Raw genomic sequence first — 71,526 nt, 5'->3', positions numbered from 1 at the left:
GCTGGAGTGGTTCAGTGAAAGCCACCGCAGGGCTGCACGACCCACCGGGGGCCCAGTGCCTGGCAATGTTCTAGAGTCCGAGTCCGACTGTGACTTAGACTTTAGCTACGACCTCAGCTTTGGCTCTGCTCCTTTTGGGAAAGTGTACCCAAGTCAGCTTCACATGCATGAGCAGCAACACAATAATTTGTCGAGCTTCTAAGCATTTCATTATTGGAAATGTCTGGAAAATTATGGAAAACAATTGAATAGAATGGAGTGAAGCTAAGCCAAAGAAGAGGAGCTGCAGCCCCAGCCAAGCGTGTTGTAAGCCAAGGGTTATACTCCAGCTGGGACTGCCTCTTCAAGGTGCAGCTCCAAGTGGGTTTTGCTTAGTGACATTGACAATGACAGTTACATATGTGCATTCCAATGGGAGTGCGGGACGAGCCAAGATTCTTTGCGGTTTCGGATTACGAGTGCATGCCACACAGACATTATTTATCATTCTGCGGCAAAGCTGAAGAGATGAATCCATCGGATCACGGACATTACGTAAACATCGAAATTGTGGAGAACTGTTGCCTTTCCCACCCCCACTTGCCGCTGACAATTTTCCTTGCTTTGAAACTCAATGTGATCTTCCATTAATGTCAATGGAGCACTCTTGGGTACTATCTGGTCACAAAGCATGAAGATTCGGAGATAGGGTAAGAGTTGGAGCTCTAACTCTCCACATGGTGCTGGAGACATGCATTCAATTATACTTCTCCCTCAAGTGTTTATTAACTGTTAGAGTTAACTAACTAAGTCGGAGCAATAACACTTGAAGATGACAATGATGTAAATGGCTATGGGTATATTAGTAGAGAATATACCCCAAGTTCTCCCAGCTCCATCTCGATCTTCATTATAAGCTGAACTTCAATTAATTTGCCGAGTCAACGAAGGTTGACAGCCATCTATGGGTGCTCTAAATCTAGTTCTGTTTCTATTTCTAATTTTATTTTAGTTCTCTGTCGGTGAGTCATCAATCATGTCATAATGTTTATATTAGGCTCTCCATCCCGGTCCAAAAACAGCTCAGCTTATTGAAATTTTTCCATATTTTCTGCACCTAAAGGCGTTGACAGTCCGAACAGTTCCCAGACTCTTCCACTCCCATTCCCATTTCCTCTCCAGTACACAATCCCATCTAATACTCATCCCATTCCTATTCCGATTCTCGTTGCACGGCTGGTAACTAAATATGGCACAAACACCAATTGGTGTCGTCAGCTTTGCCATTCTTCCCCTTTTGTATCGGCTGGCATTGACACCGTGTTGGGAGATAGAAGGTGCAGGAAGGTCTATTGAAGGTGTATTTTTCATTGTGAGTGCATATTCTCCTACTGACACAGATGTACAGAATAGATGGGGTCGGACCTTGAAGAAGAATGAAAGGAAAGGAAACGAGGGGGAACGTTGTGAGTTGCTGCGGACACCGCAACTCTACATTTATACCCGATACTAAGTCAGTATGGCTCTCCTCCGGCAGACGCCGCTAATATTAAACGACACGACAAAGAGTGCGTGCGAGAGAGACAGAAAATCAGTCTGAGCGTGACGTCGGGCGCTGCGTAGCCACTGAAAATTGATTTCTTGCTTTTGGCTACAAAAATGATCCGATCTGATCCAGATTCAGCAATCTGATAGATATGGTCGTTATTTATGATTCTGCGTTTTTAGTTTTCTCGAATGTGCAATATTGTGGATGCAACAGATTTTCGTCTTTTGTGGGGGCGGAAGGGGGTGGGGCGAAATTCTGAGATATACGTTTTATAGTGAGATCTAACAGAAGTGCGGATACCAAATTTGGTTACTCTAGCCTTAATAGTCTCTGAGATTTGTGGATGCCCCAGATTTTCGTCCTTTTCGGGGGCGGAAAGGGGTGTGGCGAAATTTGGACACGAAACGGTCAAGGTCCGATATTACAGGAGTGTGGATACCAAATTTGGTTGCTCTGGCTCTTATAGGTTCTGAGATCCTTGAACTCATATTTTGCAATTGGCAAAACCGACCATGAAACCTGTGTGTTAGAGAGAGACAGAGCGAGAAAGAATGAAATTGTTTTCTTGATTCTGGCTATAATAATTATACGATCTGGTTGAGATCTTACATTCTAAAACATATAGTCATCTTCTACGATTCTGCGTTTTTGGTTTTATCGTATCTTTAAAAATGTGGATGCCACAGATTTTCGTCCTTTGTGGGGGCGGAAGTGGGCGGGGCGAAGTTTTGAAATATTTTTGTAGCAGTGACATATCACAGAAGTCTGGATACAAAACATCGTTGCTCTAGCTCTTATAGTCTTTGAGCACTAGGCGCTGAAGGGGACGGACAGACGGACAGACGGACAGACGGACAGACAGACAGGGCTCAATCGACTCGGCTATTGATGCTGATCAAGAATATATATACTTTATGGGGTCGGAAACGATTCCTTCTGGACGTTACACACATCCACATTCACCACAAATCATAATATACCCCTATACTCATTTTGAGAATCGGGTATAAAAACCTAATTTTATCCGATAGATGAACAACTTTTGCATAAGATTGACTGGCCGTGTAAAAGTCACTATACATATAAACATACATGGAAAATCTCTCCTCGGAGCTGCCTGTAATAGCCGCCGATGATTGGGCAACAACAAGTGGGCTGATTTGGGTGGCATGTTTCAACTAGGTGCATGTGGCAGTTGCTAATGCACTCCACTTTGACTGCCATTCGGCTAACTGTTGCAGGCGAAATAGCTTCAGAACTGGGTCATCATCGTCAGCGTCATCATTGTTAGTGTGGGGACTGAAGTGCGGATGGATGGGGAGGGGTAACCCATCTCATGGCATTGCCCTCCTCCCGTTGGGATGTCACATTTTCATTGCCTCGCTGGCGGAATTGGAGCAAATATGCGCATCAGGGCCCGAACGCCAGCGTTTGCCATTTTTCAGAATGGCCCCCAAGCACCTCTATACATCCCTCTCTCTATTGTCTATAGTTAAAGCGAAGCCATCTCTCGATCTTATTATGCGCGCTCGCATTATAACGGTCCGCAATTACCATTCACCGCTAGCAACGCGAGCAGCTAAAGCAGTGCCCGCCGCTAATGTGGTTCGTTCGTGGCTCCCTAGATCTACAGATCTGGTGCTCGCACCCCACTCCCGATCTAGCTGCTGCCAGCACGTAATTAGTCATTTTCCTGTAGCGCCTCCCGCACCATTGTTGTCAGCCTCAGACTCCGGCTGCGGATTGGCTTAGTGTCGTTGTTCTCGTTTTAATATTATGTGTAATATTATTATCTCGTTGCTTAGCTTTTTTTTGATACCCTTGCAGAAGTTACAATTGTTTTGATCAGAAGTTTGTAGCCCACATAGAAGACCGCTTTGAAAATGTATCGAATAAATTGGGCATTTAGCATTATTTCCTATGTGTTATCGAGGTACGGCTACCAATCGAGCTATTAATACCAATACCAAGACAATTTTCATTACAAATTTATTACATATTATAATGGTCATTAGCATACATATAATATACAAATATTATTGATGTAGCCTTAAAGTAGCATCATTCCTATTAAAGTATAAATATTGTAACATACGAGTATTCGCAAAGGAAATGAAACCATCTATCTTACACTGATATTGAATGAGAAAAACTTCTTTGTTTAAAAAGTAAACGTAGCGAAACTTGGCACTCAAGAACATTATACGATTTTCTAGAATTCTACAAAGCTCAAACCAAATTAATACATGCACCGATGAGTGAACCCGCAAGTTTCAGCGTGAGAATTGTTTTTTAAGGGTATAGATGCTTCGGATTCTCGGAGTTGTCATTTATGCTTTTTGTTACCACTTCACTTCTCGCCTATCTCGCCAGCTGCTATTTATGCTTCCACCCTCTACACCATCTTCCTCTGGCAGGGAAGCAGCATCTTATTCTTCGGAAACCGCAACTAAAACAGTTGTTGTTCTTCCCTGGTCTACGCTCTTCTCTATGCTCCTCCTGTCACACGAATCGGCTCAATTGCTGTCTTCGAGCGTGACAGAAATGGAGCAAAACTACACGGGAAAAAATGGGACCTTGGTGAAAAGGGGGCTGGAGTTGGATTCGGGCTTAAAGTTGTCAGTTTATCTGCAGCTGGAAGTGGAAATGGAAATGCCTCCATCCAGGCGTGCCGAGATGATGCAAGGCTGTCCGTTTCTGATTCTAGCTCTGAAATTTTCCTTTGAAATTATTTAAGTTATTTAGCCTTATAAAACACTACGCAACCAAACTCAACTTTTTTTCCGCAGTGAACCAAACCGACTTTTTTTTGTTAGATTTGGGGCTTTGAAAATGTTTAATGATTTTACTTTTTGTCAAGGTTTGGTTTTTTTCTAAAAAACTTTTCAAATCTGTAATTTTTTTCATGTTTTTTGAGTTGTTGTGCTTCTTTTTTTCACATAAGTTAAGCATCTTACACCGTGTAAGTTTAAGTTTTTCTAATTTTTGTATATAATTTGTATACGTACATGAATTGGGTGTCATTTAAGGTATCGTTTGTTAAAATCTAAGAAATTTTAAAGCCCTAAATCTATGTGGTGTTGAACAGTGTAATCAGGCCGTAAATGGTGACGAAGATGCCTATGTGGTACAACCCATCTCTATGTTAACAATTCGAACTGAGACAGTGAATCAATACACATAAGATTGGAAATTAATGAATGAAAATAATTAAATAATAATAATAATTTAATAATTTAATCATAAATAATATTAATAATATTGATTGTCAAATCAGACCTATCGTTATCAGATTAAGATTAGCTGGAAATACAAGGAGTTCATATTAAAATTGAAGATATCAAATTTGATTATTCATCGAGGGAGAACGTTGTGAGTTCCTGTGGAGACCGCAACTCTACATTTATACCATTTATACTTAGTCAGTTTGGCTCTCCGCCGGCAAACGCCGCCAATATTAAACGACACGACAAAGAGTGCGTGCGAGAGAGACAGAAAATCAGTCTGAACGTGTCGTCGGGCGCTGCGTAGCCACTGCAAATTGATTTGTTCCTTTTGGCTTATAAAAATGATTCGATCTGATGCAGATTCAGCAATCTGATAGATGTAGTCATTCTCTATGATTGCGCGTTTTGAGTTTTCTCGAATCTTCAATATTGTGGATGCCACAGATTTTCGTTCTTTGTAGGGGAGGAAGGGGGTGTGGCGAAATTTTGACAAAAAAACGGTCAAGGTCCGATATTACAGGAGTGTGGATACCAAATTTGGTTGCTCTAGCTCTTATAGTCTCTGAGATTCTTGAACTCACATTTTGCAATAGGCAAAACCGACCATGAAACCTGTGTGTTAGAGAGAGACAGAGCGAGAAAGAATGAAATTGTTTTCTTGATTCTGGCTATAATAATTATACGATCTGGTTCAGATTCTACACTCTAGAAGATATAGTTATCCCCTACGATTCTGCGTTTTCTGTGCGGGCGGAAGTGGGCGGGGCGCGGTTTTGATAAATTCTTGTAACAGTGACATATCACAGAAGTCCGGATATAAAATGTTGTTGCTCTCGCTCTTATAGTCTTTGAGCACTAGGCGCTGATAGGGACGGACAGACGGACAGACAGACAGGGCTTAATCGACTCGGCTATTGATGCTGATCAAGAATATATATACTTTATGGGGTCGGAAACGCTTCCTTCTTGACGTTACACACATCCACTTTTACCACAAATCTAATATACCCCTATACTCATTTTGAGTATCGGGTAGAGAGTATCTCTCTATTATATTATAACGTTGCCTTCATCGTTCGGGAAGGAAGCTTGTATGTATGTAAAAACCATACATATAAATGTAACATATACATATGTATTTATATGCTACATAGCAAAAAAATCTTATACGCCTCTTATATCAAACTTAACCAAGTTTATTTTCCACGCCCCATACAGTCCTCACAAAGAGCGTGACATCCAAAATGTCTCAGATATGAGAAAGCCAAAAGCGCAGAATGATAGAGAATGCATGTATTTATTAGATATTTGTATTAGATCGGATCATTATTATAGCCAAAGTAAAGCAAGCAGTTTCACGTGCACATTCTCTCCTGCTGCACTAATCGGCATCCCTACCAGCTCCGGCGTTTACGTATAATTGTCTTAAATATAGTGTATAAGTTACATAGATCATTAAATTGCATATGAATGTACATATGCATATACATCATACATATGTTCTTGTATGTATGGATATACTGAGCACCCTGCGGCCTATTGGTGGCAAAAAATTCCGTTCTTTTTGAACGGAGGTGCGTGTTGCCGACCAGCTGATATATAAATAAAATTTTGTCGGGTAATAATATGGATGAGATTAGGGGTAAAAATATACACTATGGGCAATATTGTGCCAAAAAAATGCGTCAAACCGGTCAAGCCGGTTACATTAGCCAACATATTTTTGAATAGACTAAAAAACGATAATATCTGCAGCTGCGCTGACATCTGATCTTTCGCGCTTACTGCAAGCTTTTCTCGTAAGGCTATCACTGTCTTTCAGAAAAGACAGTTGATCTATCCGTCTTGCTCCAAAATTGCGCTACGATCAGCTTGAAAATTCGATCACCCAGCTATTTCCCATTTTTGAGTTAATTATTGGAAACAGAAAGATCATTAATCGAGTAACATTCGCACATTGTAACCAAAGCAAAATAAATTTACGATAATAAAATTATGGTAAATTGAGTCGATAAATTAAAGAATGACTAGTTTTCTTTGGAGCAGCCATAGCCACGGACTGATTGTCTCACCTTCGTATAACAATTTGAGACATCATCCTCAAAGTCGCCTCGGACCGATAACGAAACCGGAACCGGAGTTGAAGTCGTGCTAAGACCAGAGGAAGAAATAGTAAAATTTAGCACAGAAGTTGGCTGTGGTTCCCCTTCTCGATCAAGCCAAAGGTTTAATGAACTCTTCGATAACTTACATTGGCACCGGACTCTGCAATGAAATAAATTTAAATTCCAGCGTCGAAGCTGCGGCTGTAGCCAGTGAGTCAGTCAGGAATATCTTTTTGCACACTCGAGTGCGACCGTGAATTGGAGTTGTCGATTGCGGTTCCATCTGCAATAGATCGGAGCGGTTCCTGGAGGGGGGCTGGATGGCAGTTCTCATCTAACTAAATTCAGATTCTGATTTAGATTCCGATTCCGATTACTCGTGTCTGCTCATTTGTCGCTTGGCTGATTATCCCCAACTGCGTTCCACAGAGGCTTCGCTTCGCAATCTGGGCTTAGCCTGGATCTGGGTATCAATCAGTTCAGCGCAGCTCTGCTGAGGTCTTTTAGTACTTAATGTCTGCATTTTGTATGCAGTCATCGGCGGGAACGAGCGGGGGCGGGGCCGAGTCTTGTCCTAAGGCCCACTCTTTGCACTCAAATGGGCTGCCTTTTACCCGATGCGGGTGCGGGCCGACTCCAGCTGGCTCAACCTGTATGTCTACCCCTGCTCAATACCAAAACTCTAGAAAGCTCTTTTGTTGGCGACGGTCTTCTGCGGGCTGGGAAATCTTTAAAACAGAATCTCATCATTCTGATACCCATTCGGGCAGGCCCGTCGGGCGTATCTTCTGTGCCACCACCACGGAACGTGGAGCTTTCTTTTCTTTTGGGTATCTGCCAGTCCATCCATCCCAGAGCTCATCGCACATCTGCCTCTCCTGCTGGCTACGATGCTGCCCGACAGATTTCCATCAGCAAGTTCATCAATTTCTAAAATTGAAAAGCCCCAAGGAGGTTAGAGATGGAGAAGGTTGATGAAGATAGCCAGAAATGGCGAGAGAATTTCCAAACTAGGGAGATCCGGCCAAGAGTAATGATTTCTAACTTAATGAAGCATAAAATGGCTGCCAGAGAAGCAGTCACAGCCAGAGTCAGAGTCAGCGTCTAGGCAAATTCTTTTGATTGAGAAAGTCGGAAAACCGCAGAGACCCGGAGATGGGCCAGGCCCTTGCCCAAGTCGGACATTCACAGTCTCTGAGTTAAATGTATTCTTATGATTTAAACCAATTAGTGTTATATGGAGCATAGACCCGACTTAGCCATGATATATTCCTGGTCCCTTCTGACCAGCCGTGAACTCCAGCTCCACCAGTCTCCCATATGACAGTTTTGTGGAGCAAAAAATATCAAGAAGTGCTCACATTATATGTCTGTCGACATTTAATTTGATTGATTCGGATTTTGTTTGCGCCACAAAGAGCCATAACTACAGACTTAGACGCAGACCCAGAATCAGAACAAGTCCGGCCAGTTTTCACATTTTCATTAGGAATGGATCTGGTTAGCAGACAGGCAGAAAACTTTGCCACCATTAAAGCAAATCAATTTCAACCACAGGCCGTCCATCAAAATTTGCAACAAGCCCCGCGGGGCGTTTGCTCAACCCTAGATGAAGATGCAAGAATAAGACCAGACAGGGATCAGGCTGGAATCAAGGTGTTTGTGTCGGTGCTGCTACAAACTGTTGTACAAACAACGCTGAGGTGGAGAGCAATGTTCTGGCTGTGATCTCCATTTGACATGGCCTTATGCTCAAAATTATTAACATGTTGCACTCCTGGTAGCCGCTCAACGGAGAACAAACATTCAGGAACGCTCTATTCGATATTCCGACTGTGGGGTACCCGGTACGAAAATTCGATCATAACTTTAGATATTTTTATCATGTAAAAAATAGCGCACCAATAGTATATAAAGCTGGAAAACGTTTATTAAACATATCACAAACATATGTATTTATATGAATATTTTGATGATTCCTGGTAAATATCTAGAAAACAGCTTTAGTTATGAATCGAAGTATATATACATGTAGACATAAAAGAGCCTTGCCTGAATTCACAGTAATCGTTAAATCATAGCTATACTCATGCCTCTTTAATGCTTTTGAATCTTTCACGAATCTTTACTTTATTCTTTAGGCTGACTGAAGTAGCTCCGAATCACTAAAAACCGAGTGTAGCCCTGCGATCGCAATCAATAAAATGACTTACAACATATTACGGAGTTCGTGTGTCTTCGACTTTTTTTCACAGAAAACAATTGGTAACGTATATTACTCGCTTTTTTGGCGAAAAACATTATCCTGCACACAAATACATATTTTCTGGCAGAGGGCAAAACAAAAACAAGAGAGTTAGTGTATTGCTTGCTCAGTCTCTCTACCAAAAAATCAAATAGAGAGTGAGCGATACCAGGAGTTCGTAGGTTTTCTTTATAGTTTATAGAAAAAGTGGTAGTTTCACAAATGTGTTTGCTATATGTTACATTGATCGGCAAAAATACAACATACCCCCGGACTCCAAGAGTAGCAGGTATTAAGGGGGAGACCAGAGAATGCTTGTATTGGTGGTTGGTTTTCCGCTGGATTGTGGGATCTGAATGTTGGAAGCTGTTGGCTGGCTACTTGCCGTGACGAAAGCAGTCAATCAAAAAAGGACCAAGTTAGGTGCAGGCCTAACTATTCTCCCTGAATAAGTTTTGATTGGCAAGTTTGTTCACATTCACGTTTAATGGTTACATAGCCGTTGAGTCAGGTGAATCAGGCTATACAGGATACGTAGGGAGCGATATAGATGCGCTTCTTTTCAGAGAAGCATATTTGATGATAAAACCACATTGGATTGGAGTGCATTTTTCCTTGTTACCTAGAAAGAAAATAAGGGGATACTTTAGTCAAAGTATCAAAATTCATAGCCATAGAGTCGGAATTATTCCCTTAACTACGACTTAAGTTTCCGCACTCCTGCACAGCGTCGTTTGTGTTCGGGGCCAGTCCGATGGATTTGTCACACTTCATTTATTTAATGGGCCCCGCTCTGATGATTTTGGCTGAAATTAAGCTGCAGCGGATACTCCAAAAGCGGACAGATGTGTCATCAGTGATGAATCCCCAGGCTCATTATGGCTGCGCTCCGGAGGATACTGTCGATAGAGCCGGGGAACTTTTTCATGGGCTGGGGTCTCAATTTTTAAATATCACGAATATTCAATTAAGGCAAAGTTTAGAGCAGAAAATTATTCGGCCTCCAACTGCAATTTGCACACCCATCGACTACGGTGTTGTCTTTGGGCCTGAGGTTGGTCTGGAGATCGCAAACTAGAGGTTTAGTTGTCCCAAGGTAGAAATTAGCATGACCCCTGGCTGATGAGCCTGATGGTGTGATGGGTCAGATGGAGCTGATGGCTAATGGAGATGCCCAATACCGCTTTCCATCGACTTCGTCACATTCTTCCAGCTCTGAACTCCTCCCCAAAAACTCTACGTAAAAGGAAAAGCCAGCTATGTTCAATCCAAGTCCAATTAGTAGGCAACGGCATGGCCCTAACAAGATCTTCAGGGCAGATCGGGCGAAGGGATGGATAGAATCCTAAACAATGACAAGAACAAAAACAGTGGAAGAGAATGAGATTATTATTAGGTGCTCTACGTTCTACGTTCCGCGTTGAGTTTTTCCAGCTCACAAATGAAAGCTGCCCTGACGAATGACCCATTTAGCCACGATACCAAAAAACACTCACAGGCACACTGTGGACGTGTAAACGCTAAGAACCCACGAATGAAAAAGGTCAAAGATAAATACAGAGGCACGGGTACAAAGACCCAAACAATGTATGTATAGTGCCCAGAGCATTGAGGCTGTCGTTTTATTTCAAATTAAATTATATTTCTCCTCTCTTGTTTGTTCAATTCCCCTCTCTGCATTCTGGCGCCAATTATATCTTTAGGGCCATAGCTAGAGCCAAAAACCAAACCGAACCGATCTTAAAGCCTAGCTAAACCAGACCGAATTGAACCCAGAGCTTTAGGGCTTGGGTCCCGTATAATTGCATCTAGGCAGTGATTGGGCTATCGAACAATCGGGTAATCAGAGATTGGTTTTGGCCCATGGTCGCAGTCGGTCCGTCGGTGGCTTTAAATTTTCTTTTCACATCAAAGACTGATTCGAGTTTTTGCACATATGCATATGTAATTATATAAATTCAAGGGCATTTAGAAAATTAAGCAGTTCTAATGACCTACAAATTGTAAATGCCGAAGCTCTCCGGCAGACAAGGCACCGCAAAGGTGAGTGCGGAATGCGCCCCGAGTTCCATTTATGGCAATTGGTTCGAAATGATGGCAAATCGGCAATACAGCAATCACTTCAAATTACTAGCTTCTGTTGAAAATGAAAACTCAGAGAAATCGATTCCGAATGCGAATCAGTTTAGTGGTAATTTCTATGGGGGAACATGTGGGAGGAGAAAGTCAGCTGCATTTTTTTCTGTTGAACTAGAATTTTAAAAGCCTAAGCGAGTATTTCCTGACAATATTTTGCATGGCTGTATAGTGATCATGTTTACCGTGGTACTGGTAAATAAGGCCAAGTGGTTTACATGTTTCGTAATGGTAGTCAGTGATTACACTATGCAACACCATATTTACGCTTCGAACTAAACCGACTTTTTCTAATAGATTTTGTAGGCTTCATAATTTTTAATGAATTATGGTTGTTTTTTTATGGTGTGTTTTCTTTTTAATTTTAATATATTTAATATTTTAATATCTTGCATCTGGTTTGTAGCTTCAGCTTGACGTCTGGGAAAAATGTAGCTTTCAAAGGCAAAATTGATCATTTTTCGCGGTATTTTTTTTTTAAATTTTGATTTTAAAAACTCAGGAAAAGCCGAAAAAAGGTTTTTCTTGTGCTCTCTTTTTTTCTTGCATTTTAGGTGCATTTATTAGACGTCGGTTAAGGTATATTTTGTAATCTATGGATAAATGGCTAAGCTGGCAGACGTTTGATCACACCTCCTAAAACCGAATTTTACCGTTTTGTACCGGTCGGTACTCTGAAAAAATGTAATTTTACCGTTACATTTAAAAATTCAAAATTCTTGTATTTTTTGTAGAAAAAAATCGAGGGGGAACGTTGTGAGTTGCTGCGGAGACCGCAACTCTGCATTTATACATACTTAGTCAGTATGGCTCTCCTCTGGCAGACGCCGCTATTATTAAACGACACGACAAAGAGAGCGTGCGAGAGATACAGAAAATCAGTCTGAGCGTGTCGTCGGGCGCTGCGTAGCCACTGCAAATTGATTTGTTCCTTTTGGCTATACGAATTATCCGATCTGATCCAGATTCCGCAACCGGATAGGTATGGTCATTCTCTATGATTGTGCGTTTTTAGTTTTCTCGAATCTGCAATATTGTGGATGCAGCAGATTTTCATCCTTTGTTGGGGCGGAAGGGGGTGGGGCGAAATTCTGAGATATACGTTTTATAGTGAGATCTAACAGAAGTGCGGATACCAAATTTGGTTACTCTAGCCTTAATAGTCTCTGAGATTTGTGGATGCCCCAGATTTTCGTCCTTTGCGGGGGCGGAAGGGGGTGGGGCGAAATTTGGACACGAAACGGTCAAGATCCGATATCACAGGAGTGTGGATACCAAATTTGGTTGCTCTAGCTTTTATGGGTTCTGAGATCCTTGAACTCATATTTTGCAATTGGCAAAACCGACCATGAAACCTGTGTGTTAGAGAGAGACAGAGCGAGAAAGAATGAAATTGTTTTCTTGATTATGGCTATAATAATTTTACGATCTGGTTCAGATTTGGCACTCTAGAGCATATAGTCATCTTCTACGATTCTGCGTTTTTAGTTTTCTCGTATCGTCGAAATTGTGGATGCCACAGATTTTCGCTCTTTGTGGGGGCGGAAGTGGGCGGGGCAAAGTTTTGAAATATTCTTGTAGCAGTGACATATCACAGAAGTCTGGATCCAAAACATCGTTGCTCTAGCTCTTATAGTCTTTGAGCACTAGGCGCTGAAGGGGACGGACAGACGGACAGACGGACGGACGGACAGACGGAGAGACAGACAGGGCTCAATCGACTCGGCTATTGATGCTGATCAAGAATATATCTACTTTATGGGATCGGAAACGATTCCTTCTGGACGTTACACACATCCACTTTTACCACAAATCTAATATACCCCAATACTCATTTTGAGTATCGGGTATAAAAACCGAATATTAAACTAACGCAAGTATTGGTGACTTTTTTGTTTAATTATATTTTCTCTATTAATTTAAAACATAATCATTAAAATACAATATACCACTCCGAAAAGGTAATACTGCAAGCTTTATTCTACCATTTAAATTATGTTATTTTTTTAGGTTTATGAATTTCATTCGTTTTCTTCATTTTTTGAAGTTGAGAAAAAAAATACCCGAATATTAAAGTTACCAAATATATGTACATAATTATAATGTCCCACTAATGTCAGTAGTAATGTCAGATGTCAGTTCGAAAGTCGTCCATGAAATGCATTGCGAGTACATTTTTAATAATGTAGGTGCACTTTGCAAGCTGAAAACTGCTCCACACTCAACATTGAGAAATGATCACTTTTCGCAGTCGCCGTGTGTGTTCGGCAATGTGTAGGCATAGAGCTGCTTCCTGTTCCTCCGTTTTGGTCGAATTTCGAACGAAAGGCAACTTATGTGTTTTTTGCGGCACCGTGGTGGGGGATGTCAAAAAGCTTTCCGCCTATTGACGATTTTCAATACGCACATAAGCCCGCGTTAGATCAGTGCAATCCTTGCGAATCCATTGCTTAAACACCACCAACATTAAAAGAGTTGTCAAATACTATCAAGCTCTTCATATAATCAAACCACTGAGTTAAATACAAGTTCCGATATCTTTGTTATCCACTATTAATCGGAATCTGTGCAGTTGATGACAAAAAGGTATACAAAATGCCAAAACCCTGAAGAAAAATATAAAAATTGCCAGTTTTATAATAAAGTTGCTAAAATTGCTAAATAAAAATTTAAAATTGCTAGATTTGTGGCTAGCACTTAAAAAAAAAAAGGTGCAAATATTCGGTAGAAACCCACCTCAATACTCTTTTAAAATAAATTAAGGGTTTTAGAATATTCTGTTCCGTTCCGCAGATTTTTCCATTTTACTGCATATGTTTATGGCTATTATTATGAAAAGTAAAAATTTTATGATCCCCATATTTTGTACTAAACATAGAACTAACAAATATCAAATCTTCTAAAAACAGCTGGGGAAAATGTTGTTTTCTATCTTTTTTGTTCGTCCAAAGCGTACGAACGTGCTGTGAAGGTACTAAAATTTCAATGGTTCCTTCTGGCTACAAAAATGATCTGAATCAAATTCGTCAATCTGGTAGATACGGTGATTTTCTATAATAGTGTGTGTGTAATAGTGAGTGTGTCTGTTTTCTCGTATTTTCAAAATTGTGGATGCCACAGAGGCGGAAAGGAGCATGGCAAAATTTTGAAGTACACTTGTAGCAGTGTGGTATAATAGAAGTCTGTATACAAAATTTTGTTGCTCTAGCTTTTAAAGTCTCTGAGAACTAGGCGTCAATCAAGACGGACAGACGGAAAGACAGACGAGCTATCGAGTCTGCTATCGATACTGATCAAGAATATATATACTTTATGTGGCCAGTAAGGCTTTCGTCATCCACTTCCACCAAATTCGAATATACCCCTAAACTCTGCGAGTACCGAGTAATGATCATCCCACAGCTGGACATAGCTAAATCCTCTAATGTACCACGAACCATGTGTTTATGGAGAGTGGAACCGGGCTCTTTGCGGAACCGTTAACTTGACCATACTTGGACTGACGAATTGAGCTAAAAATCAAGCGGAACAGAGAAGCCAAAGTACTTGTTGACTAACTGGATTCTGGGACTCTATGATCATGGGACTGTCTGGGGCCATGGACCTTGGACTATGGGAAAATGCAAATGTCCACCAATTGTTGGCAAAGTCTCAAGGCACATTAGAATACAACACGATCATCAGCACAGCTCTAGTCCAAGTCCGAATACATTCCTCATGTTCCGATCAACGTCCGCACATGTTAATGATGTGCCCGGGCCCAATTCCAATTTAACATTCATATCAAAGTACAGGTCCATACTTAACCCTCGCGTACAAGAAAATCGAAAGGAAAATCCTTGGGCAGTCAACTTTTTACTAGATCATGGATCATATTCCGATAGATTCATTGACCTGGTAACCTCTTCCAAATGGTGCTCAGCTATTGTCTTAATTCCCCGCTTCTGAGTCATCAACTGAGCAACGTCTGATGATGTTAAATTCTTGTACTTCAACATACTTAATGAACTATCAAAATATTTTTTATTTTGCTCGGGAGAATACCAGTTCTTTTGCCGGGGTCCGCACTTAAATAGATGAGCAAAGCTTCATTTGGCCTGATGATGATTACGCTCCACTCCACTCGGTTCTGATTTGCTTTCATCTGCTCCTCGTTGGTACTGCTAATGGGCTCTGGTGTACCGTTAGCCGAAGAGCGCTAAAATCGTAATAAGCTTGCGAATTTGCCAGGCAGTTTGTCTCCATACCCGTTGAACCGTTGAATTTATCAAAATTCTCTCCTCAGTTCAAAAACGAGTAGTGATACCAAAGGCGGATCTGAATAAAATATCAATCAAATAAACCGGCATTATCGTGACAATAAGTGTGAAAAGTATGATTTAAAACTAAGTTTCTGCAATAGCTACTATGGGAAAAATTGGTTGGATGCAACGAAAGAAAAAACCTACTTGTAACTTCGTTTTGCATTCTCTTATATTTTCATAAATTTGTATCTAAACTTAAAGTAAAAGCGAGTGGGAACGTTGTGAATTGCTGCTACGGCCGCAACTCTACATTTATACCCGATACATAGTCAGTATGGCTTTCCTCCGGCAGAATGACTAGACTAACTAACATTGAACGACAGAGAGTCAGAGAGAGAGCCACTGCAAATTGATTTGTTCCTTTTGGTTATAATCCGATCTGATCCAGATTCTGCCATCTAGAATATATAGTCATTCTCTACGATTCTGCGTATTTGGTTTTCTCGTACATTTAAAATTGTGGATACCACACATTTTCGTCCTTTGTGGGGCGGAAGGGGGTTTTAACACAGTGTTCACAATGCTCAGAGTGTGCACAGTGTTCATAGTGTTCTCAGTTTTCACAGTGCACAGTTCAACAATATCGACTGTTGCTTGTGTAATGACAGTAGCAGCGTAGCCTTTCTTATTTTGCTGTGATGTGTATCTAAATCATTTGCTGGGAATCGCACTCACACTTGTTTTTTTGACAGTTCAACTGAATCATGACTCTAGCTCATACATGAGAATGTTGTCAATGTGTTTTTGTAGACAGTGTGAAATATTGATAGTGTTCGAGTAGCACACGATTCAGTTAAGCAAGATGTGATAATTTTTGGAATTCTGTGCACTCATGTAGGGCTCTAAAGGTGGGTGATTTGAATCATGTGTGTGTATTTTTGCTTTGAAGTTCGGATTCCTTTCCCGGGGGGTGTCGGTGTGTGGTGGCAAAAACGTGTCTCCAGTCGGTACTCCGCTGGATTCCTTAGTGCCGGTGCTCCGCTGGCAGTTCTCGCACCAGGTTTTCCGGCCTGGCCAGTACCGGTCTGCTGCTGCCCATGTCCGCCGCTCCTGCTGCAGTTGATGCCTCCTGTCACAGATGCCGTGGAGGGATTCTCGACTCCACGATCGCCAAATTTTTATACCCGATACTCAAAATGAGTATTGGGGTATATTAGATTTGTGGTGAAAATGGATGTGTGTAACGTCCAGAAGGAATCGTTTCCGACCCCAAAAGGTATATATATTCTTGATCAGCATCAATAGCCGAGTCGATTGAGCCCTGTCTGTCTGTCCGTCCGTCCGTCTGTCCGTCTGTCCGTCCCCTTCAGCGCCTAGTGCTAAAAGACTATAAGAGCTAGAGCAAGGATGTTTTGGATCCAGACTTCTGTGATATGTCACTGCTACAAGAATATTTCAGAACTTTGCCCCGCCCACTTCCGCCCCCACAAAAGGCGAAAATCTGTGGCATCCACAATTTCGACGATACGAGAAAACTAAAAACGCAGAATCGTAGAAGATGACTATATCTTCTAGAGTGCAAAATCTGAACCAGATCGTATAATTATTATAGCCAGCTTAATCTGAATTTCTGTGTCAAAAATCAATGGTTAAATAGTTAAAAGAATATTTTAGAAATAAGTCTAATAGATATACATACATATGTATATGTAATGACTTTTTTTCTTGGTTTTTACATATTTATGTCAAGAATATCTAACATTTGTAACATTTTGTTACAAACATCTTTCCAATTTTATAATATCTCCAAGGGCTTTATGCTTTTTGAAACGTAAATATTTAAGTGTGCTCAAAATGGTACGTAATATTACTTTCATGCTCCTGATAATTTGAGAATATGTTGCTTGTCAATCGGTTCTAAAATCGTATCTTATCTTTCTTAAATCTTGTTCAAATTTTGTTTTAAAGTGGTTTTTCTCAGACTGACATATTTTTGACGGATACCTATTCTTAGACTCTGTAAAACTGCAAAATATGTTCAGCTTTAAAACATCGAGGTATTGGTGCCTGTATGACAAACGCTACAATAATTTTAAAGTATCATTTTTCCCAAGGGTATTTAATGTTGCTTATTCCATCATGTTGCTGAAGCATGCTGCATTCAAATGTTGCTTAAAATTGTTCAATGTAGCGAAGCAGCGCCACTGTGCCATTGCTACACATTTAGCTACATGATGGCTAACTACATACATACGTCTGAAAAAACCATACGATTCAAGTGGAAAAATTATAAAACTTGTTATGGGCAGCTTGGGGGAGACGATAGATGGAGGAGAAAAAAAGACAGCGACATCTGTTGTGGATCCTGGTAGGCGGTGGCAGAGCTGTGTGAGAGAAGGAAACGGGACGAGGAAGAAAAGAAGATGAGTTTCCAGTACAAAATAGAGGAGGCCGCACGTGCCCTGAAAAAAACGAGGGGGAACGTTGTGAGTTATTTACATTTATACCCGATACTTAGTCAGTATGGCTCTCCTCCGGCAGACGCCGCTAATATTGAACGACACGACAAAGAGTGCGTGCGAGAGAGACAGAAAATCAGTCTGAGCGTGACGTCGGGCGCTGCGTAGCCACTGCAAATTTATTTGTTCCTTTTGGCTATACGAATTATCCGATCTGATCCAGATTCCGCAACCGGATAGGTATGGTCATTCTCTATGATTGTGCGTTTTTAGTTTTCTCGAATCTGCAATATTGTGGATGCAACAGATTTTCGTCCTTTGTGGGTGCGGAAGGGGGTGGGGCGAAATTTTGAGATATACGTGCGGATACCAAATTTGGTTACTCTAGCCTTAATAGTCTCTGAGATTTGTGGATGCCCCAGATTTTCGTCCTTTGCGGGGGCGGAAGGGGGTCTGGCGAAATTTTGACACAAAACGGTCAAGGTCAGATATCACAGAAGTGTGGATACCAAATTTGGTTGCTCTAGCTTTTATGGGTTCTGAGATCCTTGAACTCATATTTTGCAATTGGCAAAACCGACCATGGTTTCATGGTGTGTTAGAGAGAGACAGAGCGAGAAAGAATGAAATTGTTTTCTTGATTCTGGCTATAATAATTATACGATCTGGTTCAGATTTGCACTCTAGAAGATATAGTTATCTTCTACGATTCTGCGTTTTTAGTTTTTTCGTATCTTCGAAATTGTGGATGCCACAGATTTTCGCCCTTTGTGGGGGCGGAAGTGGGCGGGGCAAAGTTTTGAAGTGTTCTTGTAGCAGTGACATATCACAGAAGTCTGGATCCAAAACATCGTTGCTCTAGCTCTTATAGTCTTTGAGCACTAGGCGCTGAAGGGGACAGACAGACGGACAGACGGACGGACGGACAGACGGAGAGACAGACAGGGCTCAATCGACTCGGCTATTGATGCTGATCAAGAATATATCTACTTTATGGGATCGGAAACGATTCCTTCTGGACGTTACACAAATCCACTTTTACCACAAATCTAATATACCCCAATACTCATTTTGAGTATCGGGTATAAAAACCGAATATTAAACTAACGCAAGTATTGGTGACTTTTTTGTTTAATTATATTTTCTCTATTAATTTAAAACATAATCATTAAAATACAATATACCACTCCGAAAAGGTAATACTGCAAGCTTTATTCTACCATTTAAATTATGTTATTTTTTTAGGTTTATGAATTTCATTCGTTTTCTTCATTTTTTGAAGTTGAGAAAAAAAATACCCGAATATTAAAGTTACCAAATATATGTACATAATTATAATGTCCCACTAATGTCAGTAGTAATGTCAGATGTCAGTTCGAAAGTCGTCCATGAAATGCATTGCGAGTACATTTTTAATAATGTAGGTGCACTTTGCAAGCTGAAAACTGCTCCACACTCAACATTGAGAAATGATCACTTTTCGCAGTCGCCGTGTGTGTTCGGCAATGTGTAGGCATAGAGCTGCTTCCTGTTCCTCCGTTTTGGTCGAATTTCGAACGAAAGGCAACTTATGTGTTTTTTGCGGCACCGTGGTGGGGGATGTCAAAAAGCTTTCCGCCTATTGACGATTTTCAATACGCACATAAGCCCGCGTTAGATCAGTGCAATCCTTGCGAATCCATTGCTTAAACACCACCAACATTAAAAGAGTTGTCAAATACTATCAAGCTCTTCATATAATCAAACCACTGAGTTAAATACAAGTTCCGATATCTTTGTTATCCACTATTAATCGGAATCTGTGCAGTTGATGACAAAAAGGTATACAAAATGCCAAAACCCTGAAGAAAAATATAAAAATTGCCAGTTTTATAATAAAGTTGCTAAAATTGCTAAATAAAAATTTAAAATTGCTAGATTTGTGGCTAGCACTTAAAAAAAAAAGGTGCAAATATTCGGTAGAAACCCACCTCAATACTCTTTTAAAATAAATTAAGGGTTTTAGAATATTCTGTTCCGTTCCGCAGATTTTTCCATTTTACTGCATATGTTTATGGCTATTATTATGAAAAGTAAAAATTTTATGATCCCCATATTTTGTACTAAACATAGAACTAACAAATATCAAATCTTCTAAAAACAGCTGGGGAAAATGTTGTTTTCTATCTTTTTTGTTCGTCCAAAGCGTACGAACGTGCTGTGAAGGTACTAAAATTTCAATGGTTCCTTCTGGCTACAAAAATGATCTGAATCAAATTCGTCAATCTGGTAGATACGGTGATTTTCTATAATAGTGTGTGTGTAATAGTGAGTGTGTCTGTTTTCTCGTATTTTCAAAATTGTGGATGCCACAGAGGCGGAAAGGAGCATGGCAAAATTTTGAAGTACACTTGTAGCAGTGTGGTATAATAGAAGTCTGTATACAAAATTTTGTTGCTCTAGCTTTTAAAGTCTCTGAGAACTAGGCGTCAATCAAGACGGACAGACGGAAAGACAGACGAGCTATCGAGTCTGCTATCGATGCTGATCAAGAATATATATACTTTATGTGGCCAGTAAGGCTTTCGTCATCCACTTCCACCAAATTCGAATATACTCCTAAACTCTGCGAGTACCGAGTAATGATCATCCCACAGCTGGACATAGCTAAATCCTCTAATGTACCACGAACCATGTGTTTATGGAGAGTGGAACCGGGCTCTTTGCGGAACCGTTAACTTGACCATACTTGGACTGACGAATTGAGCTAAAAATCAAGCGGAACAGAGAAGCCAAAGTACTTGTTGACTAACTGGATTCTGGGACTCTATGATCATGGGACTGTCTGGGGCCATGGACCTTGGACTATGGGAAAATGCAAATGTCCACCAATTGTTGGCAAAGTCTCAAGGCACATTAGAATACAACACGATCATCAGCACAGCTCTAGTCCAAGTCCGAATACATTCCTCATGTTCCGATCAACGTCCGCACATGTTAATGATGTGCCCGGGCCCAATTCCAATTTAACATTCATATCAAAGTACAGGTCCATACTTAACCCTCGCGTACAAGAAAATCGAAAGGAAAATCCTTGGGCAGTCAACTTTTTACTAGATCATGGATCATATTCCGATAGATTCATTCACCTGGTAACCTCTTCCAAATGGTGCTCAGCTATTGTCTTAATTCCCCGCTTCTGAGTCATCAACTGAGCAACGTCTGATGATGTTAAATTCTTGTACTTCAACATACTTAATGAACTATCAAAATATTTTTATTTTGCTCGGGAGAATACCAGTTCTTTTGCCGGGGTCCGCACTCAAATAGATGAGCAAAGCTTCATTTGGCCTGATGATGATTACGCTCCACTCCACTCGGTTCTGATTTGCTTTCATCTGCTCCTCGTTGGTACTGCTAATGGGCTCTGGTGTACCGTCAGCCGAAGAGCGCTAAAATCGTAATAAGCTTGCGAATTTGCCAGGCAGTTTGTCTCCATACCCGTTGAACCGTTGAATTTATCATAATTCTCTCCTCAGTTCAAAAACGAGTAGTGATACCAAAGGCGGATCTGAATAAAATATCAATCAAATAAACCGGCATTATCGTGACAATAAGTGTGAAAAGTATGATTTAAAACTAAGTTTCTGCAATAGCTACTATGGGAAAAATTGGTTGGATGCAACGAAAGAAAAAACCTACTTGTAACTTCGTTTTGCATTCTCTTATATTTTCATAAATTTGTATCTAAACTTAAAGTAAAAGCGAGTGGGAACGTTGTGAATTGCTGCTACGGCCGCAACTCTACATTTATACCCGATACATAGTCAGTATGGCTTTCCTCCGGCAGAATGACTAGACTAACTAACATTGAACGACAGAGAGTCAGAGAGAGAGCCACTGCAAATTGATTTGTTCCTTTTGGTTATAATCCGATCTGATCCAGATTCTGCCATCTAGAATATATAGTCATTCTCTACGATTCTGCGTATTTGGTTTTCTCGTACATTTAAAATTGTGGATACCACACATTTTCGTCCTTTGTGGGGCGGAAGGGGGTTTTAACACAGTGTTCACAATGCTCAGAGTGTGCACAGTGTTCATAGTGTTCTCAGTTTTCACAGTGCACAGTTCAACAATATCGACTGTTGCTTGTGTAATGACAGTAGCAGCGTAGCCTTTCTTATTTTGCTGTGATGTGTATCTAAATCATTTGCTGGGAATCGCACTCACACTTGCTTTTTTTGACAGTTCAACTGAATCATGACTCTAGCTCATACATGAGAATGTTGTCAATGTGTTTTTGTAGACAGTGTGAAATATTGATAGTGTTCGAGTAGCACACGATTCAGTTAAGCAAGATGTGATAATTTTTGGAATTCTGTGCACTCATGTAGGGCTCTAAAGGTGGGTGATTTGAATCATGTGTGTGTATTTTTGCTTTGAAGTTCGGATTCCTTTCCCGGGGGGTGTCGGTGTGTGGTGGCAAAAACGTGTCTCCAGTCGGTACTCCGCTGGATTCCTTAGTGCCGGTGCTCCGCTGGCAGTTCTCGCACCAGGTTTTCCGGCCTGGCCAGTACCGGTCTGCTGCTGCCCATGTCCGCCGCTCCTGCTGCAGTTGATGCCTCCTGTCACAGATGCCGTGGAGGGATTCTCGACTCCACGATCGCCAAATTTTTATACCCGATACTCAAAATGAGTATTGGGGTATATTAGATTTGTGGTGAAAATGGATGTGTGTAACGTCCAGAAGGAATCGTTTCCGACCCCAAAAGGTATATATATTCTTGATCAGCATCAATAGCCGAGTCGATTGAGCCCTGTCTGTCTGTCCGTCCGTCCGTCTGTCCGTCTGTCCGTCTGTCCGTCCCCTTCAGCGCCTAGTGCTAAAAGACTATAAGAGCTAGAGCAAGGATGTTTTGGATCCAGACTTCTGTGATATGTCACTGCTACAAGAATATTTCAGAACTTTGCCCCGCCCACTTCCGCCCCCACAAAAGGCGAAAATCTGTGGCATCCACAATTTCGACGATACGAGAAAACTAAAAACGCAGAATCGTAGAAGATGACTATATCTTCTAGAGTGCAAAATCTGAACCAGATCGTATAATTATTATAGCCAGAATCAAGACATCAATTTCATTCTTTCTCGCTCTGTCTCTTTCTAACACACAGGTTTCATGGTCGGTTTTGCCAATTGCAAAATATGAGTTCAAGGATCTCAGAACCTATAAGAGCCAAAGCAATCAAATTTGGTATCCACACTTCTGTGATATCGGACCTTGACCGTTTTGTGTCAAAATTTCGCCAGACCCCCTTCCGCCCCCGCAAAGGACGAAAATCTGGGGCATCCACAAATCTCAGAGACTATTAAGGCTAGAGTAACCAAATTTGGTATCCGCACGTATATCTCAAAATTTCGCCCCACCCCCTTCCGCACCCACAAAGGACGAAAATCTGTTGCATCCACAATATTGCAGATTCGAGAAAACTAAAAACGCACAATCATAGAGAATGACCATACCTATCCGGTTGCGGAATCTGGATCAGATCGGATAATTCGTATAGCCAAAAGGAACAAATAAATTTGCAGTGGCTACGCAGCGCCCAACGTCACGCTCAGACTGATTTTCTGTCTCTCTCGCACGCACTCTTTGTCGTGTCGTTCAATATTAGCGGCGTCTGCCGGAGGAGAGCCATACTGACTAAGTATCGGGTATAAATGTAGAGTTGCGGTATCCGCAGCAACTCACAACGTTCCCCCTCGTTTTTTTCAGGGCACGTGCGGCCTCCTCTATTTTGTACTGGAAACTCATCTTCTTTTCTTCCTCGTCCCGTTTCCTTCTCTCACACAGCTCTGCCACCGCCTACCAGGATCCACAACAGATGTCGCTGTCTTTTTTTCTCCTCCAGCCCTGACATCTATCGTCTCCCCCAAGCTGCCCATAACAAGTTTTATAATTTTTCCACTTGAATCGTATGGTTTTTTCAGACGTATGTATGTAGTTAGCCATCATGTAGCTAAATGTGTAGCAATGGCACAGTGGCGCTGCTTCGCTACATTGAACAATTTTAAGCAACATTTGAATGCAGCATGCTTCAGCAACATGATGGAATAAGCAACATTAAATACCCTTGGGAAAAATGATACTTTAAAATTATTGTAGCGTTTGTCATACAGGCACCAATACCTCGATGTTTTAAAGCTGAACATATTTTGCAGTTTTACGGAGTCTAAGAATAGGTATCCGTCAAAAATATGTCAGTCTGAGAAAAACCACTTTAAAACAAAATTTGAACAAGATTTAAGAAAGATAAGATACGATTTTGAAACCGATTGACAAGCAACATATTCTCAAATTATCAGGAACATGAAAGTAATATTACGTACCATTTTGAGCACACTTAAATATTTACGTTTCAAAAAGCATAAAGCCCTTGGAGATATTATAAAATTGGAAAGATTTTTGTAACAAAATGTTACAAATGTTAGATATTCTTGACATAAATATGTAAAAACCAAGAAAAAAAGTCATTACATATACATATGTATGTATATCTATTAGACTTATTTCTAAAATATTCTTTTAACTATTTAACCATTGATTTTTGACACAGAAATTCAGATTAAGCTGAGTGTTTCAGCTTTTGAGACTTTCAAATTTAAATTGTCACAAACTAAAATCTTTAGTATTTTTTAGATGAATTTTGAATCTGGCTGCTATATGAACCATCATTTAATATATTTTAGTTGCAATTATAACAAAAATCCCTCCTTGAAGCGGCATTGTTGTATTGGCTTTGTTCGAGGGTATTTAACGCTTCGATTTGTTTTAGCCGCTTTTCTTTATGTTTCTCTATTTTTGTAGCTTTTCTTTAGTTTGTGTGTTTATTGTTTCACCGCCTGACAAGCGTAACATAGAGTTGCTAGCAAATTGCATCACAAGCGCGGCTCCAGTCTTTACCAATCCCCACTCACATTCCCATTCGCACTGTCGCTGACACTCTCACTTAATGACGACGACTATCATCCAGGCTTTTCGGACTCCGACTTTGTTTTCGAATATGACTTCGACTAAGTCTCCGACTTGGCGTGCCCAGTCACTGGAACGTTGCTGGTGACTCGTGCTGGTCCAGAGGATCGACTGCAACTTGTCGGTATATCTCCAAAACAAAACATTCCTCTCTTGCAAATCCGCCCATGGATGTGGCAAGACTGAGGTCATCGTTCATCTATTGGCATTGCAACACGCTGATTACCGACTACTGACTGCAGCACTCTTACGATTCTTCATCTCCTAATGAATCGCTTACTTGCGTCTGTCTGCTGGCTGGACCAAAAAGTGTTTCCATTTCCAGTTGATGGGACCTGCGACTCGATCAAGTATTTCATGTTCAAGTCACGTCTCAAATTTCGAGTACAGTTACGCACTGCATTCAGACGCAAAATAAACTATGGAAAATCAAATAGTTTATCAACCTCTCGTCTCTGTATACTCCTAATCTGTACATCGAAAGATCCGGAGCGAGCACCCTCTCACATTGCGCTGTGATGATTTCTTTTATTTTTTTATTTGATTGGAATTTCCGTTATCTTTCGTCAGGATCACACCACCCAATACTCCTATATCAACTAACTATCAGCCTTATAATTAATCTTCGGTCATAATAAACTGTTGTTCGTGCTTTATTCTTGTGAAGGCTCGAATTGATCTTCGATCATACCCGTAGGTATCATTGAACGAACCCACAACATAATAATAACTTTATATATTCCCAGGTTAAAGGTTTTTCCATTGATTCTAAGGGTTTTTCAAACCTAGTATGGATGGATTTATGGACCATATCGCAGTTGACAGATTTTTTCGTGCCAGGGTATTGGGATAGAAGGTGACCGGGATACAAGACTTTCCACTAGACAAAACGAATATTATGTGCGAATGTTTGACGGATTGCGACATTTTTTGTGCCAGGTGCTGTTGCAGTTGCCTATGCTTTTGGTGGAGCTTTTATTGTGGTTATTGTTTGGGCCATGCATTGAAGCAAGTTCTGCTAGTTGGCATACGTTGGACTGGTCAGCTAACTGATCAGGTCACTCCACTCGGCTTCAACTCAGCGTCACTACACGCCTCGGCGCTCGCATTGCCTTGGCTTTAGCGAAAATTGATCATAAAAAGCATTCGTTTGGTTTCATTTAGGCAACGAAGCTGGTCTCCGCCCCTTCCCCTGCCCCTGCCCCTGCTTCTGATGCAGTTGCATTTTCAGTTTGCAACTGTTGTATTTGCCGTTGTCGGGTTTTTGTGAGTGCATATTATGCCTTCTGCTTGTTTGCTTTATTGCGCTTTTCCACACACACTCACACACCGTACATCCAAAAAAGAAAAACCATGCATATGTACCTCTACCTTCGGCTGTGCAATTCCGAGAGACTGCAACTCCATCTCCAGCTATAGCTGCAAGTCCAACCACAAATACGTTGCCGAGCTCGCGTTTGAGTCGCCAGCTTGTCCATTGGCTTCCAGGCACACATCTCCCAACGTTGGCGGCGCTTGATCAGTTGCGGTTTTTACTTTCATCGCTTCAGTCGTCGGAGTCTCGTTGCCTTCATCAGCGGTACGGGTCCAGTCTTGGACTTGTCCAAAATTCGTAAAAAAAAAAAAACCCAAGCAGAAACGTGCCCAGTGAATTCAGAAAACAATTTGGTTGGTTTTTCTTTTCATTACACTGGATTGGTTTGGCATGGGCTCTTGCTTGTTCATTCATTTTCCCTCCCATTAGCATGTGTCTTGGTGTGTGTGAATGGATTTCGTATTGAATTTCCTTATTAGTACCCAGTACTCATGTACAATGGATCTATCCTGATCCGATCCTCAATATCTCAGTGACGATGGAAACTAGAGAAATAAAAGGCTCTTCGTCATTGTGGTTGTAGTCACATTTCTGTGATAGTCATGTTTACCATGTATAATAAACAATGACTACGCCCCTTTCGAGAATTGCAAATTAATCAAATGTGAATCGCCCTATTATTTTTTAGTAACAAATGGGAAACTATTATCTATCAATCTGACAGAAATTATATATCAAATTAAAGCATCAAACTATTTCAGCAAGTATATTGAAGAGTGCTACTTTGTGCATCTTGTATAACCAATGAATTACCGGGTATCCTATAGTCGGGACTATTTATATTGCAGTCCGCTTACTTTTGCTCGATTGCTTGTTTCTGGGTGTGTAAGATGGCTCGAATAGTATCAATCGAATTGCTGTACTACACGTACCAGCCAAACTCGTAAAGCAAACCGAGATGCGTTGGTTAGAAGGGTGCCTTTCACTTTCCGCCTGCTACTCGCTCGAACGTGCACCAGTCCCACACTGAAGCTAATGAGCGTTCCGTTCTTATAGTAGCTCTATCATAAATGCTCCTGCACATCGGTCTATTAAAAGCAATTGCATAATATGGCGAAAACTGAGTAGGCCGAGTAGCAGATCATCATCGAATTGATACGTAGGCGCGGAGACGCGGAAGTTATATAAGCAATGATACCAATAACCTCCCAATGAGTCGGCATTTTCCAGCTTAGCCACGAACACGACCACTTCTCTGAAGGCTGGATGGTGGCTACTGGCTGAATGCATGGATGTAAAGTAATCACAACAAGTTTAACAAGTTTTTTGTCTTTCAGGAAATTTTGCAATTTTCCATCTTGCCAAAGCAGGGGTCTCTGCCGTAAAAACAAATAAAATGAAAATCGATTCATAAGCAAGTGAAAATTGCGTGCCAAAGTCCAAGTCCATGCTTACGCACCAGGTCCCAGCCCAAGCCCCAGCCTCCAGACAGGGTCCTTCCAGTCATCAAACTCTTATCACGATGAAGTTTTCATTTCAGTTTGCCCAACCCATGAAGCTGAGGAGACCGCCAGAGTGAATTGGAATCTGAGATAGCGACAATGACAGCTAGGCAGCGCAGAGGAGACGATTGCCCCCACTGTGTCCCAAGGGAGCTTCATCAATATACCTAAGAGGAGGCAAAAAATGTATCGCAGAGATTAACAACAAATTCTAAGAGATATCACACAGTTGCTGCAAGATACAAACCAGAAACAAGGAGCAGTTGTCAGGAAAAGATAAGGGAAAAAGGGAAGATAACGCTAAAAATGCAATCCCCAAGGATTGCTCTGGTTGCCGGTCTAGTGTTCATTACCTGTCTGCTCCCAAGCACTAGCGAAGGTTTTACAGAGTCCAATGAGACTCTGAAAGCAGCGGCATCGGCAGGACATCAGTATTCCGGTAGGACCAACATAACCGTCTTGCATGAGGTGAACAGTGATGGGGAAATCCCAATCGATCCGCCTTTCACCCTGAACACCCACGAGGTGTTGCCCCTGAAACCGCTGAAGAAAAAGCCCTACCTATCCCTTGAGAAGATTCTGCCCACCCTCGAATACGTAAAGTCGCATCCACTCAAGGAATACGAGCTGCACCCAGTCACGTTCGATTTTAATCTGGGCGATCTCGAGGATCTGGAGCACGAGGTCATTAAGAAGGGTGATCTCACCATAAAGGAACAGCATGTTCTGGGCACGGAAACGGCCACTGGCACTGAACTCAGTTATAGTCCCGATCCCAGTCCAGACGAAATTGACACCGTCGATGTAGAAATTGCCAAGCTCCAGTCCACTGAGCCCACAACAGCCACATTGGCAGCAACCATGACGCCAGCTTCAACCTCAGACTCCTCGCCCACTCCCAGCACTCACATACTCAAGATCCTCAGAAATAAGTCTCCACCCACCGCAAAGATTGGACGGGATCTGCTCAAGCAAAGTGATGATGAAACGCAGCTGAAAACTCTGGGGAGCACCATCAACAGCATTACCCGCTATCTTGGGAGCAACGCCTCAGCCGTAGGAGTCAACAACAGCATGGCCGAAAGCATTTATGGGTCGCCCAATTACTTCCAGATCGTAGCCAATTTGTACGATCACTTCTACTGGCAGATCTCAGAGATCCGCACCAATGTGCGTACAGGCTGTGGCCTGGAGATGCAGGCCTACCTCACAGCCCTCCACTCCAGCTACGAGTGGGCCCAGAAAGGTGAGCATCTACGATATCCGCTTACAGCTTTATATATGGAAGAGTTTTCGAACCCTAAAAGGTGCCAAGACTCGATCTAGAGCTGCCTGACATGAATGTGTGGCTTTAGCAGATCCACAATTTTAACGAGCGCGAATTTTGTGAACCTACTGTTTTACCCGGTAATCAGTATTTCAAAATTTCGCACCACCCCCTTTCGCCCCCACAAAAGACGAAAATCTGTGGCATCCAAAATTTTGAAGATACGATAAAATAAATCCCTAAACTCTTTGAGTACTGGGTATAAAAAAAAGTCTCCCGCTCGCTAGAACTCGAAACATAGCCTATTTCTAACGATTCACGGAATATTCTTAAGATCGGAGAAAAATTACACGAATTTTATATTCGTTTCTACCTATTTTAGCCTACGACTCCTCGGGTCGCTATCGGGGTCAGCTGCTCTTTGGGAACGATAAGTGGCTGGGCCAGCTCTCCTTCTGTTATGAGCTGAATCGCCAGAGCACCAGTGAAGAACGCAAGCACATCGACCTGGAATTTTATGTGGCGGATGTGGCCCTGCATCTGCCCAGACTGAATCGATCGGTGAGTAAATGGAGCTCCCAGAGGGCCCAGAGATTTCAGAGTGTGATAGACTGAATTTTCATCCATTAGATGCTACTGAGTCTGGGCGAGTGCCTGCCCAAGTCGTGCTCGGCCCACGATGTGCAGTCCATACTCTCGTTGGATCCCTATGCCCGAATGCTAATTGTACTGGGGTCCCACAACTCCTCGCTGCATCAGCCTCCACTCCAAGTGCTGCACGTTCGCACTGTGCCAGGGGTGTACAGCCACTGGCGACAACTCAAGTTTCAGGTCTTCATGTATGTAATTTGTGAATCCCTTTCTTCATCCACATATGATAGAGCTAATTAGATTCGGTTCGGGGTCTCTTGCAGTAGCTTTATGCTCACCCTCCTGCTCGTCGTGATTGTGGCTTCATACTACCAAATGCGGATCGATGAGCGTCGCTTAGTGGCTGCGCCCATAGCCGCCATCAGTGGCAAGTGCGACGGATCCTCAGGCAAGAGTGGAAACGACTATGCAGTCGCCTTCTATGGCAAGCCTTTCGAACTCTTCCAGATGCGTCCGCTGGGTGGCAATGCCACTGCTAATGTCAATGGAAATGCCATTGACAACCTCGATATGGATGTCAATGGGAATAGGCAGCCCTCGGGAAATTCCAGTGATGTCTCAGATGGCTTGACTGCAGGCCCTGATGAGACTGGAAGCAACCATATGCAGGCCACCTCAACATCTGCCTCCGTGGCAAGGAAGTCGGAGATGACAGACTACCAAGTGGAGACAGGAAGTTGTGCTGGGGTGGCTGGCACATACGAGGCGGAGCAGCCCATTGGTGAGTTTGGGCGACTACCCGGGAGTCCCCTCTCTGAACAGCGTTCCATCCTCCACAGCTTTCCACCAGCAGGTCCTTCTATGCTTTGCACTACAGACAAATGCCAAAGCCATACTGAACATTGACAAAACAAAAGAGGTGAGTTAGAGATTTCGATTACGCTCTCTGCTAATCTTCTACTCTCCCAATGGATCTCCTTACAGACTCACACCTCCTGCCTGCACGGACTGCGCGTCTTCTCCGTGCTGTGGACCATGATGGTGCACACCTATCTGCAGATGTTTGCCATAGGCGAGAATAAGGTAAAAACTCATGTCCAGAAGAAGAGATCATTGTGACCTGTTTGATTCCAGTTTGAACGCGTGATCACGGAACGCTCGGTGTGGTATCAGGTGATTGGGAACGCCACATTCTCGGTGGACTCGTTCTTCTTCATCAGTGGTCTACTGGTCACACTTCTCTACCTCAAGCAGGAGCGCAAGCATCCCTCGGAGCCGTGCCACTTTGTGCGACGCAGCTGCATGGAAAGCCTGATGATGCTACTCTACCGCTATCTACGCCTCACGCCCGTATATCTCTTCGTGGTCATTTTTAATGACTTTGCGGTCAGGTGAGGATGGGCTTATTAAAATTGTTTACCAACGGGTTTTAAGAGCTTCTCTGCTATTGCAGACAAGGCCTGGACTCGTCCGTGTTCCAGCCGGCCAAGATCGAACATAACACCTGCCGCATCTACTGGTGGCGCAACATCCTATACATCAACAACTTCTTTCCACAGCGCGAAATGTGCATGATGTGGAGCTGGTACATGGCCAACGAGATGCAGTTCTATGTGATGGCTGCCCTTCTTCTGGCTTTTTCCAGAAAGTGAGTTCGCCATCATTCTCTACTCTAGGATTAGCTAAATATCGTTTATGCTCCGCAGATACTTCAAGGCAGTGGCTTTGACGTTGATCGTTTTCCTGTTTAGCTCCTGGAGCATCTCGGGCATTGTGTCCTTGCAGCATCAGTACACTCACAAAGTAGCGCTTCCTTTCGAGTCCTTTGACTTTCTATACGATAAGCCCTGGCAACGTGTGGGATCCTATATTGTGGGTAAGTAACTACACCATGGTAAATCCTCGATGTGTTCCTTCTCTGTATGGCAGTCTTTCAGGCATGTTCACGGGCTACGCACTGTATAAGGTGAAGACGCCACCACAGGTATCCAGGCGCCTCAACGGAGCCCTTTGGGCGACCAGCGTGGCCACGCTTCTAATTGTCATATTCGGCGTCTGGAAGGGACAGCTGAGTACCGGGAGCACCGCCTTCTATGTGGGTGTCGGTCACACGGCCTTCAGCTGCGGACTGGTCTGGATCGTACTCTCCAGCTGCTGGGGCCTGGCGCCCACCGTGAATGCGATCCTCTCCTACCGTGTGCTGTGGCCCCTATCGCGCCTCACATACTGCGCCTACCTAATCCATCCGATCATAATGTTCATCTGCTCTTCACACATGAGCGGCACTGTTCACCTGAGCAACTTGCATATCCTCACTCTCTTCCTGGGTAATGCCGTCGTCTCCTTTGGCTCTGCCTTTGTTATTTCGGCCTTGTTCGAGGCGCCTGTCATTCGCATCCTCAAGATATGCTTCAAGAAGTGATCGGTTATTGCTGATAAATGATTGATGCGATCTGTAATCCGAGATTGTTGATAATGAATTTCTAACCCAGGGAAGCTCGTTTCGTTAATTGTTAATGGAGCTTACCCCGATTCCAGTCTAGTTGGTTGTTCTATCCTTTTTTTTTTCTTTTTTTTGTGTATTCTCAAACCTCTAAAAAACGTGTGCACACCGATGTCAGCTAATTTGTATACTATTTTCAATAATATGTACGTATGTATATATTCATATATAAATATGAAAATTGTTGAACCTATTCAGTTGAGCGGCACTGTATATATATATATGATACGTACGTAAGATAGTTTTAAGATGGTTTTGTGAGCGCCAGTTAATTGCTAAAAAATATACTAAATACTATAGTTTTTTTATGAATCGTACTTTGGAACATAATTTAAAGTTAAAATTTGATTAGTTTATTTTGATTTGATCATCTTGCGCATGACAAAATATCGGTAGTTTTATGTTATTCAGACACGCGTCCATCAACAAGTCCATTACTTAGACTAGATACATTTTTCCCCGCCAAAGCAAGGATTTTTGTATATGGATCGCGCAGAAATCATCCCAGTTTCACCCCAGCAAATCCCCTAGCAATCTGATAGATATAGTAATTTTTTACGATTCTGCGTTTTTTGGTTTTCCCATATCTTCAAAATTGTGGATGCCACAATTTTAGCCCTTTGTGAGGGCGGAAGCGGGTGGGGCGAAACTTGGAAATAAACTTGTAATAGTGAGATCTAACAGGAGTTTGGCCATATCGACCAGATTTCCGAATCCTGATCAGATAGTAATAATCCGATCCGATTATAACCAAAAGTAACAAATAAATTTTCGGTCGCTACGTAGCGCACGACGACACGTTCAGACTGATTTTAGGTCTCTCTCGCACACTCTTTTTGTCGCTTAATGTTATGCGCCGTCTGGTGGAAGAGAGGCATCGGAGAGCCATGCCTATGCATCGGGTATAAATGTAGAGTTGTAAACGTGTCGGAACGTGTCGTCGGGCGCAGCGCAGCCACTGCAAATTCATTTGTTCCTTTTGCCTATAAAAATGTTCCGACCTGATCCAGATTCGGTAAACTGGTAGATATGGTCATTCTTTATGATTGTGCGTTTTTGGTTTTCTCGTATCTTTGAAATTGTTGATGCCACAGATTTTCGTCTTTTGTGGGGGCGGAAAGGGGCGGGACGAAGTTTTGAAATACACTTGTAACAGTGACATATCACAGAAGTCTGGGTACAAAATGTCGTTGCTCTAGCTTTTATAGTCTCTGAGCACTAGACGCTCATAGAGACGGACAGACAGACATGGCTCAATCGAATCGGCTATTGATGCTGACCAAGAATATTTATGTATACTTTATTGGGTCGGAAACGCTGGACATTACACACATCCATTTTCACCACAAATCTAATATACCCCTATACTCATTTTTAGTATCGGGTATACAAATTTTTGTCTAACACCTATCAACACCAACAGATTACTGAGCTTGTGCTTTCCAGCTGCACTTTTTAATAAACAATCAAAAAACTGAGGTTTTTTTTTTAGATACATTTTTAATCTTCCCCGAACTCCAACCGTAAATTTTTATGTATAGTTAACTTTCCTGAATAATTTATGCACATCTTTCAATCACATTCGAATCAAATTTTCATCCGTAGGGTTAATGCTATGCCAATGCTATTCCGAAGGCAGGCCGTACAATAACGCAAGATGTATGTACATATAGCACTCAGCGTCTCTCATGGGTTCTCTGATAAACAGGAATGTCCAACCCGTTCCGGATAGAGTAAATGGATTAGGAAATCTGGAGTGACTTCAAAGTTGTCTAGGTCGTAGCCGGCGTCAGCAATCAGTTTCTCCTCCTCATCCGGCACAAAATACAAATCGCCGATATGAACAGATCGTATATCGTGGGCGGGATAAAGGATCTTCATTGCATCCCGGCGAAATAGTTGAACTGCATCCATAGCCATTCTGCGTGCCCTCTGACAGCCATTTTCCTGCTGACCAACAAGATGTAGGGTCTGCGCTGTGTCCAAGTGAAGCACTAGACGGCCAAAGATAAAGTTGCTGAAACGCTGGCGCTGCCACTCGTTGTACATATGGATTCGCCAAGCATACGGATTGAGCAGGGTGAAAGCGATGTATGCCATGAGCAGGATCTGCACGCAAATAGAGATGCTGAGCGCCATCAGCATGCATTCCTCGTCGCACAATTCAAATGGCGGCCTGTTCCAGTCCAGCAGCCTCTCCCCATTGGAAGTTGACTTTGGGAATCGGGAGTTCTTCAGCATTTTGGGATAAATGCTCGCCAAAAATTGATTCAGGACCTAAAAGCTTGAAACTTTACGTTTTGGGTTCGTTCGGGGACAGTTTTGGCTTGACAGATCTCTATAAAACTAAAAAAATTTTCGTTTGGTAAAAGATAGGAAAATCTCAGCCCACTAGTTAAGTTCTACAAAAAATCGACTTTACTTCCACATGGCTATACCTGGTATTCAAGGATAGCAGCGGTATATTAAATTCTTCTATATGTAGAATCATAAAATAATATCATATCTACCAAATTTAATAAGCTAGATCTGATGGGATCATTAATATAGCCAAAGCAATAAACAAAACGAGGGGAAATGTTGTGAGTTGGTGCTGCGAACGCAACTCTATATTTATACCCGAGGGTACATGTCATAACGCCCAGTGTCATAACGCCCACGGGCGTTAAGACACTAAATTTTGTTTCATAAGGCCCTCGGGTCTTCGAGAAAAGTGCATGCGTAATGGAAGCTTCATATGAGTACAAGATTGTTGCTGGGTTTTGGAAAAATTCAAAGTTGTTGCTTTTAACAACAGAGCAACAATTATTTAAAATAAAGAGTGCGTTAAAAAATAGTTCGCGTTATATTTGCTATATAAAAGACTGTGGTGTTTCAGTGGCTTTGTCCAATATTGGCGTGTGCACTCAAATGAGTCTCAAATGAGTGCAAACACAACCATGCCTCTCCACAAGAACTCATAACACAACTGGAGTTGATCAATAATGTTGATCACATTGACCTTGTGAGCAGAAAACCCTACAAAGAAAAGGAGTTCGCGAAATCTTTTACGAAGAATGCCAAAAAAGTGGAGAAGCTGCAAATGCAGTAAATTTTTCGAAAATAAGACAGCAATCGTTTAGGGTCTTATAGTGTTATAACGCCAAAAAAAAAGTGACATAAAACCCCGCGGGCGCTATGTCAATTTTTAACGCCCGTGGCCAACCCGCCAAAGTGGTGACCCCTACGTTAAAAAACAACCGCAAATGCAAAAACAGTACTATTTTTTGCGTTCCTCGACCAAAAACAAACCGGCAGAAGACGGTGACAAATTTTACGAAGCAACAAAAATGGGGAGCACGGAGGCCACGCTAAATGAGTTAAGAGAGCAACTACAGCGGCTTCAAGTAGCAGCCGCACAGCCAACAGCTCAAAACTTTCAACATTTAGCTCAGAACATCATTCCGAAATTCAATAAATCCAATCTGGAGCGTCACTTGCGTCGCTTAGCACGCGCTAGTGGATGCGAAGCCGTCATACGAAACCTCTTCTTCACCGAGTTGCCTTCGTTGATTCGTCCGCTCATTTCGGTTTGGGAGGAGATCGATCTGGACAAGCTGGCAAAGATTGCCGACAAGATGATCGAAAATAGTGCCATCGACTCCATGTGTGCTATGTATGTAGATATGTATGTCGACTCAACCCAATTCCGCTGAGCAAATTCAGCAGAGCGTCGATGCGGTAAGTAGCAAAAGTCCGAATTTGAAACAACCAAAGACTATACAATACCAAGATGTTGCATGAGCGACCAAAAAGCTGTTCTATGGCGGGTCCTAACATTAGGACCCAAACGGCACGAGGGAGCGCACGGGGTTTCAATTCCCTTTTCGCCTGTACTTCGTCTCTACCGCGACCCCGCTGCCCATCGGTTTCGTCTGTTCGGCAATGCCTTCACCAGCAACGAAATATTTCTGGACTCTCGAGCCTCAGCACCGTCGAAGCGGTGGTCGCGGATCGCCGATGTCTTTGGAGCGGCACAGTGGGACCTTTAGCCGTCTCAGCTTGCTAAATTAGTTAGTGAATATGAGTTCAATAAATATTTGCACACTGAAAAAATGTTAAACTTTGAGTGCTTATATCTCCTAAACTAAAACTATCTTGAAAATTCGATTGGAAAATTCTCTATTAGATGCGTACATTAAATTTATCTAAAGCACTCATACAATTTTTTGACTATTTCGGCTGAGTCCCAACTGTGCCGCGCCAAAGACATCAGCGACCACGCTGCCCTACGGTTTCGGCACGCAGACACTGACATGCTTTCACACCGACTCGACGCTGACCGAGGCATTGACGAAGCCGAGTAGCATTTCGGAGGCGAAGGTAGCGTAAAAGAGAATTGAAGTACTAGCCCCGCGCGCCCGTTCCATGAAGCGTCAAACGAAAATTGAAAAAGCATTTGTTCCTCATGCAACATCTTGGTATTGTATAGTCTTTGCTACAACAAAACTTACCCAAAAAGCCCAAGGTTCCCCATGGCACGAACATACATAGATGATAATGGCAACAAGGCATCCCTGTGTTACTACCACAGTACTTTTGGTGATCGCGCACGCAAGTGCCGTCCGGACTGCCGATATTATCAACAGCATCTCAACGACCAGAGACAAGTTACCTGTGAATCACGACCACCACTGCACATCCAAGATAAAAAAACTAGTCGGATTTTTCTCATCGATTCCGGATCGGTGGTATCAGTTATACCTTGCACTATGGCTCAACGCAAACTAAGCGATGACAAACTGAAATTGTATGCCGCAAACCAGACTACCATTCGAACCTTTGGATATCAGGACCTCGAACTCGACCTGGGCCTGGATCGTTCGTTTAAATGGTCATTTGTCATCGCTGATGTACAAACCGCAATTATTGGCGCTGACTTCCTAGCACAGTTCCATTTGCTTAATGACATCAAGAAACAACGTCTCACCAACGGTGATTATCGCAAGCTCAATGCGATTACCGTCCCAGATCGTTACCCGATTCCCCACATTCACGATTTGGCTGACCGTCCATATGGCAAAAACATTTTCACTACACTAGACCTGGAACGAGCATTCTATCGAATACCGATGGCCGAAGAGGACATCGAAAAGACAGCAGTATGCACTCCGTTTGGCCTAATTGAATTTGTAAAAATGCCATTTGGACTCAAAAATGCGACACAAATGAAGCAGATCTTCCAAGCGGTGGAATACGTGTTTTGCTACATTGATGACATTCTCATAATGTCCAACTCAAAGGCGGATCACAGACAACACGTGGATAATGTGTTGCAAATCCTAAAAGAGCATAAACTTTGCATCAACGACACAACCTCAAGTGACATTCCTGAGCTACATAGTCAACGGCAACGGAATTAAGCCTCCAGAGGATCGAGTGAAGTCAATTACTGAGTACACTCAGCCACAAACGATTTGCGAATTAGGTCGTTTTCTCGGTATAGTTAACTATTACCGCCGCTGCATACCTCATGCATCAGAAATACAGGCGCCACTCAACGACTTGACACGTAACATGAAGAAGAACGACAAACGGCCAGTGCAGTGGACGCCAAGCTCGATTAAAGCATTTGAAAAATGCAAAAATAGTATAGCTAACGCCGCAACCCTCGCTCACCCCAGTCTTGATGCAGAACTAAGTCTCACGTGTGACGCTTCCGATACTGCCATTGGAGCTGTGCTTAAACAAAACACAAAAGGAAATTGGGATCCTCTCGGTTTCTTCTCCAAAAAACTCAGTGCAACTGAGAAGGTACAGCACATACGATAGAGAGCTGTTGTCGATTTACGAGGCTATAAAGTACTTCAAGCACATGTTGGAGGCTAGGATATTTGTGATCAAAACTGGTCACAAGCCACTGATATATGCCTTCAAACAGAAGCCAGAGAAAGCGTCGGAGAGACAGCTGCGGCAGCTGGGAGTCATATCCCAACACTCCACTGCAATTGTGCACGTGAGTGGCACTGACAACGTAGTTGGCGATGCCCTCTCCACGACTAACGCCATCACCATGCCGACGACTCTGGATACTAGAGCTATTGAAACTGCTCAGGCAACGGACATCGAGTTGCCCGACATCTTAAATGGAGACACGTCATTAAACCTACAAGCAATTCCAGTTGACGAGGACATCATCTATTGCCATATGGCAACGGGAACGGCTCGACCATATATTCTTCAATCTCTGCGATTCCATGTGTTTTCAAACGTACACGGACTGTCTCACCCAAGTGGCAGGTCAACTCTCAAACAAATCTCTCAAAAGTACGTTTGGCCGTCAATGCGTAAGAACGTTCTGGAGTGGTCGAGGAATTGCCTGCCGTACCCACGAGCCAAAATCCATAAGCACAACGCTTTGATTCCGGAAAAGATCACCGTCCCCGATGGAAGGTTTGATCACATACATCTAGACATCGTTGTGATGCCCTTGGTTGACGGATACAGATATTGTCTGACAATGATTGACCGGTTTTCCCGCTGGCCGGCGGCAGTGCCGTTGAAGGATATGACTGCAGAGACCATATGTGAAGCAATATGCTCGCGCTGGATATCGAGTTTCGGGTGCCCATTGACTATTACAACTGATCAAGGAACTCCATTCGAGTTTGCACTCTTTAAGTCCCTAGCGAATATGCTAGGAAGCGTGCACATTCACACGACGCCATACCACCCCCAGTCAAATGGCATGATCGAGCGTTGGCACAGGTCCATAAAAGCCTCCTTGATGTGCTAACCGGATATACCATGGATCAAGCTGCTTCCAACCGTCATGCTGGGCCTCCGCACGTGCTTCAAGGAAGACATTAAGGCATCATCAGCAGAGGTGCTATATGGGTGTACGTTACGTCTTCCCAATGAATACTTTTCCGAAGTGGATGTGTCGTCGGAACCACTTGACTTTGCCAGCCAGTTCAGGAGAAGAATGCAGGTTGTAAAGCCAGCCATCACATCTAGCCCAAACGCTTCCTGCTTAAGGATATTCACAATTGTTCTCATGTTTTTGTTCGGACTGATGTTCATACCCTTGGAGCCGCCGTACACAGGACCATACCCGATTGCATCAAAGTCATAAGACCGGGTCTTCACCATTCGCATTAATGGAAAAGAGACGGCCATTTCAGTCGACAGGCTTAAGCCAGCATTTATGGCGAATCCCGAGACCAGCTCCTCTGACGATCAGCTATCAAATGTCCCGTTACGGACATATAAGAAGAAAAGACAAAAGATTTGTAACTTTTCTAGGGGGAGTACTGTGGCAGCCCGGATCGCAGCCCCTCAACAACACTGATCTAAGAGTCGTTCCGACTATGATTAGCGGTCTGGCATCTTGATCTCTTGCTTCGACGCTTAACAAAGCTTGTGTTAAAACTAAATAATAACGAGGGGGAACGTTGTGAGTTGCTGCGGACGCCGCAACTCTACATTTATACCCGATACTTAGTCAGTATGGCTCTCCTCCGGCAGACGCCGAGAATATTAAACGACACGACAAAGAGTGCGTGCGAGAGAGACAGAAAATCAGTCTGAGCGTGACGTCGGGCGCTGCGTAGCCACTGCAAATTGATTTCTTCCTTTTGGCTATAAAAATTATCTGATCTGATCCAGATTCAGCAATCTGATAGATATGGTTGTTATCTATGATTCTGCGTTTTTAGTTTTCTCGAATCTGCAATATTGTGGATGCAACAGATTTTCGTTCTTTGTGTGGGCGGAAGGGGGTGGGGCGAAATTTTGAGATATACGTTTTATAGTGAGATCTAACAGGAGTGCGGATACTAAATTTGGTTACCCTAGCGTTAATAGTCTCTGAGATTTGTGGATGCCCCAGAGTTTCGTCCTTTGCGGGGCCGGAAGGGGGTGTGGCGAAATTTTGACACAAAACGGTCAAGGTCCGATATCACAGGAGTGTGGATACCAAAATTGGTTGCCCTGGCTCTTATAGGTTCTGAGATCCTTGAACTCATATTTTGCAATTGGCAAAACCGACCATGAAACCTGTGTGTTAGAGAGAGACAGCGCGAGAAAGAATGAAATTGTTTTCTTGATTCTGGCTATAATAATTATACGATCTAGTTCAGATTTTGCGGAAGTTCATATGGCGGAAGTGGGCGGGGCGAAGTTTTGAAATATTTTTGTATCAGTGACATATCACAGAAGTCTGGATCCAAAACCACCTGTATCCTAGGGCTGTAGGGCACAAATCGCCTCGGGTTTAGGGCAGTCCCTAACCCAGAGTGGCTGAGCCTCATTCCGAGTTTACAGTTTTGGCTAATGGCCGATGGCTGACGGCCTATAATAAACTTACTATTACTAATTTCCGCTCTCTCCATTTTGTATTGTGTCTGTTGTATTTTTGTATTTTTTTAGTCTTTAACGATTTAAAATTCGAATTACGATTTGAAATATGTCTAGGCGCGAACTATTTTTTTTATTGCCATTCATTGGTTGCATTTGAAAACCATCGGCTAACTATCGCATAGAAACGTGCGGTTTATGGATGGTGGACTAACTGGGAAATTTTCGGAACGGCAAAACCTTACGGACCGAAATGGATGGTGTATGGTCGTCAGTGGGAATAAATAAGAAATTCTCGGAACATCAAAAACTCCCAGATATGTAAGAACATCGATGTTTGATCAAAAAAACATCGATACCCATAAGCCAACAGTAAAAACATCGATGACCACACTCAATACACGTGCCAAGTGCGATTCGTAAACAAAATCTATTTTTATTAATTATTTTCGCAATTCACAAAAGAACGCCACAAAATGTCACGAATAATAGTCAAACAATTGCCCAAGCATGTAAATAAGCCTAGTGGAATACTCCTTCATACTCTCACTGATTCCACACCCATCCACAGATAACTGAAGACAAACTGCGCAACATCTTTGGTGCAAAGGGAAACATCACCGACCTGCAGCTGAAGTACACGCCAGACGGCAAGTTTCGGCAGTTCTGTTTTGTTGGCTACAGCACAGAAGAGGAGGCACAGGATGCCATTCAGCACTTTAATAACACCTGCATCCAAACGAGTCGCGTTCGCGTTGAGTCCTGCGCCGCCCTGGGCAGCGAAGCCAAGCCGAAGTCTTGGAGCAAATATTCCAAGGATTGCAAAAACAATCTGGATAAAATAAAGGTTGCCGAAGAAGAGGAAGAGAAGAAAGAAAGCGCCGAGTCAAAGAAGAAGGCCAAACCGAAGAAGGATACGAAAGTGGTCGAGATTCTGGGAAAGCACAAAGATGATCCAGAGTTTCAAGAGTTCTTGCAGGCTCACGAAAAAACACGCACTCTATGGGGCAACGATTTAGGCAAGACCGAACAGAACGCGGAGAAGAAGGATAATGCCGAGCGTACAGCTGGACGCAATGACAGCGGCGTCGATGCTGATGACGTCGAGTACGAACAAGAGGCCTATGAGGAAGAATCGCAATTAGACGACGAGGGTGAAAAGTTGGCCGAGAAACCCATTACTGACCTGGAATACATGAAATTTCTGATGATGGGAAAGGCTGCAGCACCCACTGCCTCTGCACTGACCAAGAAGACAAAGGCGGAAAAAAGTAGCCTGGATCTGTTCACCATCAAAATCCACAATGTTCCATACAAAACGAAGCGTCAGGAGGTGCTCAAGTTCTTCAAACCTCTCAAGCCATATTCGGTTCGCCTACCCGGCAAGGTCCACGGATTCTGCTACGTGGGCTTTAAGACCGAAAAGGACATGGCCAAGGCGATGGTAAAGAACAAGAGCTTCATCAATGGCAAGCAGATCTTCTTCTCTGACTTTACCGAGAGGAACAAGGTGACAAAGGCTAGCAAGAGTGGATTGCCACCGCCCAACGCCCCGGCAGAGAGCCGAGCGAATGCCAAGTGGAAGCAACAGCAGGACGGCCTACGCAAAGAAGAGGACATCTCTGAATCGGGTAGTATATTTTTTCGGAATCTGGCTTACACCACCACCGAGGAAGAAATGCAGAAGCTCTTCGAACAGTACGGCCCTGTCGTTAAGGTCAATCTCCCGGTGGATAAGCTTACACGAAAAATCAAAGGCTTTGGTACGGTCACCTACATGATGCCGGAGCACGCACTTAAGGCATTCAATGCCCTCGACGGCACCGACTTTCATGGGCGCTTGCTACATTTGCTTCCCGGCAAGGAGCTCGACAAAAATGACCAGAGTGAGGCAGACAAGGACGATTCCGGGCTCTCTTTCAAGGAAAAGAAGGCTCTCAAGCTGAAAAAGAACGCTCAGAAACCAATTGGCTGGAACACGCTTTTCCTCGGTGCCAATGCAGTGGCTGATCTGCTAGCCAAGCAGTTCAAGACATCTAAGGAGCGCATCTTGGACACTAGCGAAGGCGGAAGCAGTGCCGCCGTCCGTCTAGCCCTCGGCGAGACTCAGATCGTGATCGAAATGAAGAGATTTCTCGAAGAGGAGGGCGTGCGTCTAAGTGCCTTTGACGAACCCTCCCAGAAACGCTCCAGAACTGTAATACTAGCCAAGAACCTGCCAGCAACGACCGTAGTATCGGAACTGAGTCCCATTTTCAGTCGCTTCGGACCCATTGGACGGATTGTGCTACCTCCCAGTGGGGTCACGGCTCTCATCGAGTTCTGTGAGCCTTCGGAGGCACGTCAGGCATTCAAGAAACTGGCCTACAGTAAGTTCAAAAACGCTCCTCTCTATCTGGAGTGGGCACCAGAGCAGACCTTTGTCACAACGCTCAGCAACGAGCCGATCATACCGAAGACAAAGCAGGAAGAGCCCAGAAGGAAGGAGCCGGAGAAAACGACGACAGCAATAAAAGAGGAGACAAAGGATGAGCCTCTAGCCGAGGATGCCGAGGATGAGCCCGAGCCGGACACAACCCTCTTCCTGCGCAACCTGAACTTCAAAACCGTGAAGGAGACCGTGCTAGAGCATTTCCGCCACCTGGGATCCATTCACACAGTGGAGATAGCCAAGCGCAAGGATCCCCAAAACCCTCATCAATTCAGCTCACTGGGCTATGGCTTCATACAGTTCAAGAATGCCTCAGTGGCAGATCGCGCGCTCAAAAATCTGCAGCTCACCCACATCGACGGCAATCCCGTGGAACTCAAGCGTAGCGATCGCGTCCTCAAGTATTTATCATAAGGCTCAGGACAATGCTCAACATTTCACTGATTTCCATGTAATCTCTCCAGAAACCAGAACGAGGACGTATCCCGACGTGGCCAGGCGGCGCAGAAGAAGCAAACGGGCACCAAAATCCTGGTTCGCAATATACCCTTCCAGGCTCAATACCGAGAAGTGCGGGAGGTGTTCAAGTGAGTGACAGGCACGTTTAGCTGTTTCCCGTGATTTCTAGTGATTCTTCTTTGCAGGGCCTTTGGCGATTTGCGTTCCCTGCGCATACCTAAGAAGGTTACAGCTGGTGAGGACGCACATCGGGGCTTCGGCTTTGTTGATTTCATCACCAAGGCGGATGCCAAGCGAGCCTTTGATGCGCTCAGCGCCAGCACCCATTTGTACGGGCGCCGCCTTGTCCTCGAGTGGGCCTCACACGACGACCAAAACGATTTGGGAGAGCTGCGCAAGCGGACGGCAGCCAGGTTTGATGACACCCGAGCGGGAACGGCAGCCAAGCAGAGTAGGCGTGCCTTTTTCGATGTCGAGGGCAGCATCCAGCAGGCCCCAGAAGAGGACGACGAGATGGAGAACTCTAGTCGTGGTGAAGCCCGGGATCGTTAGACGCTTTTCAAAAGTAAAAACTTGTACTGAGTCCTCCATCGTTATAGTCCTCCCTGTATAAAGCGTAAACTACAATTCTTAAAATCAAATCCTTTTTTATGTTTTCTAGAGAAGGATATCGAAATATCCTGTTTTCAAAATAAGAACGGACTATGGGTTTATTAAGAAATATAGAAAAATATAAATAAAACCATCAAATATGGTCGCAGGTGCCCTGTTATATTAATGCGCGCCAGCTGCAGCTATAGCCGAAAGCTCAGATCAGATCCAAGAGATGACGTAGACAAGCAGAACGCAAGTTTTAACGGGATAGAATGATTATTACGCACTATTGATGAATTAGATTACCTGTATTTGAAACTATGCAATTATATGACTCTTTGCTTCAAACACATGGATTACTGAAAGTATCTTGAATTTACTAGTTGATTACTGAATCAAATTATAGCAAATATTTTCTTTTTCCATAAAACAAATTACAAAATTGACTTATTTAAATAATCAAAATTAGTAAACCGTCTCAGGGGGTAGAGCTGGTATGTATATCCAAAATAGGGTAATCGATATTTACAGACACGTAAATTCCATGTTTCCACGAAATCGTCAAGGCTAAAAGAAGTCGCGAAACTATCTTCTCTATCGACGTTCCCATTATCAGATATTGTATCCTGCACCGTCGCACCCGAAGCAAAAGTTTTAATTCAACTAAAATTGAAAGCCACAATTTCTAAATAGAATATATTTTATTTTACCCTTTTTTTATATAAACCTAAACAATTAAAATAAAATAAGACGACGAAAAAAAACAAAACTTTATGTAAGCATACACATACTCAAAAACCGCGCATCATCGCCAATCAATCTTCATCCTGCATTTCGGTAACTATAGTCATACGTATTGGAATTAATATTTATATATATAGAAGTATATACTTTTAATATTGAAAAAGTATTTTTGTGGGTGTTGCCATTGTTGCAGTACGCTAGAGGGAGGCGGATGGCAGGAACACGTGCTACGAGTTACAGGGAATGGGGCACGGGGATCCGATCGTGTGCATAACGCTCTCCCATGTTTGGTGTATACATATGTATAAAGCTGAAGCATATCATATATATGTGTATATATATAAGTATATATGTATATAGATATCTTTATAGATATCATATGTACGACGAGTATACAAGCAAGAAGCTACATAAGTAAGCCTTGGTAGTGGGTCAAAGGCAGGGACAGTGACTGTGTTGCTGGTGGAAGAGGAGGTGGTTCAACTTAAGTGTTGGACACTTAAATATGTGCAGTGTATGAGTGTGTGCCTCTCCAGTCACCGCCATTGAGCAGTTGTGTAAATTTGTTCATTCATTAGTAAGTTTCTCTTTTTGAAATCCGTAAATACTTTGACAGCTTCCGCTACCGATTCCTTTTATCCGGTTATATACAATTAGCAGCGCATTTTCATGTGTTTCTGGGATGGATTGGGGTGTGGGGACAGGGCTTGGCGTGTGATTTCGACAAGTGTTTCATGCACGCTTGCTACTGCTATATAAAAAAGCGTGCTAAAAAGCTATATATATATCATCCACTCCAATCCTTTGTATGTCGGGTCCCTGCCTAGTTCTAATTCTTAATGCGCGCCTGCAGAAAGCAATAGAGTATCCCGGCCTGAGCCATCACATCCACAGTGCTGGCCGCCAAGGGATCCTTCTGCTTCACCTGCGTTTGTCCCGGCCTTATAAGGGTGGGCCCAAAGACCATGGCCAGATTGTGCAGGGACATTTTGTTATCGGCCTCCTTTTCGTGGACTCTGCAGGAGGAACAAGATTAGTTGATCCAGATAATAGGGGAGCCCCTAGCGCATCTTTACCTTATCAGATGATCCAGGATCAGAGAGATCGATGCCTTGTTGGCCTGCGGCAGCTCCTCAAACACCTTTAGCAACTCGTTGATGCGTGTAGACTCGTTGTTGTTGCTCAGTGTGCTGAATGTGTCAAAGAAACGCGGATAAAGCTGATCCGTGAACAAGGCTTCGGGGAGTTCGCGCAGGAATGTCTTCAGAATGCCTGTCACCGAGTGGATGTCCACCTCGCGCAGCAGCTGCTCCGCCTCATAGGCATCTATTAGAAGAGGAGCAGAGAAGAATGCTCGGTTCAATCAGGGTTCAATCGGGAATATTAGAGCTTTGCTTACCCGACTCAAAGGCCTTCTTCAGCTTGGACAGATCCGAAGCAGAGCCGCTGACGCGATAACAGCCCACCTCCAACATTCCACGTCGCTCCACCTCCCGTATGCAGGCACTGATGATGAACGGAATGTCGCGTTTCTCGCGTCTTACCGGGGAAGAATAAAGATAAAAACATCAAATGGTCTTCCAGGAGGAAGCAGGCAGAAACCCACTTTAATACTTGACTCATTTTGGCTCCAAAGAGGGCGCCTGGCTTCGTGGTGGCACGGCACAGCTCACCGGGCACGAAACGGAAGCTGCAGGTCAGTTCCAGGGTCTCGCTTAACTTGATTGTGCGTATCTGGGTTGTCTCCTTGAGCCAGTTGTGGCTCAACTGCAGAATAGAAAACAGATTAGTTGAGTGGAAAAGAATTCGATGAAGTCAAGCCACCTTCAGTATGTGTTTGGCTCTCAGCAGAGGCCGGTCTTTCGCCTCGTACAGCAGGATGCGTACATTCTGGCTGCCCTCCAGCTCCAACATAAAGCTCTCATTCCACAGCGGCGTCTGGCTGCGGCAGATCAACTTGGTTGTGGCCTTGCGGAAGTAGTGCCCATACGAATCCACCTCGACGCAAATATAAAGATCCGCCGGCTGCTCGAGCCCGCCCAGGCCCTGGACGGTCATGTGAAGGTCGCCGACGAGAAGGCTTTCGTCGTTGGTGTTGCGCATCAGATACGAACCCATTTCAGTTTTCATGCCCTTCTGCATTGCAACAATGAAGGCGGTGACCTCCAGCGAGTTGATGGTATTGGCTCCGGGCAGATTGCACTTTTGCTGGGGTGCGGAGGGGAGGAGAGGAGGGGAGCAAAGATTAGTCTGCTGCTCAGCCAAAAGTTGCCGCGCACCAGTCAGCAGCCACTCACCTTGAGCGAAGTGATCGAGTCCATCCACTGCGTCCGCTCAAAGTCCGAGCTGAGGAAGAAGGTAACAGTCTTATTGTTGGCCTTGTTCCCCAGGCGCAGAACCAGATTGGGCGTGGCCAGCACCAGCTGCGACTCAAGATCGGCCAGCTTGCGTCGGTACTTGTCGCCGGTGCGCACTCCATTGGCCTCCAGGATGAGCTGGTCGCGCACCGAGCGCAGGTTGCGCTTTACTTGCGAAATGTTCGCGGGACTAGATTCCTTGAGTTCCGCCGCGCTGTCCGCCTCCTCGTATACGGTGATATCCTTGAGTGGTATGAACCACTTGAGCTCGTAGTCAATGCGATCCCTACCCAGGGCCTTGTACTTGGCGCACGCGATCACGTCATTGAAGAGGAAAAGATGCCGCAGCTTGCGATGACCGTCCACCAACTCCACGATGAAGGAGTTGCGAACCATGCGCCTCAGGTTGCGGTTTGACTCCGTAGGCAGCCGCTGGCAGACGTTGAACTGGTTGAGGAACATCTGTATGATCTTTTGGGCCTGCCGCAGCGGCTGGTGGTCCGGATGGTTGGCTGCCGTCTCGCGCAGCAGATCGTTGAAGACCATAGCGTTAATCTGCACCCTGGCTACCGGCTTGTGCAGCAGATCCTCCAGCGTAAGCGACTGCTCCGTCTGCAGGTTTACGACGATCGTCGAGACGATCTTCTTGAATTGCGGGTTGCTGGCGCTACACTTCTTCACAGTTTCAATGGCCTGGCCGTAGTTGTGCAGGAAAGCGCTGTACAGCTCGAACATGTCCGCTAGCCGCTTGAAGGCCTCCCCAATCAGCACATCGCCGCCCTCATGGGACACAATAGTCTTCAAGTCGCCAAGGAAGGCGGTGTGCACATCGTAAAGCTCATCGATCTTGAAAAAAATCGTGTTTTCCTCCTCCTCTTTAATCACAGGCTGTGATGTACCCAGCGTCGCATGGATCGCCTTCTTATACTGCATGCAAATGGAAATATATTATGAATTCCAAATGTTTCCCCCTGAGTTCGGTTCATTCTCTCACCTGCATCATCTTGTTGAGGCACTCCACGTAGATCGTCTCGCTGTGTATGATTGAGCTCAAGATGGATCGAATCTTTGCACCCCGCACATTCCCACACACCTGCGAAAACGAGAAAAATATTTTCAACAAGTTAAAACAGAGCACGATAGAGCGCTGTGGTTTTATAGGTGAATAGGTGGAAATGTTTAGCAGTTCTACCCGTTTCCACCACAAATTACAAATTGGCTCTGCAAAAAATGAGGATATCCCATTCCTGCAAATAAACTGATTATTCGTATGCCCTCTCTGTGATATATTGATCTAAATAAAGAACAACGCACCATGGCTAGACAATTAATAATCCTTAATAATTCATATCGAAATTGTCAAAAATCATTCATCGAAAATTTGAACGAGCTAATCGCACTTTCCTGTCGGGTGGGATGAACTTCTCTCTGATAAAGTATATAAAAAGCGATCGTTTCTTGATTCTAGGCAATGTTTGTACTGAAAATGATAAACTTTTTAATGAATGTCGAAAAATGAAGCTGGAAGAACTTAAACAAGGCTATGAATACAACAGTCCAAGGTGATATGCTGATACGATTTCCATCGCCGTACCATAAAAGAGAGATCTTTTGATTGGTTTCTAGAAGCACAAACGAAGCGGATAATCCTTCTTTAAAATTATAAGAGCTACATATTAGGTCAGGGAGTAGACTTCTTATTTTCCCGGCATTCCTCTATAAGGGCTCGCGCATACTGTAGCTGAAAGTGGAGCTGAAATCGGAGCTGAAAGCTGAGCTGATCTGAGAGATTTTTTCAGACAGAATCTGCCGGCAGGTGCGTACATTTTCGGCTGATCTGATTGCTGAAAGTCATTGCCTCCCTTTGTCTCTCTCCTTAAGTGGCATCAAATGTTAACATTATAATTATTATTATTATATTATTAATTAATTATTACGTCACAGCAAGTACAGTAGCCAAAATTTCGCCTTTAACAATATTTCGCAGCCCATTTTCTTTCACTAAAGAACCAATACACTTAAACAAAATCAGCAATCAGATTTCTGAAAAAACAAACATGCTTGATGGATCAAACTAAGCTGAACTGATTTCATACATATGTATGTGCATAAATACACTCTCCGACACTTGAATACGACACACTAAAATGTACACTTTAGGCACCAATATTTCCGGCACAAGCCAAAGAAAACGGTGAATTTGAATTTTCCTCAAATCTCTATTCAATTTAGCATAAATTAAAAAAAAACGAGGGGGAACGTTGTGAGTTGCTGCGGACACCGCAACTCTACAGTTATACCCGATACTAAGTCAGTATGGCTCTCCTCCGGCAGACGCCGCTAATATTAAACGACACGACAAAGAGTGCGTGCGAGAGAGACAGAAAATCAGTCTGAGCGTGACGTCGGGCACTGCGTAGCCAGTGCACATTAATTTGTTCCTTTTGGCTATAAAAATGATCTGATCTGATCCAGATTCAGCAATTTGATAGATATGGTCAATATATATGATTCTGCGTTTTTAGTTTTCTCGAATCTGCAATATTGTGGATGCAACAGATTTTCGTCCTTTGTGGGGGCGGAAGGGGGTGGGGCGAAATTTTGAGATATACGTTTTATAGTGACATCTTAAAGGAGTGTGTGTACCAAATTTGGTTACTCTAGCCTTAATAGTCTCTGAGATTTGTGGATGCCTCAGACTTTCGTCCTTTGCGGGGGCGGAAGGGGGTCTGGCGAAATTTTGACACAAAACGGTCAAGATCCGATATCACAGGAGTGTGGATACCAAATTTGGTTGCTCTAGCTTTTATGGGTTCTGAGATCCTTGAACTCATATTTTGCAATTGGCAAAACCGACCATGGTTTCATGGTGTGTTAGAGAGAGACAGAGCGAGAAAGAATGAAATTGTTTTCTTGATTCTGGCTATAATAATTATACGATCTAGTTCAGATTTGGCACTCTAGAGCATATAGTCATCTTCTACGATTCTGCGTTTTTAGTTTTCTCGTATCGTCGAAATTGTGGATGCCACAGATTTTCGCTCTTTGTGGGGGCGGAAGTGGGCGGGGCAAAGTTTTGAAATATTCTTGTAGCAGTGACATATCACAGAAGTCTGGATCCAAAACATCGTTACTCTAGCTCTTATAGTCTTTGAGCACTAGGCGCTGAAGGGGACGGACAGACGGACGGACGGACAGACGGACAGACGGACAGACAGACATGGCTCAATCGACTCGTCTATTGATGCTGATCAAGCATATATATACTTTATGGGGTCGGAAACGATTCCTTCTGGACGTTACACACATCCACTTTTACCACAAATCTAATATACCCCAATACTCATTTTGAGTATCGGGTATAAAAATAGTAGCAATATTCATCAAAGTAGATTGAGGAAAAAAATGTAATTGACATAACTCAAATTTCCGTTCTTTCAAAATGCAACACTTGATTACGACATTCACATTGAAAAATTTGTTATTTTGGATGGGGTCGCGACCGGACATCGAAAAAATTCATTAAATATCAATTAGAGTGTCCTTATTATGTGAAAGAAATATGGGTTGTGCCAAGTCCTTTTCAAAGGACGAAAATTCGACAATAAAAGCCTCGAAGGAAGTAGGTCCATCAATAATAAAAATAAGTGATAAAATTGGTAAAACTAGGTGAAGACTCCACACCATAAGGGGCTGTAATTAATAAAAAACACCTCAACTTTGTTGCATACTTGATAAACTCGACTTAATGAAAAATCAACTGGTCCACGCCGTTTTAGGATCTTGCTCACCACAGAATAATAGCGCTCACACTGCTGTGTAAACGATCCAATTTTAATTCTTATTTACTCCTCACTGTACTTCTTTGAGTCCTCATAAATAGAAATAAGAAGCCCTTATGACACTTCAAATTTGAATTTTTGTTCCTTTGAAAATGCTACATAGCGACAGTCTCTACTCCACGCCATATGAATATGCAAAAGTACGGGAGTATTCTAAGTTTTCGTCCGTTGGCTGAGGTTTTTTATTAATTACAGTCCCTTATGGTGTGGAGTCTTCGAAAAAACATGTTTTATTATTTTAGCACTAACTTAAAGTACAGTTTTAGATTTTTAAATCGAGTTTTAGTAGTGTTTTTCAGATGCGGCACGCAGATGAGATCTCATAGAGGTCTCGGAAGTAGAAATTTTGGTTCGGTTTTTTATGTTTTTTGCCATAATGTGACCTGTTCTTTATGAAATCACGCAGAACACACCTAGTTTTACCAATTTTATCACTTATTTTCATTATTGATGGACCTACTTCCTTCGAGGCTTTTATTGTCGAATTTTCGTCATTTGAAAAGGAATTGCCACAACCCATATTTCTTTCTCGCAATAAGGACACTCTAATTAATATTTGAGAATTTGTTCGATGGTCGGTCGCGACAACATCTATAATACAAATTTTTCAATTTTTTAAGAACGGAAATTTGAGTTATGTCAATTAAATTTTTTTCCTCAATCAACTTTGATGAATTTTGCAATTATTATACCCGATACTCAAAATGAGTATTGGGGTATATTAGATTTGTGGTAAAAGTGGATGTGTGTAACGTCCAGAAGGAATCGTTTCCGACCCCATAAAGTATAATATGCTTGATCAGCATCAATAGCCGAGTCGATTGAGCCCTGTCTGTCTGTCCGTCCCCTTCAGCGCCTAGTGCTCAAAGACTATGAGCTAGAGCAACGATGTTTTGGATCCAGACTTCTGTGATATGTCACTGCTACAAAAATATTTCAAAACTTCGCCCCGCCCACTTCCGCCCCCACAAAGGACGAAAATCTGTGGCATCCACAATTTTAAAGATATGAGAAAACCAAAAACGTAGAATTGTAGAGAATGACCATATCTTTAAGACTGCGGAATCTGAATTGGATCGTATTATTATTATAGCCAGCATCAAGAAAACAATTTCATTTTTTCTCGCCCTGTCTCTCTCTAACACACACGTAGCATAGGCGGCTTTGCTTAGAGTAAAACATTAGCGCCTAGATCTCAGAGACTACAAAATCTAGAGCAACCAAATTTGGTATCTACACTCCTAATATATCGGACCGAGACGAGTTTGTTTCAAAATTTCGCCACACCCCCTTCCGCCCCCGCAAAGGACGAAAATCTGGGGATATTCAAAAATCTCAGAGACTATTAAGGCTAGAGTAACCAAATTTGGTATCCGCACTCCTGTTAGATCTTACTATAAAACGTGTATCTCAAAATTTCGCCCCACCCCCTTCCGCCCACACAAAGGACGAAAATCTGTTGCATCCACAATATTGCACATTCGAGAAAACTAAAAACGCAGAATCATAAATAACGACCATATCTATCAGATTGCTGAATCTGGATCAGATCGGATCGTTTTTGTAGCCAAAAGCAAGAAATCAATTTGCAGTGGCCGCGCAGCGCCCGACGTCACGCTCAGACTGATTTTCTGTCTCTCTCGCACGCACTCTTTGTCGTGTCGTTTAATATTAGCGGCGTCTGCCGGAGGAGAGCCACACTGACTTAGTATCGGGTATAACCGTACAGTTGCGGTGTCCGCAGCAACTCACAACGTTCCCCCTCGTTTTTTTTTTAATTTATGCTAAATTGAATAGAGATTTGAGGAAAATTTAAATTCACCGTTTTCTTTGGCTTGTGCCGGAAATATTGGTGCCTAAAGTGTACATTCAAGTGTCGGGGAGTGTATATACACATGTTCACATCACATGGACAATACGAATCTTCGTCTCATTGCAGGTGTTTTAACATACATGCTAAACATGAAACAAGCAAACGGACAAACCAAACCATAGGGGAATCAACTAAATAATAGTGAGGAGTAAAAAAGCTGCGAAATGGACAGAGATGACAGTGGGACAGATGGGACAGTGATTACAACGAGACTAGCACGATAATGGGGGTAAAAGAGGGTGCATATAGTTTATACAATAATGATGAACATACAATTTTGACGACTATAACGATTCGTTCGAGTGTGATTAACAAGAATATAAACTGAAACAGAAACGAGGACAGGGTTCGACCGATATAACACACGGTAATGACACGCAGTGCTAGGCTGGGGATTGGGGGTGGTTGAGCAAACTCATTGAGAAGCTAAAGCTGTACATGTACATCATATACAGATACATATATATACACATAAGAATACAAATATTACATGTACGGGAAAAGATGATGCAGTAGATAGATGTTCGATAATGAAAACTGTCGAATCACTGCACTGATCATACAGAAAAGGGTTCAAGTTAAGATTAAAACTGGATCCAGTACTCACGAGTATCGCTGAAACTAAGTTCTGTTGGGAAAAGAGAACAAAAGAGAGTGAAGATAAAAAAAACAAAAACTCTTGGTTAGTACATTATTAGTTCACAAATTTTATAGTTAAATATACAAATACAGGTTATACATGTAATGGGCAGAATGTATGTATGACGTGTATTTAAAATTAGATATACTTAAAATGTCATTGTCCTTATACTTTTTGACGATTGTTTGAACCCACTTTTATGTCGTACAACCAAAGGGATAAGAGAAAGACAATACAATATGTAGTAAGATTACTCATCGCCTAACAAATTTGCTGTACTGCCTGACTCCACAGTTGACTCCAGGCTCTCTGGAAATTTTGTTTAAAAGCCAGAAAGAACGAGGGGGAACGTTGTGAGTTGCTGCGGACACCGCAACTCTACATTTATACCCGATACTTAGTCAGTATGGCTCTCCTCCTGCAGACGCCGCTAATATTAAACGACACGACAAAGAGTGCGTGCGATATAGACAGAAAATCAGTCTGAGCGTGACGTCGGGAGCTGCGTAGCCAGTGCAAATTGATTTGTTCCTTTTGTCTATAAAAATGATCTGATCCAGATTCAGCAACCGGATAGATATGGTCATTATCTATGATTCTGCGTTTTTAGTTTTCTCATATCCTCAATATTGTGGATGCAACAGATTTTCGTCCTTTGTGGGGGCGGAAGGGGGTGGGGCGAAATTTTGAGATATACGTTTTATAGTGACATCTTAAAGGAGTGTGTGTACCAAATTTGGTTACTCTAGCGTTAATAGTCTTTGAGATTTGTGAATATCCCCAGATTTTCGTCCTTTGCGGGGGTGGAAGGGGGTGTGGCGAAATTTTGAAACAAACTCGTCTCGGTTCGATATCTTAGGAGTATGGATACCAAATTTGGTTGCTCTAGCTTTTATAGTCTCTGAGATCTAGGCGCTAATGTTTTATTCTAAGCAAAGCCGGCTATGCTACGTGTGTGTTAGAGAGAGACAGGGCGAGAAAAAATGAAATTGTTTTCTTGATGCTGGCTATAATAATAATACGATCCAATTCAGATTCTGCAGTCTAAAAGATATAGTCATTCTCTACGATTCTGCGTTTTTGGTTTTATCGTATCTTTAAAAAATTGGATGCCACAGATGTTCGTCCTTTGTGGGGGCGGAAGTGGGCGGGGCGAAGTTTTGAAATATTTTTGTAGCAGTGACATATCACAGAAGTCTGGATCCAAAACATCGTTGCTCTAGCTCTTATAGTCTTTGAGCACTAGGCGCTGAAGGGGACGGACAGACAGACAGGGCTCAATCGACTCGGCTATTGATGCTGATCAAGAATATATATACTTTATGGGGTCGGAAACGATTCCTTCTGGACGTTACACACATCCACTTTTACCACAAATCTAATATACCCCAATACTCATTTTGAGAATCGGGTATAAAAAGAGATTAAGATTTTTACTGTATGTGTGCACATGACTAACATTCATTTTAGGTCTGACTGCGCTGTCGCATTTATTACTTTAGAATTCATTAGAGATTATGACACTATGTGTGCACAGCAATCGATTTGCCAACAATTTTTAAGATCTTAAATATTAAATTAAATATGAATTTCGAGAGTATAATTTTATTTTATTTAACCAGTGAATCGCAAAAGGATTTTCGAAATGTTAAGAAATTTTTTCGATTCGAAAATCGGCTGCAAGCTCATTCTATTTTTTAATCCGTACGTTCCCTCTACTTCGTGCGAGCGAGACGTCGCGGATTTCACGATCCCAAAAACCTAACTGCATATGACTATGTAAAAGCATAAGCGTTACTCATCTTACTATTTATGTATATTGTCTTTAAATGAACAGTCTGTGTTAAATGAAAAAATACCAGCAGACTTTATGATCATTATCGAAGAAGAATTAGTATTTATTATTCCAGTACTGGACCATTTTCAACTATGATTGTTTTGTACTTAAATTATTCCTGTTGACCCTGTTTGAACAAAAACAGAATATACATTTTGTCGTTAAGGAAATTTGAATTAAAGCGAACTAATTTTAAAGAAATACCATTGGTTATTTCAGCTAAGGAAAATGACAAATATGTACATGTGTACTCCCAGCAACAAAAGAAATATCCGAACTCTGAAATTTTATGCATTTCTGAATTCTCCAGCATGAGAAGTCCCCAAATGTTATCCGATTTGTTGAATTTTTATTTTTTTTGTCGCTTACTCGATCTCAAACAAATGTTTATACCAATTTGTTTTTGTATCATAGGCATATACAGTGGCGTTGAAAAAAATAGCACCAGTAGGGACGACCGTCTTTATTCCTTCAAAACAAGACCACTGTCCAAAAAGTTGCTGGACTTTACTGTAATATAATGTAGCTTTATATGTCTCCTCTCTGAGAGAAGTGTGCTTACTCTCTCAATTCTAACGGTTCTTATAACTTTAGGCAATTTTGCGAAAGGGGAGCGAATTCAAAATCGGTGGCTTTAGGTGATTGTGACAAGAAAGTTACAAAATTTAAGTAGTTATGGGTCTTGGAAAGCACTAAAGTGAAGAAAAAAGCCAAAGGATCAAATCTTTCATTTCAGAAAACAGGACCTATCCTAAGGTGGGGCAAATTGTCGGTTCTTCAAAAGAAATGATTAGCAATGCTTTGAAATATGTTTCCTACAAGAAACACGTGGAAGAAAGGCCGCGATATCCCCATTTCTGGTAAAACTACTGGTTCGTTCGAGAGCAAGGAGGACCCATTTAAGTCGGCCACAGAGCTAAAGCAAGGATGTTTACAAGAACGTAAAATGAGTACTCGTAGTCCGAGGAAATTTACACTTTTCATGGGAAGGCATAGGGCAAAAAAGTTTGGTATGCAAATAGCACTAAAGTTGGGCCAAAGAAAAATGGAGAAACATCCTGTGGTCCGACTAAATCCAAAATTTATTTTTTGGTGTAAAAGGGTCTTGTTATCGGGTGAAACGACTACCGAATGCAGAATAAACCCCCTGACTCACATGTAAATTCATTAGACATAGAAAGGCAAGCAAAATCGTATGGGCATGATTTTGGTACTAGGCAGGTGATCCAATACATGGCACAAACCCATGATGGATCAACATGTCTATATCAATATCAAAGAAACAGTGATTCTGCTTTATGCAGAATACGAAATAGAATTGTTTTGTGTCTTCCAGCAGAAAAATGACCCAAAACGAACCAGAAAGAAATCTCGAAAGTGGTTCGAGCACAATTCACTTAGTGCAATGGATTGGCCTGTTCAGTCTCCAGACATGAACCCCATTGATAATATTTTGGGTTAAGTTAAAAAATATGTTTCTAATGCGGAACCAAAGAATAATAAATATCTTTGGGGTATCTGCATGGTTCGTGGATCAATATCCCAATGGAAAGATGCGAAAATTATGTGAGCTTTAATGCCAATATGTTGAGCTGCTGTTGTTGCTGCCAAAGGTTTTAAAACAAAATGCCAACCTTTGAATACAACTAAAGTAGCATATTTTACCAAATCATGCGGAAAGTTTCTTTGTATTTTATAGTTTTTTGATTTCTTTGCAAATTGGTGCTATTTTTGTTGGTGCCCAAATTTGTGATATAAAATCTTTTCAAATATTTTCATTGGGAGTTTTCAAATCGTACCAGTGCTCTGGGATACGATAAATTATACCTTAAAGTTTACATTTTAGTCTTAACAACGTTCATTAGAACCATTGCTTAAGCAAAATCCGTCAATATAGACACATTAGTCCCCTGGTGCTATTTTTCGGCGCAGCTGTACATACAAACTTAGAAAAAAATTATTTTTAAAATCACACTTTTGTAACGCTCTTTCGGTAATTTTGACCCAACGGAACCCAAAAATAATATTAAAATAGAAAAACAATTTTTAACAACCAAAACTAAATTTGTCCCAATAAGTTAATTTGTTTCTTGTAAACTAATAACCTGGGGGTCGGTTTAAAAGTTAGAGAATTTCCGAATATTTCTGCATTGTCAGCGTAAAGCATTCGCTAAAATTAAAATTGACTAGGTAATTATGATTAAGAGTATGGTGAATGCAAAAAAGTATGAAAATATTATTCGCAGTGGAGTTGTGTCCAGTATTAAAAGAGGGGGAACGTTGTGAGTTGCTGCTGCAATACATAGTTATGGCTCTCCTCCGGTAGAAGACGCGTACATTGAGCGACAACAAGTGTGTGCGGGAGTGACAGAAATTCAATCTGAAAGTGTCGTAGGGCGATGCGTAGCCACTGCAAATTTATTTGTTCCGTTTGGCTATAATAATTATCCGATCTGATCCAGATTCAGCAACCGGATAGATATGGTCATTCTCTATAATTGTGCGTTTTTAATTTTCTCTTTTCGATCAAAATTGTGGATACCACAGATTTTTCGTTATTTGTTGGTTGGAAGAATGTGTGGCGAAATTTCGAAATACACTTGTGCATGTTCGATATTACAGCAGTGTGGATGCTAAATTTGGTTGCTCTAGCACTTATAGTCTCTGAGATCTAGGCGCTCACTTTTAGCGATAGGCAAAGCTGACCATGAAACGTGTGTGTTAGAGAGAGACAGAGCGAGATGGAATACAATTGTTATCTTCATTTTGGCTATAATAATGATACGATCTGGTTCAGATTCTGCAGTCTAGAAGATATTGCCATTTTTTACGATTCTGTGTTTTTGGTTTTTTCGTATCTTTGAAATTGTGGATGCCACAGATTTTCGTTCTTTTTGAGGGCGGAAGGGGCGCGGCGATGTTTTGAAATACACTTGTAACAGTGACATATCACAGAAGTCTGGATACAAAATTGCATTGCTCTAGCTCTTATAGTCTTTGAGCACTAGGCTCTCATAGGGACGGACAGACGATGGTGATCAAGAATTATATACTTAATGGGGTCGGAAACGCTTCCTTCTGGACGTTATACAAATCCATTTTCACCACAAATCTAACTCATTTTGAGGACGATTCTGCACTTTGTCATCGAGCGTGCTCTTTAAGTGATTCTTTGACTATTTTTCAACCACACATAAACTTTTTGAAGCCGGAATTATACATTAAGTGCCTAGATTGGCCATCTAACAGCCCCGACAGGCCCTTATGACTGCCAAAATAAGAAAGCGGAAGCCAAAAACTATGGTTGAGTTAAGGAATATTATAGAAGTTTGGTTTGAGGATACTTAGGCTCGATTCGATGTCCAATAGCGACAAATGTGTAATCGTATATAAATTCCACACAGAAAATTATATTCGTTAGACTCGATAGAGTAAACGCAAATATGGAAAAATATCGGACTAACTAAGAGAACATCCCAGCGACATGAATTTTCTACTTTATTAACGATGAAGAAGTATAGAAAGTTTTTAGTCATCAGGTTACATCAACCATCGTTTCGTTTGGGGCTTCTCCGCTTGGAGCGCAACGTGTTGCATTGGTTCGGATTGGAATGGGGCTGGGGCTTGGGCTAATGGTGCAGCCAGGGATTGGGGATGGGAAAAAGAGTGAATTCATCCGTGAACAACAAACCTTGCGCAGTGCACCTGGCGTGGTTTGTGATGTGGGCTGCTCGTCGTGTGAAATGGTGCGTAGTATGGGCGGCCCCTCGTACTCGCCATCGCTGTCCAGTGAACTGGAGCGGGTTTCATTGCTCTGTCTGCACAAAGAAGGAGAATATGAGTCAATATCTTCGGGCCTCAAACCGCAGAAGGAAACTTTAAAGCAGGCACTCACTGAAGAAAGTAATCGATGTTCACATAGTTGGAGGTACGACCAGGAGATTCGGGATCCACCACACTCGTCTGACTGCTCAAGACCTGGGCCATGGGCAAGGTGCTGCTGCCAGGCGTAGACAGGTCGTCACGACTCGACGAGGACCCGGTGCGACCGGGCTTGATGAAAACGTACTCTCCGTCGCCATTATCTAGTGGAACGCTGTCATAGTATGGTTCGTGGTCCGCCGGCGACTGATGGGCCCCCGGCGCCGGCGCCTTGGCACTCTCCGAGCTCAGCGAGGACACGCTCTCATAGCTCTTGATCTGTGGAGAGATTTCACATCGTGTAAATAAAGATTTGATATGGTCGGTCTGGTCAATCTGACAGACACTTACAACTTCCGATATGCCTTGTGATGTTAGTGATTCCTTAGAGCCAACACTGCATTGATTCGCTCCTCCTCCGTCGCTGGCCTGCAGGGAGCTGCGCGACTTCTTCTCGAGGCTGCTCGTGGAGCTGCTGTCGGCCACCGCCAGTTTCGCCATTTGGTTTAGGCTGCGTGTCGGCGACGCGCCTACTGTTCCCGCTCCAGTGCGTCCCGGATTTAGAGTTCTTCCTGGCGTGGACGAGGTACGCCCAAGGCTGCTACATCCACCGCTGACGGAGCCAAAAGATGCCTCACTACGCTTGGCATGCTCCAGGCTGTCCATCTTGCCAACCATTTTACGGCCCAGCTCCTCCATCAGCTCCGGGTTGGTGACGAACTTCCCCAGCTCCGGCGTGGTCTTCCTGTTGGTCACGTACTTGGCGTCCAGGTTCTCCGACGACTTCTTCCTGAGGATGTCCGAGGGTTTGATGTTGCGCTCCAGTGAGTTGCCCGGACTGTCCGAGGAGAGACTGCCGCCAGAGCTGCTGGGCGGGGCGATGGTGCTACCCACATATGCCGGCGTCTCCTGCTTCGGCGACGACGACAGCTGGTGATACTGCTGGCTGGGAATGATGGGCGGCTCTACGCGTCGAATATTCTTTGGAGGAGGTCTGCCGGGAAAGGATCAAAGAAGACGATATTGGTCAGTAGTCCATTGAAGGCACCTCGCACACTCACCTGGGTGGCATTTTCTTCTTGGCTTCCACATGACCCGCATACGAAGTCGATGATGGCGACAGGGGCGGAGCCGAGGGCTCTGCGCCCAGTCCAGCTCCTCCTCCCGCATAGCGGGAAAATGTAGATGGTGGTGTCGGCTGCTGTTGCTGCTGCTGGTCGTTGGCTGAAGACATGGTTGCCTCATCGCCCTCTTTGTCTTTGGCCTCCTTGACCTGAATGACAGTTATGTACTGCGATGTGGACTTGCGTAACGGCAGCCTCGCGGATGACTCCCGCTCCGCCTCAACGCCCTCCAGTGGCTGTGGTTTGATTGACGCCGCCAGCTCCGTGATGCATTGCTGCAGGGCTCCATTGGCATCCTTCTCGTTACCGCTGTCTTTGTCTCTATCCTCCCGCTCGAAGTTGTGCTCCACACCGTGTTTTCCGCCCGCGGACGGGGCCGAGTTCAACCCACTGCTTCCTGACCCCTTTCCACTCCCATTTCCTACTATTCCCCCACCCGCATTTCCACCTGCCCTACAGCTGCTGCCAGCGGCATTCGATGTGTGAGTGTATTTGTTATCTGTGTTGAGCGAGAGCCGATCCTTGTCTTTGCTCCCAGCCACCGCCAACGACGATGACTCGCGCAGATTTAAGCTAGATTTCTGTAAAAGAAGAGGGGAAAAGTGTGAGTGTACATAAGATTAAGGGGATCTATTATATATGTATGTACATTAGGGTGAAGTAAATATTTGTGGTTTTTTTTTTGTACGTTAATCGATCATTAACAATCCAAAATGTATTTGTGCAAAATTTCAACTTTTTATAAAAATAAGGTTCCGAAATAGCTTTTAATATTTTTACTCAAAATGAGTATAGGGGTGTATTAGATTTGTGGTGAAATGTGTGTAACGTCCAGAAGGAAGCGTTTCCGACCCCATAAAGTATATATATTCTTGATCAGCATCAATAGCCGAGTCGATTGAGCCCTGTCTGTCTGTCCGTCCCTATCAGTGCCTTGTGCTCAAAGACTACAAGAGCTAGAGCAACGATATTTTATACTCAGACTTCTGTGATATGTCACTGTTACAAGTGTATTTCAAAACATCGCCGCGCCCCCTTCCGCCCTCAAAAAGAACGAAAATCTGTGGCATCCACAATTTCAAAGATACGAAAAAACCAAAAACACAGAATCGTAAAAAATGGCAATATCTTCTAGACTGCAGAATCTGAACCAGATCGTATCATTATTATAGCCAAAATGAAGATAACAATTGTATTCCATCTCGCTCTGTCTCTCTCTAACACACACGTTTCATGGTCAGCTTTGCCTATCGCTAAAAGTGAGCGCCTAGATCTCAGAGACTATAAGTGCTAGAGCAACCAAATTTAGCATCCACACTGCTGTAATATCGAACATGCACAAGTGTATTTCGAAATTTCGCCCCACATTCTTCCAACCCACAAATAACGAAAAATCTGTGGTATCCACAATTTTGATCGAAAAGAGAAAATTAAAAACGCACAATCATAGAGAATGACCATATCTATCCGGTTGCTGAATCTGGATCAGATCGGATCATTATTATAGCCAAAAGGAAAAAAATCAATTTTCGGTCGCTACGCAACGCCCGACGACGCGTTCAGACTGATTTTCTGTCTCTCTCGCACACACTTTTTGTCGCTCAATGTACGCGCCGGGGGAGAGCCATACTGACTATGTATCGGGTAGAAATGTAGGGTTGCGGTCGCAGCAGCACCTCACAACGTTCCTCCTCGTTTTTTTATTTTATTTATTTAAATGCCCTAAAAATGGGCTCATTAAAGCCATAATTGGTCCGGTGGAGATCAAATGCAAAGGGTGCATGGGTCCTTAGGCTCCTGGCAGGCGCTCTAAAGCTAATACTACTAAGCAGGTCAGGATCGTCCACTAGAATGTCATAAATAAACATCTGAGCCGCAATGGTACTTCGATCCTCGAGAGAAGAGAGATGCACGAGGACGAGACTTAGCCTCGTATATGGGTCCCTGAACTGGGATGAATTGCGCTTAAAATAGCCAAACATAGCATAGGCTTTTGGCAATATAAGATTCAGATAATTAGCAAAATGAAATCTTGAGTCGAATAAGACCCCTAGGTCATGTATCTCCGTCTGCTTTAAGAGAGGATTGCCATCTATAGAGTATGAGGCCAGAACATTGAAGATACACTTGCTAAAGGAAACAAAGCAGCATTTGCTAACGTTGAGAGGGAGCGAATTAAGTCTGCACCAACGAGCAACTCTATCCAGGTCGCGCTGAAGAAGGATACTGTCTCCTAAGGTTTTGATCGATCGGAAGATTTTAAGCATAAAGCATCAGCATAAAGCAGATGCTCAGAAGCTTGAATGCTGAGAGATATGTCGTTGATAAAAATTGAGAGAGTTTTCTCGAAAGTACATGCATATGTACATATGTATATATGTACCTAGCTTAATTAAAAATTAATTGAATACAGCATTTTGATTTCCAACAGAGGCACAAGGGGAAAGTGGTATACTTGACCCAAACTCCGAATTCCAATTCCCCTATTTCAGGAAGGTGTCTAATCTAAAAGGAAACACCAGCCAAACCATTTACGGCAATACACTTCAGCACACACTTCCCTCTAGCTCCCGCAGACACAACTACTTTGACACAAAATTTCTTTTTGTAGATTACCGGCACGTAACGCATTATTTATATATAATTCCAAAATTTGCTGGCTTTGAAAAAAGTGAAAACTACAAAAACTAGCACAAAGAAAAAGAGAGAAAAGTAAAGTAAATGGACACACAAGCCACTGTAAATAGAAATGAATAAAGAGAGCAGACACAAAAAGACTAGCAGATAGACAGACAAACGCGTTTATTACCAACGTGGAAAATTGCCAAGGCAAGGCAGAAGGGAGTGGGTGTGGGAGTGGGTGTGGGAGTGGTTGTGGCGTGGTCTATCAGAGTGATAGATGAATGGATGGATTGAATATGACAACAAAGCGAAGCGATGAAGAAAGCGTGCACAAATCTTCTAAGTCCCTCAAGGAAGGTCGAAGGCTACTCTTTGGGCTCTCCAGTTGAATGTACCAGCTTCTACAGAAGTGGTTTGGTTCGATAATGCACGAAGTTATCCCAATATTAAATTGACATTAGCGTGACTTTGATTTAGTTCAATGCATTAGTTCCATAACAAACAAAACGGGACTTTCATGGAGTAGTTGAGCTCTAGCCTCCCCAGTGTCTCTTGCAGCTGATTACAATCAGCTGACTCGATCTTTCTCTCTCTCTCTCTGAGGAACAGGTGTTGTTATTCGCTTGAGTTGTTGAGTCAACTGCTCTTGGCTCTCTCACCCCCGCGTATTGATAGTTTTAACTTATCGAGAGAAGAAGCGACAGATTTTGTATGCTTGAGCTAAGAACGACGCACACCATCAGATTCACGCCTTTTCGAACTGCTTTTCGCTCCCGCTATCTATATGTACATATACACATGTACATGTGTGGATGTTTTTCAAGTGCCGTTTGCCTAAACGCATTTTTAGCCGCTTTCTGATATTGCCTACTTATTCTTGGGAATAAGTACACGTACACGCACACGTCGACTCATGGACGGCCAGAGTTGTGTGGTGTGTGTGGTGAGGTTGTTTTATGGTATATTTGCGATAAGTTTATTGATTTCAACTTGTGATAATACAAAGAAAAACCGTTTTTTATTTGTAGTTTTTTCAGTGATTACGCACCCCTCTGGACCATAATTTGAATTTCTCCTTAAAGGAAGCCATGTTCCTTCAGCGCCACTGTGTGGACGCACTGTGGTTTTTTTTTTTTACTTTCTCCTTCTCTCTCTCTCTTTTATTGTTTCAGAAGTGCAAGATGAACAATAAGCCGAATGTTGGAGCGAGAACTAGGAGAAGCACTACACTGCACTGCACCGATTGATAGCCTCGAGACACACTCCGCCCTGCAGAACCGTCAAAAAGCAACGCACGCAAGAACAACAACTAAGGAGAGCGACGACTATGACTAAGGCGGATGACTATGACTACGACCACGACGACGTTGACCACGAAATTTGAGTCAACCGAACACGTTACTGGAACGGTACCAGAAACCGAAGGCGGGAGCTCAACGGCTGCCGAGGCTGACGCAAAAAATTAATTATTAATTTACGTAATTGTTGGGCCGTTGGTGTTTTTCGCGGATAGCACAGGTGTTTTTTCCGCTTTTGTTCCCACTTTTAGCCGCAGTTTTGGAAATTGGCCTCTGTTCTTCTCAGAAAGATTCACTTCGGATGCGCAATGTAATGACACGTTAAGAACGGACCAGAATTCCGTTTGGCTCGTGCCCGTTGCTGCTATTCACCAAAACTGCTTTCGACGACGACAATGACAGCACCATCGCCACCAGCAGCTGCGACAGCGATGGAACAGAGTCCGTAGTCGGCAAGCGACACGCAAAAAAAAAACACACATACACGCGTGCACGGACAAATATGCCCAGTGAGAGGGAATTGGTATGCGAAGATAACGGACAAAAATGGCAGATATCGAAGTGGTAGTACCCATGGGGATTTGTATGCACATACAGAGATAGACGTATTGAAAGGGGACGCCACAGACAGAGACAGAGCCCTCGAACTACATAAGGTAAAGGCAGAAGAAGTTCTAGAAGTTCACTTAAGATCTGAACTAGTTCTAAAAATGGGAATTTGGCAGTAGAATATATGAAGTATGAAGTTATGTATGTTTCCACTCTAGAACGGATTGCTTAAGGAAGATAGGAATAGGTTATTTAAACTAATCGTAGTTTTCGATTCAAATATTTGAACCCCACTAGATCAAAATCGAATTATTATTCCACATGTAGTCATTACAGTAACGATCGATCTGAATTGTTCAATCCTTTCAATTTTTCAAACAAATGTTCTTCCACTCGTTAATTTTTACTAGTTCCGCTCAATTTCGATAGCTGCCGGGTACGATAGATGTTTCATTCTGTCTTGATTCTGCCCATCGACACCATGACAAGGGGCCCTACATATGTACATATATAGATGTATATATATACAAGCTAAATTGATTGCGCTGCTTCTTTCTCTTCCTCTTCCTATCATAGTGATAAGCAGGCAATGACATTTGCAAAAGAAATGGACAACGCAGCTGGCAGCAACCTACGCGTTACTTCTGAGGGCCTGCTATCAGTCTCGCCTTACTCTTCGACCAGTTAAAAAGGAGTTCCTATATATGTATGTATGTACATATATGCACGTTTGAATATAGTTGGTACAAAAATACATATGAATATACTTACGAACTCTTTTTCCACGGCAGCTGCAGATGTGGTTGCGCCATTACTACTACTCTCACTCCCGCTGGCCGCCTCGAATAGCGCCGTTGGATCTCCGCCTGAGGCGCGATACTTTTCTACATCGGAGAGCAACCGTTCCAGATACTCCACATAAAGCGTCTCCTGTTCGAGCTCCTTGCTCAGTTCGGCGATCTTGAGACGATGCCGCTCAAGGGAGGCGCGTACATCCTGTTCCCAGGCATCCGAGAGTGTGCTCTGTGGGAATCGTTGCATCCACAAACGTTGGAAATCATCGAAGACGCTCATGACGCTGACTTTTCCACTCCCCCTGCCCCTTAGTTGGGCTTCTTTTGTTATAGATGCTTCACTTCGTGTTTTTGGCGGCTGATGCTTGCGATGCTGATGCTGCTACTGCTGCTTCTGGCACTTACTCAAAGATGATGATGTCGATGACCACGTTGATTATTATGTTAATTATGACGAAGTGGGCGAGGCTGGTTTTTATGTAACAAGCACCAGTTGTGCGTTGTCACCTTGGCTGCCTGCAAAATTACATTTGTACATGCATGTATGTATGCATGTTGATATATGTATGAAAGAGTTAAGGATAGTATAGTATGAGTGTGTGGGCGGTGGAACGTCACAAATCTTAGTCCATTGAGTGTATCCTTGCGTGTGGGCAGCCACAACATTTTACCCCATTCTTTCCCCTCCTCCTCACTAGGATGCAAATTATGCCAGTTTTTTGGTACTGAAACCACAAAAATATTGATGTTTTTTTAAGAAGTGTCTTCGAACCGGTTTGGTGCCCTGCTCTATCCTGCACTTGTATTAGTGTGTGGTCCCGTTTGTTGTTGCCCTTTTGAGTTCATTCGAATTTGATGTTGCTGTTCCTTTTTTCTGCTCATCTTCATTGTTTTTGTTTCTTTCTTACTTGTAGCCAAGGCCAAAAGTGATTTTGCTCCAGGGTGCGATAATGGAGGCGCAGACGCAATGATTTCTATTGAACTTTTCACATTTAAACTATGAAGACAGCAGAAACATTAAGACAGAGAGAGTAGCTACCACACATGGACTTCTTACTCTTCCTGCTTAAGAAAGTCAGTGGGCGTTGCAGCTGAGGTGCAGCATAATGGCGCCAGCGTCGCTGCTGCTGCTGCTGCCCTACCACACACAATCACACAAATGCATGCACGCACACTATTCACAAAGGTTTCCTTTTTGATAAGTAGAGAGGGGCAACTATGTTAAGGATTTGTCACAAAACTAAAAAAAAAAAACAACTATATTTCACACTTTTGCACACACACACATTCAGACTACAACGACGCCGCTTCGGTGGAAAAGCAGAAATACAGACAACACATTTGCATATGTGCAGCGTGTTCTGTGCGACTGCTCTAGTGTGTGTAAAACTCGGCTTTGGATTTTTTAAACTCACGTTTCATTTTTTGTTGAACTATTTGCACTTAATCTTTGTACAACGGTTTTGTTTTTTTTTCTCGGCACACGCAATAATTCACTTTCACATTTAATATTTTATATATATGTACATTTACATTTACATATACATAATATACATACATTTACACATATATATATTATGTGAATATATTTTTGCAGATTTGACAAATAGTGCTGGCTCGCTCATTAATGAACTAACAAAAAAGAACTATTCACTGCAGTGAACGAACTGATTAAGTTCACCTTAACCCACCATGAAAAAACATCTATTTAAACAGGTGAACAACTTGAGTTAAGCCACAATAAACATACCTGTTTGTAAATTCTCATTTTAGATCCTTCTTAAACTACTGCGCCTGAACTTTCTTTCACCTGAACTGCGCAAAAATTCTTCAAGTTAAATCAGTTTTGTGAGTACATTTAAAATTTCCACTGATTCAAAATGGGTTAACTGTTTCTTTTTGTTCATGATGAGAATATTTCTCGATTTTGATATTCTGTCTAGAATTACTAGCTTGCTGGGAGCCTCTACACTAAACATATAAATTTATCCGATAAATAAATCAATTTTCAACAAATTGGTTGATTTCATCTACACTTTAATATTGGATTGTTTATGAAATAAGGCTTTAAAAAAAGAGTTTAACAAATATGGCAACTAAATTCCCCTACTTATTGCTACATTGCAACTACCTATGTATATGTAGATGTAATTATGAACAGAGACACCTGACGACGAAAAGGCGCATCCCCAAGTTACATTTGCAAGGTGTGTGACCTAGAGAGGGTGCTGTGACCTGCAACACCACTGTTCCCTGCTCAACGGGAAAACCAACTGGACGCATATTTATCTCCAGCTTTCACTGCTGGCTTTTTCCACTCTCTCTGTTTATGCAGCTATTCAGTTAGCAAATTCCAATATGGTACAATACATATAATAGCCTTATGACATTCGTGCTTTGGAGAATCAAGTGTGTTGGACAACGTCCAGCCGTGAAGGTCCTTAATTTCGAGTCTAGATCATAGCTTATGGTCTCATTCCACTAATCTCAATCGTTAGCATACCAAAGTTAATGCACAAAAAAATAATAGATTTCCTTTCACAAGCCTAAAGTAAAGGTATCCTAAAGTAAAGGGTATGTGAGCCAAGAAAGTGATAATGGAATATACATACACTTAGAATGTGAGAATTCCAATACCTTAAATACGCTAGAACAAAAGAAAACAGAAACTAAACAAATCAAAGCGCTAAAAATGAGCGGCCCAAACGCCAGAGCCATAGACCTAGGAGCGTACGCAGCAAATCCATTAGGAACTCTTCTTTGTATGAACTGATACATCTACATTAGTGTTGGGTAAACATTGCTTATTTTGGTGAAAATGTTCACTTGTTCTTTTTTAGTAAGTGAGTCAACTCACTCAGATTGCTCACTTGCTCACTTAAATTGCTCAGTTGCTCACTTGCTCACTTTGATTACTCAGTTGCTCACTGTTCACGCACAGATCACTAAGCACTACCGATTTTGACACAAATAAAATACGTTACATTTCAATTTTAATCAAACATTTATAACTAAAAACAAGGGGGAACGTTGTGAGTTGCTGCGTACACCGCAACTCTAAATTTATACCCGATACTAAGTCAGTATGGCTCTCCTCCGGCAGACGCCGCTAATATTAAACGACACGACAAAGAGTGCGTGCGAGAGAGACAGAAAATCAGTCTGAGCGTGACGTCGGGCGCTGCGTAGCCAGTGCAAATTGATTTGTTTCTTTTGGCTATAAAAATGATCTGATCTGATCCAGATTCAGCAATCTGATAGATATGATCATTATCTATGATTCTGCGTTTTTAGTTTTCTCGTATCCTCAATATTGTGGATGCAACAGTTTTTCGTCCTTTGTGGGGGCGGAAGGGGGTGGGGCGAAATTTTGAGATATACGTTTTATAGTGAGATCTAACAGAAGTGCGGATACCAAATTTGGTTACTCTAGCCTTGATAGTCTCTGAGATTTGTGGATGCCCCAGATTTTCGTCCTTTGCGTGGGCGGAAGGGGGTGTGGCGAAATTTGGACACGAAACGGTCAAGGTCCGATATCACAGGAGTATGGATACCAAATTTGGTTGCTCTAGCTTTTATAGGCTCTGAGACCTAGGCGCTAATGTTTTACTCTAAGCAAAGCCGGCTATGCTACGTGTGTGTGAGAAAAAAATGAAATTGTTTTCTTGATGCTGGCTATAATAATAATACGATCCAATTCAGATTCTGCAGTCTAAAAGATATGGTCATTCTCTACGATTCTGCGTTTTTGGTTTTATCGTATCTTTAAAAAAGTGGATGCCACAGATTTTCGTCCTTTGTGGGGGCGGAAGTGGGCGGGGCGAAGTTTTGAAATATTTTTGTAACAGTGACATATCACAGAAGTCTGGATCCAAAACATCGTTGCTCTAGCTCTTATAGTCTTTGAGCACTAGGCGCTAATAGGGACGGACAGGCGGACAGACAGACAGACAGACAGACAGACAGGGCTCAATCAACTCGGCTATTGATGCTGATCAAGAATATATATTCTTTATGGGGTCGGAAACGATTCCTTCTGGACGTTACACACATCCATTTTCACCACAAATCGAATATACCCCAATACTCATTTTGAGTATCGGGTATACAAAAATTCCAATGATTCAAAATTTCACTATACTTTCGAAGTATCGAATATAGTTCGAATTAGCGACATACTGCCGGTAATACATAACAAGTGAGAAAAAAAGAACAAGTGAGCAAAAAAGAACAGTTTGGAAGGAACATGTTCAGTTGCTCACTTAAGTGAACAACTCTTTTTTGTTTACTCACTCATGAGCACCACAACACTAATCTACATATGTATGTACATTAGAACTTGCCAACTTTGCTGCGAAGAGAGAGATAGCATGACAGAAAAAACGCGGAAGTATTGTTCGTAGCCGTCTCTAAACACGTCTCCGGCTACCAGTCGAATAACTGGGGCACTATTTGTGATAAAATTATGTTTTCCAGCACACCCAGCCAGCAAAATTGGTTCTGAAAAGGCTTTTTCTGTTTTTGCAGTTAGTCAGTTAGCAAATTCGAATATCATATGGCCATCAGTAAATTGAACGATATGATTTGTATCTAACATGAAAAACATGATTTCGTTAGCGATTGAACTGTTAGGACTGTGATATAGTGACGGCTGCCTGTTGATAGAAACAATATCGATAGGCTAGTACTTTTCTGATTAGAGAGCGCTGCCAGATGATCGCGTGCTTATTTGGCCATTTGGAATCATGGATATTTTAACTATTAAACCAAATCGGTTTTCGGTCAAAGTCCGGTAGAGCTCATATCATTCCGAATTTTCCTGTTAATGAATAATAAAATAATTAATTTTTCTATTCGCCCAGCGAATATTTATAGCCAATCACCCAAATCAATTTCTATATCGAACTATGCAGATCTTCTCTAGAACATTCCAATTCTGTCTCTACATGAGCCCCACATGTCTGCAGATCGACTTTAGAAAGGTCTTCAAGTTCCCCTTATCAGCCTCACCTGCCCGATAACATATACATACATATATTCATATAATTAAGGCTCTTTCGCATTGGACTACACAATTTCTTGTCGGCTTACGCCTTTGGTCTCCGACGGCACTTAGTCAGCTCTCTAAGAATATTATATTCTTTCCTCTGCGCATGAATCCCAAAAACCATGGCCTCTGTCATGCTATGGATATGAATATGGCTGGGAATGGATATGGATTTGGCTTCTTGTCTTATCGGTGGACAATACGAGATAATCCATTAAACGGCGGGATATAAAAAGCACACAACTCAACCAGATAGCCATTCAAGTAGCTCACTAAATCCGTGGTCGGTTAGCCCCCGTAAGGCCACAAATTCGATTTTTTTTTAAATCTTAGGTCTTCTTCCTAAGGTTACACAAAAACAGAATGAGGTAAGTACTGGATTATGAAATGGCTAAAAGCAGTTCTTTACGAATGGGTAAATCTGTTTGGATTACAGTGATGGAAGTTCCCGACAATATTAGGCTCCTAATAAAAAAAAGGCAGTTAAGGAGGGAACTGAAGGTTAAAGAAACGTCATTCAAATCCTAATGTATTTTATCTTAGAACAAGCTCTTGCATTTGAAAAACCTCAAACGAGAGCTAATAATGGAATACAGTAGTATAACTAAAGATTAGTTCCATATTATGGCAAGGAAAAAAAAGGTTAGGGTTTAATTTTACAGCATTGATGAATTGCTGCTTTGGATTGACAGACATTGTCCTCTGAAAAGTTGTATTCTTATTAGAAATAGGTAGCTGCAATGCTACCTGATATAGCCTCTTTCGACCCCAGAACTCCTGCCCCAGTGTCTTGTCAAAAGACCAATTTGTATCCTGCGGCATTCTGCTCAAGTGACTTGTTTTTTATACCCGATACTCAAAATGAGTATTGGGGTATATTAGATTTGTGGTAAAAGTGGATGTGTGTAACGTCCAGAAGGAA

The 71,526-nt window shown here is 42.5% G+C and overlaps 5 protein-coding genes across 10 annotated transcripts in view; 3 read left to right on the top strand and 2 right to left on the bottom strand.

Annotated features, from left to right (window-relative positions):
* The first annotated feature begins 26,278 nt into the window (after positions 1-26,278).
* LOC108151567 lies at positions 26,279-32,447 on the top strand. Its single transcript, XM_017280655.2, has 11 exons — positions 26,279-26,625; positions 27,813-29,020; positions 29,424-29,602; positions 29,672-29,880; positions 29,956-30,413; positions 30,472-30,551; positions 30,617-30,715; positions 30,767-31,023; positions 31,086-31,280; positions 31,339-31,508; positions 31,570-32,447. Exons 2-11 carry the CDS (start codon positions 28,081-28,083, stop codon positions 32,052-32,054), a joined length of 3,072 nt encoding a protein of 1,023 aa, XP_017136144.1. The 5' UTR covers positions 26,279-26,625; positions 27,813-28,080; the 3' UTR covers positions 32,055-32,447.
* A 1,166-nt stretch (positions 32,448-33,613) lies between these two features.
* On the bottom strand, positions 33,614-34,492 carry LOC108151149. The gene has a single exon (XM_017279578.2). It carries the CDS (start codon positions 34,374-34,376, stop codon positions 33,822-33,824), a length of 555 nt encoding a protein of 184 aa, XP_017135067.1. The 5' UTR covers positions 34,377-34,492; the 3' UTR covers positions 33,614-33,821.
* Positions 34,493-40,843: 6,351 nt separating this feature from the next.
* Positions 40,844-44,308, top strand: LOC108151122 (probable RNA-binding protein 19). The gene is made up of 4 exons (XM_017279546.2): positions 40,844-40,984; positions 41,044-43,304; positions 43,368-43,490; positions 43,548-44,308. The coding sequence occupies exons 1-4, from the start codon at positions 40,949-40,951 to the stop codon at positions 43,912-43,914; spliced, it is 2,787 nt and encodes a 928-aa protein (XP_017135035.1). The 5' UTR covers positions 40,844-40,948; the 3' UTR covers positions 43,915-44,308.
* A 950-nt stretch (positions 44,309-45,258) lies between these two features.
* On the bottom strand, positions 45,259-67,340 carry LOC108150748 (active breakpoint cluster region-related protein). Of its 6 annotated transcripts, XM_033399904.1 has the most exons (14): positions 66,973-67,094; positions 65,535-66,073; positions 60,232-60,875; positions 59,522-60,164; positions 59,145-59,449; positions 58,941-59,067; positions 53,380-53,400; positions 48,052-48,150; positions 46,998-47,984; positions 46,525-46,908; positions 46,307-46,467; positions 46,100-46,239; positions 45,777-46,026; positions 45,259-45,716 (listed from the first exon to the last, which is right to left on the bottom strand). In XM_033399904.1, exons 2-14 carry the CDS (start codon positions 65,835-65,837, stop codon positions 45,530-45,532), a joined length of 4,251 nt encoding a protein of 1,416 aa, XP_033255795.1. In that variant the 5' UTR covers positions 65,838-66,073; positions 66,973-67,094; the 3' UTR covers positions 45,259-45,529. The 6 variants fall into 6 exon arrangements, with proteins under 6 accessions (XP_033255795.1, XP_033255816.1, XP_033255800.1 ...); XM_033399925.1 differs by lacking the exons at positions 65,535-66,073; positions 66,973-67,094 and adding an exon at positions 67,308-67,340; XM_033399909.1 differs by lacking the exon at positions 53,380-53,400.
* A 3,526-nt stretch (positions 67,341-70,866) lies between these two features.
* LOC108164708 (scoloptoxin SSD14) overlaps positions 70,867-71,526 on the top strand; it is a 4,673-nt gene continuing 4,013 nt past the window's right edge. Inside the window, exon 1 of the mRNA XM_017300595.2 lies at positions 70,867-70,972. Coding sequence (XP_017156084.1) covers positions 70,968-70,972 — 5 coding nt within the window. The 5' untranslated portion in view covers positions 70,867-70,967. The remainder of the gene's footprint in view (positions 70,973-71,526) is intronic.

Source organism: Drosophila miranda, chromosome XL, assembly GCF_003369915.1.
Source record: "Drosophila miranda strain MSH22 chromosome XL, D.miranda_PacBio2.1, whole genome shotgun sequence".
Classification (NCBI taxonomy): Eukaryota; Metazoa; Arthropoda; class Insecta; order Diptera; family Drosophilidae; genus Drosophila; species Drosophila miranda.
The sequence above is the reverse complement of the archived record's forward strand: the minus strand, read 5'-3'. Positions and strand labels throughout refer to the sequence as shown.

What these genes read in the sequence shown, in the direction of transcription:
- LOC108151149 (XM_017279578.2), bottom strand. Translation starts at nt 34,376, where the DNA reads ATGCTGAAGAACTCCCGATTCCCAAAGTCAACTTCCAATGGGGAGAGG.
- LOC108151567 (XM_017280655.2), top strand. Translation starts at nt 28,081, where the DNA reads ATGCAATCCCCAAGGATTGCTCTGGTTGCCGGTCTAGTGTTCATTACC. An exon ending in TGCCCAGACTGAATCGATCG is followed by an intron (nt 29,603 to 29,671) that starts GTGAGTAAATGG and finishes TTCATCCATTAG; the next exon opens with ATGCTACTGAGTCTGGGCGA. An exon ending in TTGCCATAGGCGAGAATAAG is followed by an intron (nt 30,716 to 30,766) that starts GTAAAAACTCAT and finishes GTTTGATTCCAG; the next exon opens with TTTGAACGCGTGATCACGGA.
- LOC108150748 (XM_033399904.1), bottom strand. Translation starts at nt 65,837, where the DNA reads ATGAGCGTCTTCGATGATTTCCAACGTTTGTGGATGCAACGATTCCCA. An exon ending in CGCCAGGTGCACTGCGCAAG is followed by an intron (nt 53,401 to 58,940) that starts GTTTGTTGTTCA and finishes TTTTCCCAACAG; the next exon opens with AACTTAGTTTCAGCGATACT. An exon ending in AAAATGAGTCAAGTATTAAA is followed by an intron (nt 46,240 to 46,306) that starts GTGGGTTTCTGC and finishes TTCCCCGGTAAG; the next exon opens with ACGCGAGAAACGCGACATTC.
- LOC108151122 (XM_017279546.2), top strand. Translation starts at nt 40,949, where the DNA reads ATGTCACGAATAATAGTCAAACAATTGCCCAAGCAT. An exon ending in CGTAGCGATCGCGTCCTCAA is followed by an intron (nt 43,305 to 43,367) that starts GTATTTATCATA and finishes TAATCTCTCCAG; the next exon opens with AAACCAGAACGAGGACGTAT. An exon ending in GAAGTGCGGGAGGTGTTCAA is followed by an intron (nt 43,491 to 43,547) that starts GTGAGTGACAGG and finishes TCTTCTTTGCAG; the next exon opens with GGCCTTTGGCGATTTGCGTT.